This window comes from Arachis stenosperma, chromosome 6 (assembly GCF_014773155.1).
Source record: "Arachis stenosperma cultivar V10309 chromosome 6, arast.V10309.gnm1.PFL2, whole genome shotgun sequence".
In the NCBI taxonomy this organism is placed as follows: domain Eukaryota; kingdom Viridiplantae; phylum Streptophyta; class Magnoliopsida; order Fabales; family Fabaceae; genus Arachis; species Arachis stenosperma.
Genome location: NC_080382.1, coordinates 134570865 through 134642432, shown reverse-complemented (window position 1 = coordinate 134642432; position 71568 = coordinate 134570865). Strand labels below are relative to the sequence as shown.

The 71568-nt window shown below is 36.5% G+C and overlaps 6 protein-coding genes and 1 long non-coding RNA gene across 10 annotated transcripts in view; 5 read left to right on the top strand and 2 right to left on the bottom strand.

Annotated features, from left to right (window-relative positions):
• LOC130936291 (uncharacterized) overlaps positions 1-1232 on the top strand; it is a 12501-nt gene extending 11269 nt beyond the window's left edge. For both annotated transcript variants that reach the window (XM_057866336.1, XM_057866337.1), the window contains one exon: positions 391-1232. In XM_057866336.1, the coding sequence (XP_057722319.1) occupies positions 391-561 (171 nt within the window). In that variant the 3' untranslated portion in view covers positions 562-1232. The remainder of the gene's footprint in view (positions 1-390) is intronic.
• A 2493-nt stretch (positions 1233-3725) lies between these two features.
• Positions 3726-5429, top strand: LOC130933006 (peroxidase 31-like). The gene has a single exon (XM_057862491.1). It carries the CDS (start codon positions 3919-3921, stop codon positions 4894-4896), a length of 978 nt encoding a protein of 325 aa, XP_057718474.1. The 5' UTR covers positions 3726-3918; the 3' UTR covers positions 4897-5429.
• A 1968-nt stretch (positions 5430-7397) lies between these two features.
• On the bottom strand, positions 7398-9751 carry LOC130932816 (uncharacterized). Its single transcript, XR_009067534.1, has 4 exons — positions 9665-9751; positions 9525-9580; positions 9382-9439; positions 7398-7659 (listed from the first exon to the last, which is right to left on the bottom strand). It is a non-coding gene; the product is annotated as an uncharacterized LOC130932816 (long non-coding RNA).
• Positions 9752-21826: 12075 nt separating this feature from the next.
• On the top strand, positions 21827-24798 carry LOC130935103 (UPF0051 protein ABCI8, chloroplastic). Its single transcript, XM_057864676.1, has 2 exons — positions 21827-23404; positions 24292-24798. The coding sequence occupies exons 1-2, from the start codon at positions 21971-21973 to the stop codon at positions 24508-24510; spliced, it is 1653 nt and encodes a 550-aa protein (XP_057720659.1). The 5' UTR covers positions 21827-21970; the 3' UTR covers positions 24511-24798.
• Positions 24799-29281: 4483 nt separating this feature from the next.
• LOC130933148 (uncharacterized) lies at positions 29282-35330 on the top strand. Its single transcript, XM_057862683.1, has 7 exons — positions 29282-29584; positions 32193-32301; positions 32392-32736; positions 32968-33014; positions 33388-33450; positions 33580-33712; positions 34866-35330. Exons 2-7 carry the CDS (start codon positions 32223-32225, stop codon positions 34880-34882), a joined length of 684 nt encoding a protein of 227 aa, XP_057718666.1. The 5' UTR covers positions 29282-29584; positions 32193-32222; the 3' UTR covers positions 34883-35330.
• Positions 35331-37156: 1826 nt separating this feature from the next.
• Positions 37157-40829, bottom strand: LOC130933149 (uncharacterized). 2 transcript variants are annotated; one of them, XM_057862684.1, is made up of 6 exons: positions 40555-40829; positions 39278-39313; positions 38701-38902; positions 37972-38047; positions 37693-37810; positions 37157-37527 (listed from the first exon to the last, which is right to left on the bottom strand). In XM_057862684.1, exons 1-6 carry the CDS (start codon positions 40728-40730, stop codon positions 37503-37505), a joined length of 633 nt encoding a protein of 210 aa, XP_057718667.1. In that variant the 5' UTR covers positions 40731-40829; the 3' UTR covers positions 37157-37502. The 2 variants fall into 2 exon arrangements, with proteins under 2 accessions (XP_057718667.1, XP_057718668.1); XM_057862685.1 differs by having other exon boundaries at positions 37689-37810; positions 40555-40828.
• Positions 40830-41158: 329 nt separating this feature from the next.
• Positions 41159-45953, top strand: LOC130933150 (dolichol-phosphate mannose synthase subunit 3). 2 transcript variants are annotated; one of them, XM_057862687.1, is made up of 4 exons: positions 41159-41459; positions 43524-43633; positions 44912-45019; positions 45673-45953. In XM_057862687.1, the coding sequence occupies exons 2-4, from the start codon at positions 43532-43534 to the stop codon at positions 45730-45732; spliced, it is 270 nt and encodes an 89-aa protein (XP_057718670.1). In that variant the 5' UTR covers positions 41159-41459; positions 43524-43531; the 3' UTR covers positions 45733-45953. The 2 variants fall into 2 exon arrangements, with proteins under 2 accessions (XP_057718670.1, XP_057718671.1); XM_057862688.1 differs by lacking the exons at positions 41159-41459; positions 43524-43633 and adding an exon at positions 43642-43944.
• The last annotated feature ends 25615 nt before the right edge of the window (positions 45954-71568 follow it).

The window sequence follows — 71568 nt, the reverse complement described above, 5'->3', positions numbered from 1 at the left end:
GTTAGTGAAGAACATATAACTCACTATTTATGGTCATTTTTTAATATATTTTGTCACATCTTAGGAAACTGCAAGAGTAATAATTTTGGACTCCACTATTAAAGCAATAAATATAAATATTTGACAATGAATCAGATTGCAATATATAATGCTAAATGAGTCATATATAATCTGGGTATCTAATATTTATTTATCCATCAAAGGTATATCTGTCCGAGTTCTACTATGCTTGTTTAATCCAAGTGCTGTTTACTATTAGCGTGAAATGATCGTGGATGTTATTGACTCTGTTCTTTGATCAATAGAAGTACTGTTTATGGATTAAAGTGAAATTTGTCACATATATATTATATATATTTGAGGTCATATACTGAGTGTGTTTGCTGACAGGTTCGGAATACGGGAAGTTGGATGGAGATTGGTAATAGCATCAGTCATTTTGGTATCATGAGTGCCCAAGTTGTTTTTGTTCTTTTACTATTTGCTCTCACAAATACCTTCACCAAGGACATCCAATGTAACACAGCTGCAAAATCCGCGCGTGCACGGAAGGCAAATTAGTTTGCATCTCAGAGACATATTTGGCCCTAAAAATGAGCTCTACCATAACATCATGGCAATCAGACTATGCATTTTTGTTGGTGGCTTTAACGGAATTTATGACCACCCTGGTTTTGTGCCGATCTCTGGTAGCTTCTGTTTTCCATGTGAGGTCCGGAGTTGTAGGGGGTGATCCCGGTGCTTACTGTCCTTAATGCAACTGGGGCTGAAATTTGGTGTGTTAACTGATCTGTCTCAATTTTTTTTGGTTCAATATTTGAGTCCCTCCTAACTATATGGTTCAAAGTTGAGATTGAGGGACAATTTTGGGAAACTCAGGCAAAAGTTATCAAAAGAATTTTGCTTTGCGGTGAAATGGAATCAAGAACTCGTCGATTGTTTTTATTATTTGGATTCTGATTTACATCCTGCACCTTGGTATTTGAGTTCATAGAGCTGAGCGTAATTCGGGTCTGGATTGTTAATTACAACTGAAAGGGGAAGGATATTATTCGTTTGGCCTGTGAACAATTTATTTTGTAAGAGTGTAGCAATGTGAAATATTCAATCGTTTTTGTTCTACTCTACTTTTTGGGACCTCAATCCCAGTTTAAGTAATATTCATACACACCGATATCTAGTGATGATTTCGTAATAATGTATGACTAGATTTACACCGCGCAAAAATGTGAGAAACTGAGAATGAAAATGAGAATATTCTTTTTTTTTTAAATTAAAGTAAAATTGTTTCGTCTAATTTTAAAAATATATTAATAAAGATTATGTGTATGATTCTTTTCAAATATTGATCTAAAAATAATTTTCTATAGGGTTAACTACCAAAAACGCCCCCGAATTATTCAAACGCTGACAAAAATACACCCGGATTTTACTATCGCCAAAAATACCTTTAAATAATTTAAAAACACAACAAAAATACCCAACAGTAAATATATATTTTCAAAAAATGCCTTAGAGATTGAATTTTGATGCAATTTTTTGCAAGAATAATTATAAAATTGAGATATTATTATTCTTAAAATTTGGTGATTTTTCATTAAGTATATTTTTTTTATAATTTTTTTGTTAACAACTAATAATACGTTTAAAAAATCACAAAAAAATATATACTTAACAAAAAATCACCAAATTTTAAGAATAATAATATCTCATTTTTCTAATCATACTTGCAAAAAATAGCATCAAAATTCAATTTCTAATGTATTTTTTGAGAAATACATATTTAATGTTAGTTTTTTTGCAAGATTATCTAACATTAAATATGTATTTCTCAAAAAATACATTAGAGATTAATTTTGATGCGATTTTTTGGAAGCATGATTAGAAAAATAAGATATTATTATCTTTAAAATTTGGTGATTTTTTGTTAAGTATATAATTTTTTTGTAATTTTTTTGTTAATAACCAATAATACTTTTAAAAACTCACAAAAAAATATATATTCAGCAAAAAATTACCAAATTTTAAGAATAATAATATCTCATTTTTCTAATCATGCTTGCAAAAAATTGAGTCAAAATTCAATCTCTAAGGTATTTTTTAAAAATATATATTTACTGTTGGGTATTTTTGTTGTATTTTTAAATTATTTAAAGGTATTTTTGTCGATAGTAAAATTTGGGTGCATTTTTGTCAGCGTTTGAATAATTCGGGACATTTTTGGTAGTTAACCCTTTTCTATATAATTAAGACTATTTTGTGAACACAAATTCATCTATACTAGTTAATTACATGTAAATGTGACTCCATGGAAAGTATTTTCATCTATTTTAGTATTTGGATATACAAATATATATACGAATTGTTTAGCCATTTTTACACGGTAAATTATGAATAACCTTCCCTTTATAGGAGTGTGGCATTAACAATTCGCATGAAACACTTGCGTTATAGCACTACCTATCATTTCTTACTAAGAACGTGTCAAATGCATGCTTTTATCGTGAACAAATTTTCATTCCTTTCTTAATAGTGACTTGTGAAGTGCTTTTTTAAGTTGTGAATTATGGACATGCGAAATGCATAGATTTGTCGTGCAAATTTAATTTCTAGGTCTTATTTCACATGGATGTGTTGTGAAATGATTCTAAAATCCATCCCCCGTCACCTTATTGCCAAAATCTATCTGTTGTGTATTTTTGCAACTATTTTCGAATTTGCACGTTGTTGAAAATAATTAATTTTATTTTTCATTTAAATAAGAAAACCATCATTTGCTTATTTGAGCTATTTTTCACATAAAATTTCAATGACTGAACTTACAGGCGTGGAAAGTGGTAACAAGAAAATTAGGAACGATGAGGATGACATTTTGAAAAGAAATATGTAAGTGAAAAATAAAGGATATTAGATTTTTGATGAAAATTAAAGAATTTTTTCTTCAAACTTTTATTTAAGAAAAAAAAGATACAAATCATAAAAATATAGATATTTAATTAGTTATACAATATTAGTTTTTATGAAAAATAAAGAATATTTTTGTCAAATACAAGTAAAATACGTGTATTTAACTTGGAACTTTATCTTTACAAGGAAATTTCTTTTTTTTTTTAATTTAAAATATTTTTTATTATCAATGTATCAAAATTAAATTTATAAAATAATAGTATAATAATTTAATTATAAAAATAATATATTAAATGTAATTATGTAATGAAAATGACTTGTATAATGTGTTAGTTACTTGTTGTATTTAGTTTACTAATATATATATATATATATATATATAATTCTCTAGTTAGTCACCAAAAAAAAAATTCTCTAGTTGAATCTTCTAATAAATTCAATTCATAGAAAATTTTAAAAATTATATTTTGTTATAATAATTAACAAGACGCTTTCTTTGATTGGAAGAAGCTTATGAAAATAAATAATGCGGCATACATACTGTTAACGAGAAGATCTAACAAATTCCAGCTTGGTTCCACAAAAGAGAGCCCCAATTTAGTCATTTTGGTTATTTATTCCATTTCTAGTGTCTAATACACTGTACGCGTCACAATGCCAGTTACTCACCAGCACTTCCATTGCACTTGCAAGAACATGACTTTCCCGAAAACACCCTGGCATGGCACACAAATGGGTCCCCACTCCCGCCTCCGGTGCACCCATACATGCCTTAAAGCACGCATCCCGTGATTAGTGCTTCACAATGGTGGCGCGTGTACTCTCCTCAAAAACCCTCACTTCATTTATCCCCTTTTAACTCTCACTTAAGTCTTTACTCGACTGTTGGCTGCTCACACATTTTACTAACAGACACTCTATCTATCTCATCCTCTTCTCTCTATTTAGATCTTCATACATTCCTTATTTTCTCTAACACAACCAAACTTGAAGTTTTCTATAATCAACTCAATGTTGCTTCTAAATCCAGCTTTTTTCTTCATTGTAGTGTCCCTCTTTTTGGGCACATTAGAGTCCAGACTAACTCTGGACTACTACGCCAAGACATGTCCTAAGTTCAGTCAGATCATCCAGGATACCATCACCAACAAGCAGATCGCCAGTCCCACCACCGCCGGCGCCACCATCCGCCTTTTCCTCCACGACTGCCTCCCCAACGGCTGCGACGCCTCGGTCCTCGTTTCATCCACCTCCTTCAACAAAGCGGAACGCGACAACGAAATCAACCTCTCCCTGCCCGGCGACGGCTTCGACGCCATCGTCCGGGCCAAAACCGCTCTTGAGCTCGCCTGTCCAAACACCGTCTCCTGCGCTGACATCCTCGCCGTCGCCACCCGCGACCTCGTCACCATGGCCGGCGGCCCTTACTACCCGGTCTACCTCGGCCGCCGCGACGGCCGCGTGTCCAGATCCTCGGACGTAGACGGCAACCTCCCTAAGCCAACAATGCCGATGTCTCAAATCATCGAGATCTTCGAGAAGAGAGGATTCTCCGTTGAAGAAATGGTGGCGCTCAGCGGAGCTCACACCATCGGATTCTCTCACTGTAACCAAATCAGCAACGATCTCTATAATTACAGCAAGTCATCGAACTATGACCCTCAGTACAACCCTCGCTTCGCGCAAGGGTTGCAGAAGGCGTGCACCGATTACGAGAAGAACCCGACGCTGTCGGTGTTCAATGACATAATGACACCCAATAAGTTCGATAACGTTTACTTCCAGAACCTTCCGAAGGGCTTAGGGGTTCTGAAATCGGACCGTGGCCTCTTCGGGGACCCAAGAACGAAGCCTTTTGTTGAGACGTTCGCTGCTGATGAGACCAAGTTTTTCAAAGCTTTTGCCAGTGCCATGCAGAAGCTCAGCCTTGTTGGGATCAAAACGGGCAGGAAGGGTGAGATCAGGCGCAGGTGTGACCAGATTAATTAGTTCATTTTTATTTTATTCTTTTTCAATATTCATAGACCGGTCAATTAGTGGGGGAAATAGTTGCTTTCATTTTGGATCATAAGAAGGTTAATTTTCTCTTTTGGGTTTTTGTGACAACATAAGATAGTAATGTTTATAAAGTTCATGATAATTTATTATACTACTTCCCCCAGCACCCCATTTCTCTACCTCTTTGAATTTGTAAGCTAAAGTATGTGCAGAGTTAGTTTGGGGGTTTGTGTGGCCTATTCGCAAAATTTCTCTGTTATTGCCATGATAGACGGAGTCTGATTTAAGTGTTATAAAAAAAAGTATAATGATAATAAAAGCTCTTATTTTTTCTCTAGCATGTTGATTTCGGTGCAAGAGTTTACTAGTTTATTGATTTATTGGGGGTTATTGATAGCTCTGAGCTGTCATTCATGCATGGAAGTGCTGAAGTTTTGGGGAACACCAAGGATTGTTAGGTTTTAAAAATTGGATTTGAATTAAGGATTGTAATAACACAATGGAAAGACAATATTAAAATGCAGAAGATGCCTCTGATTTGAATTACGTGCCTTTCATGGTGCTGATTAGATTGCCTTTGTCGATAGTAGTTGTCTTGAAAAGAGCTGATTTGGAAGCCCATGCACATGGATGCACATTTCTTTTATCATTTACTTTTTATAATCATTAAGACGAACGATCATCTTGTTTATGTAAATATAGAAAGATGCTTTGATTTGAAGTTCGGCGCATCTTCATTCCAGCACGAAGACAAGCTAGCACAGAGACAGGGTTTTGATTTTCGAATTCTGATTAATGGATCAAAACTGATGAGTGTTTTCCAGCTGGACTAACACATTATTTTGTGATCGTGGGACAGGGGGCAGAGTCATGAATCAATATTAAGGCTTTTTAACAACACTTCATTGCCAGCATCTTTTTAGCTTTTAGATTGAACTGAGTCTGGTAGTTTAAATTTGCAATGTAATGCAATTCATTGTTTTATCTAGGATTCTTTTCAACTGTGACCTGGTTAAGTGACTTAACAGAAAAGTAAGAAAAATGGATTACAGAGTCTACTAGGAGATGTAACTCCAAAATTCCAATTACATAGACATTTGTCGGCGATTATCTTCTCCATAGTGTAAATAATTTAAAAGCTAATGGCCACAACAAAATAAAGCTATGGGTTGTCTAGATCTGGTAGTTTTTGCGGAGTTAATACCCCAACACTATGTTTGGATGTTGTACCTAAAACAAAAATACAGAGATAAAGATACAAAGACAGAGAGATAGAAATAGTCTCTAATATTTGTATACTTTTGTATTATATTTAGAAATAGTAGACAAAACCTTGTCAAATGTCTTTATTTTGTATTTGAAAAGATAGATAAAATTAACTAAATACATAATAAAAGATATTATATACTTTTTTATTTTTTTTTAAATTGAAATATTTTTTTATCAAATTCCATCTTCTAATAAAAGAAAATCCTTTCCTGTATCCTTTTGATCTTTTTCCATCAAATTCTAGCTAGTTCAAGTGGAGGAAGAGGAAGAAAAAGAAGAATAAGAAAAAATGGTACCAGACTGAACGAATTTCTCTTGTTCTTAGTTGCACAGTTGTAGAATGAAGGAGAAGATAAAATTAGGGTTTTGATAAAAGAAAGACAAATTCTTGTATTTTGTAAAATATATTATGGGTAAAAAAAGAAAAAAATCATTAAAATAGTTTTTAAATTCTGTCTCCATATGTCTCAAGTGGAGACTGATACATAAATTTAATTAAGAGACATATATAAAAGATGTGTATTTATGTGCATTGTTAGAAATTTGACTAGGATGAAGGATCCCTCCCCCACCTCATAATACATGGTTAACAAAGGGTAAAGTATATTTTTTATTTTTTATTTGTGAAGTTTGGTAAAAATTTTAAAAATACTCCAAAGTTTTATTTTGTTTTAATTTTGTCTCGAAAATTTTTTATTTGTATCAAATATATTTTTGAAGGCTAAATTTTTAAAAAATTTAAGATTAATCTAACAATAATGCATAAACAGTATGCTTGATTTGCTTGTATTGATGGTTGTTCTTATAAAATTGTTGTTGAATTGGTCTTAAATTTTTTTAAAAGTTAGCTGTTAAAAGTATATTTGATGCAAATAAAAAACTTTTGAAACAAAATTGAAACAAAATAAAACTTAAAGATTTTTTAAAATTTTTGTCTAATTTTAAAGACTTTATCTATAACGACCCAATTTTCAGTATGTCTAGATCATACCGGAAACTGAACGCTACCAAATTATCTTCTTAATTATTATCTACTATTTATTATATGAGTCTGATTCGTTGTTAAAACGTTAATTTGCGGGGTAATTTTTTTCCAAAACATTTAAGTTGTCAAATATGAACATACATAGATGATATCATAAATAACAACAAGATAAGCAGTTAAAAGTAAACACACATTTATATAAATACATACATTTCAAGCAACTGACATCATTCAGTCATCCAGCCTTTATTAGATCATAGATCTTAGTTAGAACACCCGTACAAGTAGCTAGGTAATAAATATATACATATATATACATACAACATCCCAGGCCTGATCTATTCAAGTAGTCCCTAAACTGGCACCCAAGCTAGCCTAGACTCTATACTCACCTAGTCCCTCTAATATACTAAAGCGAGGGAAAGAATGTTCTAGGTCTTCAAAACTCAAGTCAAGTGAAACGTCATCAGCGAACTACGGAAGGGTACTTATGCTTCCATCTGAAGGGAGAAGAAAGAGAGAGAAAAGGGTAAGAACTGGGGAGTTCTTAGTAAGGTCGGGGTTATTAGTTAAGTTCATTAATTCTGTGTTGCTTAGCAGACAAATAGCAGAATACAGAGAAGTAGTAAATAGAAGATACAAATAAATAAAGAAATTAAGAAATTAGAAAGCAGAACACAACAAAGAATACAAGAAAATAAAACACAAACACAAAGAATATAATACAAACAAAGAAATCACACATTCATATAACAATCATAACAGAGGAAATGCACAACCAAGTATGATGCATGTCTGTCCTATGCAGACCATGAGCTCACGTGTCGGTTTACACCCTGCAGCCCAACATTACCTAGAAACTAGTCCTAGATATGACTTTATCTTTGTAGGTGAACTTCGGCCTACAGAAATAGCACTCCTGTAAATGAACTTCGGCTTACACGAATAGTTCAATCACAACACAACAACTTTCTATAGATGAACTTCGGCCTATAGAAATGGCACCTCAGTAAGTGAACTTCGGCTTACAGAAATGGCGCCTCTGTAAGTGAACTTCGGCTTACAGGTATCACAACTCTCTGTAGGTGAACTTCGGTCTACAGGAGCAACACTTTGAGATACACAATTGATATTCACTGTAGGTGAACTTCGGCCTACAGGAATAACAATGCTCTGTAGGTGAACTTCGGCCTACAGGACCTCTAGGGCCAAAGAAAAAGCAGCAAATGAACATACAATAGAATATCATACCATAAGATTTAACTCTTTATCTTTATCCTCTTTTTCTCTCTTCTCTTTGACTTTTGATTCTGCACTTGTTATCTTCTTTATCATCTTTCCACAATCATAAATTAAGCATCACAACATCTCAGTGATTTCATTTCATAATTCTCTGTATACATCACAACATTACAACAGTACACTACTATTCAGCTTTTAACACCCTCTCTTTCTAACATGATTACAAGCTTCTAAATCTTGTTTCATTACTTTACATACTTCTATACCCTTTCTTATACCTTTCCTTAGGTATTTAATAAAGAGAATTAGGAAATTCTAGACTTAAAACTGCTTTCCTAAAACTTTTAGAGAAAATTGTCTTTTTGTCAATATTTTATTATTATTAATAAAATAATATTATTAATAAAATAATAATTTTAATATTTTAATATTAAAATAATAATATTTTATTCAACTTTTAAAAATTACATTTTGACCCTTGAACTTTTTGGAAATTGTATTTTGACCCCTTAACTTTTAATATTTGCACTTTGGTCCCTTAACCTTTTTTAATTAACTTTCTACCCCAAACTTTTTAATAATTATAATTTGACCCCAAAATCATCAAAACCAACGTTTTTCTTGTCCTTCAAAGACCAAATATATTTTTTCAAAAGTTCATCAGATTTCAGCTTGATTTTCAACTAGTTTTTCAATCTTTTCGGTAACTGATTTTTATCTGATTTTGACCAAACTAAAGAGCAACATTTCAGCCATCAAATACACATCAAATATCATGAATTTCATGGCTGGAAAGCCACGTTTTCCAGCAGTAACAACAACAATGTCAGAACCATCAAAAATTTGATTTTTAAGCATTAAACAACAAGATTTCATGATCAAACCATCACACAAACACCCAAAATCAAGCCTCAAACAACAAGATCTGATTTAACACTTCAAGAACACAGCCAATCATTGATTAATCTATCAAACTTTACCTCCTTTACAGCTGCCAAGAATTGAACCAAGAACAAGCTTCCAAAAGCACTTTTACACCTATTTTAACATCAAAAACAACTTTAGAACCATATGAACCATGAAGGCTGAAGCTTCATGATGATGAAAAGAAGGTTATTCTCACCTTAAAGCAGTTAGAAATCACGTTTACTTAGAGCCTATGGTGATTGAACAAGAGATCTGAAGAAAAAACGTGAAGAAAACACCATCAGCATTAGTTTCCACCATGGCTAAAACTTCAAGGAGGAAGAACAGCCATCATACCTTGATTTAATCCTTGAAAAATGACATAGAAATGAAGAGGAGAAAGAGGTGAACACTTTGGTTGGATTAGATTTTTTATAGGGGTTTTAGTTTGAGAAAGAACGGAGAAAGAAGCTTAGGTGTTTATGGAAGTTTTTATGAAAGTTCTTCCATTTCTCTCTCAAGAATTTCGAATTCTAACTTGTTTAGAAAGTAAAGATGATACTAATGATGATACATGGGAGGCCGTGTGGTTAGGATAAGCATTATCCTAAAGTTTGGTGTAAAAATATCTCAAGAAAAGATAATTACTGAAGCTAGATGTATTATTAGAATATAAGTGTTTCTTACTTTTCTCTTAAGAAACCTTTGCTTGGAAAGCAAGAAAGAAAACATGTGGTGGATAACTCTGGGAGAGCCACGTGTCACAGGATGCTGACTCATCAGAGTTTAATAATAAAATATCATTCAAAAGATAATTACTAAAACTAGATAAATCAAATTACATTACTAAAGGATAAGCCTGAGCTTTACTAGTATAAATGAGACTAGTAACAAGATAATCATGAGAATAAAAGATATATGATGAAACATTAGCATTGCTAAGTTCATCTAAGAATGCCGGTATTATCCATTACCGGTAGATTTCTAGCTCAGTTATTATATTACTAAACATAGATCAACATTAACCACAGCAGAAGAAATAATAATATAATATTCTAAATAAAATAATAATATATGAATATTATATTAATATAATTTTCTCTCGAAATTCGAGACCGGTTCGTCACATAGAGACTAACCACAGAAATCAAAATTTTAAAATTCGAATTCGAAGTGGCTCAAAAACGCAACTTTTCACGACGTGCTTATTTAGATCAGGAGAGGTGTTGGTGCAGTCAAACTGCTGACTCAGCATTTTGATGACATAGCACCTGTGCAGCAGAGATGCTTATATGCACTAAAATTCCTAAAAATTTCATAAAAATTCTGTTTAATCCTGAAAAAGCACCGTTTTTTTTAGGCTAGGCCGTTACATTATCCCAAAAAAAAAAAGTTAGACTATACCAAATAATCATAAATATACCTTTGTTATGGTTTCAGAAACATTTCATTATTTTGTATTGGTATTTGAATTTATTTTACTTTTTTAGTTAAAATTAAATCAACTTAATATTTGATGTTCAACAAAAAAAAAAAAAAGAACATAAGATAATACAATAAAAAAGAAGATAGGATAGAAATAATACTTCATCACATAAGTAATTCTTACAAATAATTTACACGCTACAGTACAAATTCATCTCTATTCATAGTCATCTACTTTAACACACGACTAAGAGTAAATCTAATAAAAATTTAGATCGAGTGTTTAGAGTCTTTATTATAAATATCTAATCTGTTATATTTTTTAAATACTTTTAAATTATTCTACATCACTCTTTATACTTATATATATATATATATATATATGTCTTTGCAGGTGGCACCCCCCTCTTTTCCTTCACAACGGGAGCTCGGCTACATGGCAAATCCGGGCTTAGCACAACCGCGAGTGAAGCGTCCTCACCCTATCCCATAACCACCCGACCTGTCCGGCAACCGACTACCGAACATTGGCGCCGTCTGTGGGGAACGCCTTAATGGATGTTGTGCCGGGTCCCGGAGACCAAGGCCGAGGAGCCGGAGCGGAAGGGGCGGCCTCTGTCGCCTCACTAAGAGGACGACGAAGGTCCCCCCGACAACACACTGAACAACACACGAGGACGCAACCCTTCGGAGGAACGGGCGGCAACAGCGCCATAATAATGCAAGAGCTACGTCACAGGGTCCAGAACTTGGAGCGGCAATTGGCCGACCAGGAACGTGACGGACGAACTACCGATCCCAGCTACACCCCATCCTCCGAAAGCCAAGAAAGAGACTCCTACCGAAGCCGTCTGCGACGCACCTCCGCACCCCGAACGGAAGCGGAGAGCACCCGAAAAGAATCCCCGATTCCGAGGAGACGGAATGACACGTTAATCTACTTTCGAGGCAGGGAAACGCGCCGCACAACACGAGATCGCGAAGACGGGAGGTCCAACAGGACACGACAACCTGTGATAATGGGCACCACCCCATTCCACCATTCCATCCTCGAAGTCCGGTTGCCGAAGCACTTCGACAAACCAACGGACATGAGGTACGATAGAACTCAAGACCCCCTAGAACACCTCACGGCCTTTGAAGCAAGGATGAATCTAGAGGGAGTAGGGGACGAGGTGAGGTGCCGAGCTTTCCCGGTAACCCTCGCGGGACCCGCGATCAGATGGTTCAACGGCTTACCGCAGGGATCCATCCACGGGTTCTCGGACATCAGTCGTGCATTCCTCGCCCAATTTACAACACGAATAGCAAAGGCAAAGCACCCGATCAACCTTCTGGGGGTAACCCAGAGACAGGGAGAGTCGACCAGAAAATACCTGGATCGGTTCAACGACGAGTGCTTGGAAATCGACGGCCTAACCGGTTCGGTGGCCAGCCTTTGTCTGACGAACGGCCTCCTCAACGAAAACTTTCGAAAACACCTCACCACGAAACCAGTTTGGACGATGCACGAGATCCAGACGGTAGCTAAAGAATATATAAACGATGAGGAAGTCAGCCGAGTCGTGGCTGCCAATAAACGGCAGTCCGGCTACAGCCAATCTCGGCAACCCGGTAACGGAGAAAGACTGAAGGAGCAAACCAGGGAGGAGGCGCCAAGCAAGGCTCCCAGGTCGTTCTCCCGGGTCGGGAAATTCGCCAACTACACACCACTCACTCTTCCCATCATGGAAGTTTATCAACAAATAGCCGAGAAGGGGATCCTGCCGAAGCCCCGACCACTCAAGGACCGCACGGGAGGAAACAAGAACCTCTATTGCGACTACCACAAGGGTTACGGTCACCAAACGCAGGACTGCTTTGACCTGAAAGATGCATTAGAACAAGCGATAAGGGAAGGCAAGCTAGCAGCATTCTCCCATCTTATCAGAGAGCCGAGGAGACGCTATCGCGAACATGACGAAGAAGCCAAAACCCGTTCGGCAAAGCGGCGACAAGAGCCAGGAGATGGAGACCACGACCTCACTGTGATAAACGTGGTAACAGCCAAAAACACCGCGCCAAAATCCCAATCGGCGCACAAGAAAGATGCTAAGGTCTTGGCGGTCTCCTCCTCGTTGGTGCGAAACTCTAAGAAGCCTCCGTCCATTTCTTTCGGCCCGGAAGACAAATGGTTCGACGACGCCCCGGAAAACCCTCCCATGGTCATTACGGCCAGAGTGGGAACCGGCCTCGTCAAACGCATCCTTGTCGACACAGGGGCTGATTCAAACATCATGTTCCGCAACGTATTTGACGCACTAGGGCTAAGGGACGCCGATCTGACGACCCACCAACACGGGGTCATCGGATTGGGTGACCACTTCATTAAACCTGACGGAGTAATATCCCTACCGATCTCGGTAGGACAAGCCCAAGGTCGAAGGTCGACGATGGCCGAGTTCGTGATCCTCCGAGATTCCACCGCCTATAACATCATCTTGGGAAGGAAGACGATAAACGATGTGGAAGCGATAATCAACACGAAGCTGCTAGTCATGAAGTTCGTTACTGATGATGGATCTATAGGGTCCATAAGAGGGGATCTCGAGACGGCGGTCGCCTGCGACAACGCCAGCCTCTCCCTAAGAAAGAAATCAAAAGAGGCGTCCGGTGTGTTCCTAGCTGACCTGGACGCCAGAGTGGACGACAAACCCAGACCGGAACCGGAAGGAGACCTGGAAAAATTCATGATCGGCGACACGGAGGAGAAATTCACGTTCATCAACAAGAACCTCCCACATGAGTTAAAGGAGCCCTTGATCGGAATGATAAGGGCCAATAGGGATTTGTTTGCCTGGACACCTGCCGACATGCCGGGCATAGACCCAAAAATCATGTCACACCATCTGGCCGTCAGGTCGGAAGCACGCCCGATAACACAACGCAGAAGAAAGATGTCGACAGAAAGGGCGGAGGAAGTGGCCAGGCAGACGGCCAGCCTCCTAGAAGCAGGTTTCATACGAGAAGTTGACTACTCGACGTGGCTCTCGAATGTTGTTCTAGTAAAAAAACACAACGGCAAGTGGAGAATGTGTGTGGACTACTCTGACCTTAACAAGGCATGCCCAAAGGATTGTTTCCCCCTCCCTAACATAGACGCGCTCGTCGACGCTGCGGCGGGCTACCGTTACCTGAGCTTCATGGACGCCTACTCCGGTTATAACCAGATACCGATGCACCGTCCGGATGAAGACAAGACGGTGTTCATAACGCCAGGGGGAACCTTCTGCTACAAGGTGATGCCGTTCGGCCTGAAATACGCAGGAGCAACATACCAAAGGCTGATGAACAAGATATTCCATGATCTTATAGGCAAAACAGTGGAAGTCTACGTCGACGACGTCCTCGCGAAAACAACGCGACCTAACGACCTCCTAAAGGATCTGGAAAACGTATTCGCATCTCTCCGGCAACACGGCATGAGGCTGAACCCCCTCAAATGTGCCTTCGCCATGGAAGATGGCAAGTTCCTAGGATTTATGATAACTCAAAGAGGGGTAGAAGCCAACCCGGAGAAGTGCCGGGCGATACTCCAGATGAAGAGCCCAGGATGTGTCAAGGACGTCCAAAGGTTGGCGGGGCGGCTGACCTCGTTATCCCGGTTTCACGGAGCATCGGCAACAAAGGCCCTGCCATTCTTTAACCTCATGAAGAAAGGGATGGCGTTCGAATGGACACCCGCATGTGAGGAAGCCTTTCAGCACTTCAAGGAAATCCTGGCGGCACCACCTGTGCTCGGGAAGCCGAAGGACGGGGAGCCGCTATACCTGTACCTCGCCATAACGGGTGAAGCCCTGGCCGCAGTTCTGGTGCGGGAAGAAGGGAGGGCTCAACAGCCGGTCTATTTCATAAGCAGAGCCCTGCAAGGGACAGAATTAAGGTACAGCAAACTGGAAAATCTAGCTCTAGCACTCTTGACCTCCTCACGAAGGTTAAAGCAATACTTCCAAAGTCACCAGGTTGTCGTAAGAACGGACCAAGGGATCCGGCAAGTACTTCAAAAACCCGACTTGGCGGGGAGAATGATGACTTGGTCCATCGAACTCTCCCAAAACGACATACGATACGAACCCCGGCAAGCCATCAAGGCGCAGGCGATGGCAGATTTTCTGGTAGAAGTACCTGGGGACCCAACCGAAGAAACGAGCACACGGTGGAAGCTCCACGTGGATGGAGCTTCCAACCAGACATTTGGAGGTGCCGGGATCATCCTGGAAAGCCCGGTTGGAGTCGTATACGAGTAGTCGATCAGGTTCGAATTTCCCATTTCAAACAACCAGGCAGAATACGAAGCCCTTATAGGGGGCTTGACCCTAGCAGCGGAAGTCGGAGCAACAAGGCTGGAAGTATGCAGTGATTCTCAGGTCGTCACCTCCCAGGTAAACGGGAGCTACCAAGCCAAAGACTCGTTATTACAAAAGTACTTGGAAAGGGTTAAAAACTTAAGCAAAAAATTTGAGGAGGTCACGATCCATCACGTGCCTAGAGAAAGGAACACACGGGCAGACCTCCTATCAAAGTTGGCCAGCACTAAGCCGGGAGAAGGGAACCGGTCTCTCATCCAAGGAATGACGAGAGAGCCAGCGGTCACCTTGCACGTGACAAGGCTGGGCTCTTCATGGCTAGACCCCATCACTAGCTTCCTAGAAAATGGCAAACTCCCTGACGACGAAAAGGACGCGGCGAAACTGAGAAGGGAAGCAGCCAAATACGCCGTAATCCAGGGACAGCTATTCAAGAAAGGGCTCAACCAGCCCCTGTTGAAGTGCTTACACCCCGACCAAACGGACTACGTCCTCAGGGAAGTCCATGAAGGCTGCTGCGGACACCACATAGGAGGCAAGGCCTTAGCAAGAAAATTAATTCGAGCCGGATATTATTGGCCGTCAATGATGGCAGACTCCAAAGAGTTCGTCAAAAAATGCGTGAAGTGCCAAGAGAACGCCAATTTTCACAGGGCACCGGCCTCCGAGTTAAGCCTGTTAACGTCCTCCCGGCCATTCTCTCAATGGGGAGTCGACCTCCTGGGACCCTTCCCTGTCGGTCCTGGGCAGGTCAAGTACCTCATAGTCGCCATTGATTACTACACCAAATGGATAGAAGCTGAACCACTAGCTAGCATATCCTCATCCAATTGCAGGAAATTCATGTGGAGGCAGGTGATAACGCGATTCGGGATCCCAGAAGTCGTCATCTCGGACAACGGCACGCAGTTTACCGACAAGAGGTTCACGGAATTCCTCACCGGCCTAGGTATAAGACAGAGATTATTCTCGGTAGAACACCCCCAGACAAACGGACAGGTGGAGTCCGCGAACAAGATTATCCTCTTAGGGCTGAAGAAGCGATTGGATAATAAAAAGGGTGCTTGGGCCGACGAACTAGCCTCGGTACTCTGGTCTTACCGAACAACCGAACAATCCTCCACTAAGGAGACTCCTTTCCGACTAACGTATGGGTTAGACGCGGTAATACCCGTAGAGATCGGGAAACCGAGCCCCCGGCTACTTTTGAAAGGAGTGGAGGAAGCCGTGGAAAAGGACCTGATAGACGAAGCCAGAAAAATGGCCCATTTGACAGAGACGGCGCTAAAGCAAAGAATGGCCATACGCTACAACACCAAAGTGCTCAAAAGGAAATTCGAGCCACATGATCTCGTCCTAAGGCGAAACGATATCGGCCCACCGACCCCTGGAGCAGGCAAGCTGACGGCAAACTGGGAAGGCCCCTATAGAATCAAAGAAGCAACGGGTAAAGGCGCTTTCAAGTTAGAGCGGCTAAATGGTAAGGAAGTCCCGAGAACATGGAACGCAAACAATTTGAGAAGGTTCTACTCCTGAAACGCGGGGCGACACGCCGACTAATCGAGCTAAGTGGTTAAGATGCGAATTTAAACTTTCCATTATGACCTATGGGTCCCTTATGCAATTGCCGAATAAGATATACTTGCGCAAATTTTCTCTTTTGTAATTTCTCTTTTCCAGACAACACGCTCTATCACAACCCGACAACGATGCGCGGCCCCGGGACTGATCACCCCGGGAGCCCGTCAAATACCGCGATAACAAACGACTACGCAAAAAGGCCACGACTCGTTAATATAAACGGCAACTATAAACCAGTAACGGTTAATAGAAACGATAGCACGGCCAGACGAATAAGAAAAAGTTAACTACGTTAAAACGGGCAAACGACTAAATAGTCAAATTGTTCACAAAAGCCAAAATAAAACGGCTAAACTACAAAAGTTTTAGACAGAGGGTTCATTTCTTGGGGACGTCAACAATCTTGCCGTCTTTAATGACCTTGAAAACACCGATCACCGACGTGTCAAACTCGGGGGCAACAATTTTAACCTGAGCTTTGAGGGCCTCCTCGATCGCCAAAATCGCACCCTTCCCTTGCTTGACGACGTCTTTATACTTTGCTTTCCATGTTGCCAGTTCGGCCTCCGCGATTTGCTTCTCTTTCTCGATTTCGGCCACCCGTTTCTGCGTCGCGCCGACCTGACTCTCCAAAGCCATTTCGCGCTCGACAAGACGTGAAACCGTGGCGTCCGACTCTTCCAATTTCTTCTCAGCGGTAGTGGCCTTCTGTTCGGCAGCAGTAGCTTTCTTCTCAGCGGTGTCAAGCTTCTCTTCAGATTGGGCCAACTGCTCCCGGAGAGTCTCAACTTCACTTTTGAGCCCGTTATTAGCCTTCCCAGCAGACTCCAGCCTCCTGCGGAGAAACTCCATCCCAGACAGTTCGAACTCGGCTTTCCGAGCTATCACTGCGCCGCGTAAGAGGGTACGGTACATCCACCTCGCCTGCCCGGCAAGTGATGACTCATGAAAATACTCTTCAGTACCGGGAATCAGCTGGGAATCTATAAAGTTCCCGGCATCAAAATTCCTCTCCATGACAGTAAGGACCCCCTCAGGACTGGACGACGCCTTCCTCTTTCTCTTGAAGCTAGGGACCTCTTCCACCTCGTCATCGGCATCAGGGTTAGGCGTCGAAGCCCCAGTGCCGATCACCTCACGGAAAGGGGAAGCATGAACCGCCTGGTCGCCTTCGATCGCGGCACCTTGAGCCGAGGTGCCGGTCTCGTCGGCCGCAGCCCCTTGCTCGGAAGCAGCCTGGTCCTCCGGAGGAGCAGCAGGCTCCCCAGCAGCAGATTTCTCATTACCTTCCTCATCATCACTTCCACACAGGAAGGTTTGGAACAAGTCAGGGAGACCCGTTACCTCGGCAGACATTCCCACTGTAAAAAAGAGAGAGAGAGAGGAGGTGAAGTCGGTTAGTCACAACGAATTATTAACAAAAGCAAGAAGATAAGAGGCGAAACAAGCAGAGACTTCTCACAAATATAATTACGACCGGCCTCCCGATCACCCATAAGGAGGTGAGGATTCACATGATTCCTCCCAAAGACTGCCATCAACACGTCGGCAATCTTCCTATCCACCGCCGACATGCCCTTATAGGTTACCTTGACGAAGGCATTGGACCCTGCCCCGAAACTCCAATAGGTCGGGATAAGCCGTACCCCCTCCAACGACAACCAAAAGGGATGGCGACCTTTGACAGGACGGACCTTGAAATATTTGTCCTTAAACCCGTGGTAGAAGTCCTTGAACAAACCAAAAATCCTCCGACCTTGGGCAGACCGGAAAGACATGAACCCCTTTTTATGTTTCCCCTCCTTCGAAGGGTTTGTAAGATTGAAGAAGAAAAGAAAAACATCTACGGACACCGGCAGCTCAAGATATTCACAAACCATCTCGAAACAGCGGATTGAGGCCCAACTGTTCGGATGCAACTGCGACGGTGCCACGGAAATCCGACCTAAGAGCGCCATTTGGAAGGCTGAAAACGGAATACGAACCCCAACTTGGGTAAACATGGATTTGTAGAACCAAATCCAGTCGGCAACTCGGGGATGATTGAAGTTGATCTCATACAATCGCTCGTGAGGAGCCGGGACAAAAACGTCATAATTGGCTTCCTCATCGGTTCCTCCGCACAAGTACTCGGCTTGTCGGAACTCGGTGAGCTCCTCCTCGCCCATTTGGTTAGGCGAGTCCTTCACATCGGAAACGACCCAAGCATAGGGATCGTATGCCGCGGGAAAAGGAGAAGCCCGGGAGATCGTGCGAGCCATACCTACATGGGGGGACCACCCAGTCAGTCTAGGAGATCGGTTGCTCGGGCCGAATGCAGACACTACCCCCACTACTCCCCAACTAAGGCCAAACACAATTAAAACGCGAAAGGACCAAGGAAAAACCTACCTTGGAATGGTACCTCCCCCCCTAACACGTCTAACCACAATTGAAAGGCTACGCAGCAACAACAAAAACCAGGCAACAAGCATGCAAGAACAAAGCATAAAAGGAAAAGAGTTCAAGAATTACCTGAATTAGTGGAAGGAGGATGAAGCAGCAGATAAGAAAAGATGCAAGGGGAGAGATGTGCGAGGGCACCACAATGAGATGTTCTGAGATTTGGGAGCAAGAAGAAGGCAGAAAAAGGAGATATGAAGAAAAGCAGGAGTATAAAACTGGCTGTTTAAAAACTGCCTCCCAGGAAGCGCGAAAAATCTGGGGGCAGAATAGTCTTTGCAAACAGGGTTTTCCACCCCATTATGAGCATTCAATGCTCGGCGCCAGGAACGATGCGATGAAACGGTTGCTTATGCAACCAAAGGACACGCGCGTTGGGGGCATATTCTTCCCATGAGCGGCCGACCTGACGAGAACAAGTGAGATGCGAGACGACACGCCATTGATAGCTCCCACGACTACCACTGGCGCGTGGGGGCACTGTTACGGCCTGGCCCAGGATTCCCGCGGGTCAACCCGGCCCGAGCTCCACCCGGCCCGGTTACGCGCCCTTTAACCGACCCGGACACGCGTCCTGTACAGCTCACACGCAGCTATAGGACAATGTCCTTGAGAATATGGGCCTGTCCCCATGAGGGGCCCACTACTGACATGTATATAAAGGGAAGATTGGCTCTTCCCCCAAGGTACGTCACCTTTTCTCCTATCATTTTCCCCTGCTTGCACACTAGCTGACTAGAGCGTCGGAGTGTCTTTGCAGGTGGCACCCCCCTCTTTTCCTTCACAACGGGAGCTCGGCTACGTGGCAAATCCGGACTTAGCACAACCGCGAGTGAAGCGTTCCTCACCCTATCCCATAACCACCCGACCTGTCCGGCAACCGACTACCGAACAATATATATATATATATATATATATATATATATATATATATATATATATATTGTTCTATAACTTTTCAAAATCTTTTAGAACCTTTTGGGATATACCAAAACTGTAAAACCCTGAAAATTAATGAATAATTAATAAATTAATTAATTATGAACCAAAAAAATTATAAAATTAAATTTTATAATAGGAAGAGAGAAAAATATTTAAAATACGAATTTTAATAATAATTTTAAAGGATTTAGCTTAAAATTAATTTGTACCCATGAAAGTTGAAAACGCTGACATATCTACCCATAAAAAAAAGAAATTACCATTTGTATCCATAAAAAATAATTTTTACAAGCAAAATTATCAAAATTCTAAAAAATTATCTAAAATCCCTAAATTACCCTTATCTTCACCACCACACCACCTCCTTCACTCAATCACCTTTCTAACCCTAACCCTCTTCACCCAGCCGCTAGCAACCCTAGAGTCACAGTGCCCCCTTCTCCTTTTTTCACCGCCGACCACCCTCACCTACCGGGGCTACCTTCTCCTCATCACCGAACCAGTGCCCTTGACGGGCCACTGCACCAGCCGCCACCACCGCGGTCCCTTTGCGAACCAAAATCGTGATGAGCTTTCTGTCTCTCTTTCTGTCTCTTTCACCATTTTTCTTTTCTCCCAAAAAAAGTGAATCCAAATACACGAGACTTCTGTGTTTGATTGTTCAGATTTGATCTTCTCTCCGCACTTTCTTCACACCTTGGATCTATGTTCTTTTTTGTCATATTTCTATTAGCTTTCTCCATGATACCATTTTCAATATTTTGTTCCCTCGAACAGCTTTAGATTTAGCTGAAATCAAGATCCAATTTTGACTCTCATCCATCGTCATCCATTTCAAATTCCTCTTTGGGTTGATTTTGATTCCTCCAAAGGTGAAGGTTATGGTGATGAAGGAGTGGCAATGAGGTGGTTTGTGGCAGAGAAATGGAGGTTTTACCGGAGAGGAGTCGGGCTATGGTGGCCCACCCACTTGTTGCCGAACCGAACTTGACGATCCACCTGTGGTTGAAGGCGTGATACTCCACCTGTGGGGAGAGCTGGTTGCACCATCGGAGCCTGCAAAAATGGGTTGGTTCATGAACCTGTAATGAAGAACAAAGCAAAGAGGTAGATATAACAATGGCAGGGATCAGGCAGTGATGGTGGTGGTTCTACGACGCAGAAAGAGGTGAAGAGGGTTGGCTATGGCGGAGATAAGGTAGCGTGAAGAGGAGGGTCTCTAACACAGTAGACTTTGGTTCGAAGTCAATGGTGATGGTGGCGAGGAGAAGCTGGCGCTCTGGTTCGAGGTCAATGGTGATGGTGGCGAGGAGAATGGTGATGGTGGCGAGGAGAAGCTGGCGACGAGCTCAGAAAATGGAAAGAGAGAGAGAAGATGGGTTAGTGGTTTAGAGATTTTAATTAATTTTTTAGAGTTTAGATAATTTTGTTTGTAAAAACCATTTTTTATGGGTACAAATAGTAATTTTCTTTTTTTATGGATAAATATCAGCGTTTTCAATTTTCGTGGATACAAATGGTAGTTTACTCTCAAAATTAAGACAACAAACTAAATCGGTTGAATCAGACCATTTTAGACCCAAGACCCAATATATAAATAAAGCACTCAATTAATTATAATAGTATAATATTTTTTAAAATATCAAATACATATTTAATATTTTATGTACAATAACAACAATAATTATACTTTTCAACATCAATTAATTACTTGGGGAATTTCCCATTTTCTATACTCCCACACCGCCACACCCACCCCAACACAGTGTCTAAAGGCCAAGACAGGGTTCGTGTTACCCACAAGACACAAAAAGGTGTGGCCACAAAAATTCGCAAATTTGGAAAATCAAATTCAACACCATAACCACACCAAACCGAAATCCACCAACCCCAAGCTGCAGAAAATTCTCAAACTCAAACATCATCCATGGCGTCGCTTCTGGCCAACGGCGTCTCCACCTTATCCCCTCAACCCACCTGCGATTCTAAGCTCTCAAAATCCCTTCTTCCTCACCCAACAACAAAGCTCGAGTTCCCAAAGCCCCGACCCCACAACAAACCCTCGCGGCTCTTCAAGGTTCGCGCCGATGTCAGTTACGACAACATCAACCCTTCCACCACTCTCCCAACAACCTCCGACGAGAAAATCCGTGAAATTCTCCGAAACCGCGACTACGATAAGAAGTTCGGTTTCACCGTTGACATCGACTCTTTCTCCATCCCTAAAGGCCTCAACAAGGACACGATCCGATTAATCTCCACCTTAAAGGAGGAACCAGATTGGATGCTCGAGTTCCGCCTCAACGCGTATGAAAATTTCCTGAAAATGAAAGAGCCTAATTGGTCCGACAACGTTTACCCTCCAATCAACTTCCAAGAAATTTGTTACTATTCCGCACCAAAGAAGAAACCAACTCTCGGCAGCCTCGACGAGGCGGACCCCGAGCTTCTCCGATACTTCGACAAGCTCGGGGTTCCGCTCAACGAGCAGAACCGCCTTGCCAACGTGGCGGTCGATGCAGTTCTTGACAGCGTGTCGATCGCCACGACTCACAGGAAGACTCTGGAGAAGGCTGGAGTCATATTCTGTTCCATTTCGGAGGCTATTAGGGAGTACCCTGATTTAGTTAGGAAATATTTAGGGAGGGTAGTGCCAAACGAGGATAACTATTATGCTGCTTTGAATTCTGCTGTTTTTAGTGATGGATCTTTTTGTTATATTCCGAAAGATACTAAGTGTCCTATGCAGATTTCGACTTATTTTCGGATCAACGCGATGGAGACAGGGCAGTTTGAGAGGACTCTGATTGTTGCTGATGATAGAAGCTTTGTGGAGTATTTGGAGGGGTGTACTGCGCCTTCTTATGATACTAACCAGCTTCATGCTGCTGTGGTGGAGTTGTATTGCTGCGAAGGCGCCGAGATTAAGTACTCCACGGTGCAGAATTGGTATGCAGGGGATGAGGAAGGGAGAGGTGGGATATACAATTTCGTGACGAAGAGAGGGCTGTGTGCCGGCGCAAGGTCGAAGATATCGTGGACGCAGGTTGAGACGGGGTCTGCCATTACTTGGAAGTATCCAAGTGTTGTTTTGGAAGGGGATGATAGTGTTGGAGAGTTTTATTCTGTTGCTTTGACCAATAATCACCAGCAGGCGGATACCGGGACAAAGATGATACACAAGGGGAAGAATACGAGGAGCAGGATTATTTCTAAGGGGATTTCTGTTGGACATTCAAGGAACTGTTACAGAGGGCTTGTTCAGGTTCAGTCTAAGGCGGAGAATGCTCGAAACTCGTCGCAGTGTGACTCAATGCTTATTGGCGATACTGCAGCAGCCAATACTTATCCTTACATCCAGGTACCATTTTGGTTCGGTTTTTGGTTTCAGATTGGCATTGCTAATACTTGTTTAGCTGGAATTTGTGTTTTTAATGGCATTTAATAAGTTTGGAACTTTATTTGTTATTTTCTTTTTGTTTAGATAACTTATACAAGGATAGATTGTATTGAATTCCTATTAAGCCATTCACAAATGACAGAACTCAAACTTAAGATGTTGCTTAGAAGGATGAGTCATGCTATTTTGAATTAACCAAACCAAACTAAATTGGAAAAACTATACTTTTCATATCATATAGTAGAAAGTAGTGTTAGAGAGATGAAAGTATGATTATTTAAACTCTACTTTTAGTGCAATCATCTGTTTATTTGATCCAATATGGTTGGATTATTTATATATTAGCCTTGTCAATATGGACTACTTTTCATATATATTAGCCTTCGCTTTTCATAATATTTTTTCTCTTTAGCTTTACCCGCCCTATTTAAAGATGAGTGCATTAAACTGAAATCCAGATGAATAATGCATAATTGGTTATTGTAGGGATAGGAATTAATGCTGAATAAATGATTAAATTGCAAAGAGTAATTAATTGATATTAGACATTCTTCTTCTATAGCTAAAATAGGGTTCTTGTCTAGTACCTTTTTCCTTAAGAGTAAGGGGTGTGTATGTAATTTTCTTTATTTCAGGGAGGCTGGAAGTTTAGATTGGATTTTATACTTTAATTATTAGATTTAGCTTTAATGCATACCTGACCAAACAACCGTTAATTCCCTTTGTTTCACTCTTTTTTTTTTAATCAATTCTCCCACTTCCGTACAACTGTGCGTATTCCTGTCTTGAACATCAGACCATCACCATGATAATTCTGTTTTGTTTATCAATTAACAATTATTTTGCAGGTTAAAAACCCTACTGCAAGAATTGAACATGAGGCTAGCACGTCCAAAATTGGAGAAGATCAATTATTTTACTTTCAGCAAAGGGGGATAGACTACGAAAAGGCCATGGCTGCTATGATCTCTGGATTTTGCCGTGATGTCTTCAATGAGCTTCCAGATGAATTCGGTTCTGAGGTGAACCAACTCATGAGCTTGAAGCTTGAGGGTTCAGTAGGTTAATACAGCTTTTTCATGCATTCTACAGATTGTGGAACTCCTCAGAATATAGTTTTGTAGAAATGATGTATATAGATTTAGTGTATGCCAAAAAAGAGTTTCAAAATGTTGTCATCTTATCACCTTCAATAAAACTGTTACCCTTTTACTCTTTTTTTGTGTTTCTTACAATATTTCCCATCCTAGTAGGACAAGGACTAATTCGTCGTGAATTAGATTCATTAGTGATTAGCCTTCTCTTGTCAATATTACCCTTTTACTCTATTTAATTATTTATCTCTATTGTTGATCTTTTGTATTTCTTCTTATTCCCCCTTCTACTTGCTTTTTCCTTCATCTAATTTCCCTTCTACTTGCTTTTTCCTTCATCTAGTTTTGACACGATCTTCGTGAAAGAAAAAAAAAAGCTCTAAAGTGGAAAATAATAAAATGATAATTGACTAGTTAATTACTTTCCGATGACACCAAGTTTATAACCACTTTTATTAATATTAGAAATTAGAATTTAAAATTTAGTACTTAAAGTTTAAAGTGTTAGTAAAAGAATAATAAATTTTATAGCTCAAATGACAATCTCTTTATTTTCATCTAAAGATATTGAGTTCGAGTCACTTAGGCTTTGTTTGGATAGAAGAAAGAAAATGGAAGGAAAGAAAATGAGAGGAAAGAAAATGAGTGGAAAGAAAATAGAAAGAAAAGTAGAGTTATTTGTATGTTGTTTGGTTTAAGAGAAAATAGATGGAAAGAAAATAGAGAAAAAATTTTCTTTTGTTTGAATGGAAAGAAAAGTGAGAAGAAAGAAAATCATAAAGTATAAAATTACATTAATACCCTTATATATATTATATGTAAATTATAATATACTAATATATTTAAATTATTTTTTTAATAAAAAAAGTGTTTCTAATTATTTTTTAGAATTTTAATGTATTATTATTATAAACAATAATATTTTTTAAATTTATTTTTTATTTTTATTAAATATTATAAATTTTGTTTTTAATTTTAATAATGGGCATGTTAGTAATTTTACTTTTACTTTAAAACTCTCAGCAGTTTTCTTCGCAAGTTGGGAAAGAAAATTTGGATGTGGGCCCTACGTTACTATTTTCCTTTTCCATCCAATTTCTGTGCTGATCCAATCAAGGGAAAATTCCATTTTCCTTCGATTTTCCTTCCTTCAGTTTTCTTTCCTTCTAATTTCCATTGATCCAAACATAGTGTTAATTCTCCAAAAAGAAAAATCAATAGTTTATGCACACCGTAAGTGGAATATTTAGTAAATTTCCCATAGAAGAGGAAACGAATTACATAGATACTTCAACTTTATCAAATCCAACCACCAAGAATGTAACTGTCTGTTTGCCAATTCCCTAAGATCATACATTCATATCAAATAACTGACAAATCCATGTAAAACATTGATCCAAAAGAAGCATATAGTTCCGTATACATAAAGAAAGGGAGCTTTGATACAGTCAGTCGCAGAGAATTCTGGTGCGATGATAATACACAACTATTGATTTGTGTTTATAGGACAAAATATTGATCTTGGAGATCGAGATCTTACTTATGATAAAGTTCCAATTATTGAGTGCTAATGAATCTGTATCAGTGACTGCCAAAGTTTGCTTGGAATGTGACAATGAGTTGTTCAATGGTTCCTTAAACAACAGTCCCTGTGTTTTTTGTAACATAATAGTACAATTGTGAATTGTGATATGTGTAGAGTTGCTACTTACCATCAAACCTGCCTTGAATTAGTTGCAACTTATTAAGGGCAACTTTATGGCAAGTTTGTTTTTCTCTATCCACCCCCTGTAGCACTGTAGCAGCAAGCAAGAAAATCAAGAATAATTTTGTAAAATGATATGCTAATTTGATCAATTATTTTACTTTCAGCAAAAGGGAATAGACTATAAAAAAAAAGTCATGGCTGCCACCATGATCTCTGGATTTTGCCCTGAGGTCTTCAACGAACTTTTTGATGAATTTGATTCTAACGTGAACTAACTCATGAGCTTGAAGTTTGAGGGTTCAGTATTAATACAGATTTTTCAAGCATTCTCCAAATTGTGAAACTCCCAAGAGATATAGTTTTTAGTGCATGCCAAAAAAAGAGTAAAAATGTTGGCATCTTATCACCTGTGATTCTGTGAATAAAATTGTTACCCTTTCACTCTATATTTCTGTAGTTGAACTTCATTTTTCTTCTTATCACCCTTCTACTTGCTTTTTTCCTTATTTAATTTTGACACAATTTTTGTGAAAATGTTATTCTAAAATGCGAAAACTAACAAAATAATACAGTGAAGAGTTAATATTCGTTGAGTCCTCTTAGTCTTAGTTAGCATCTTTTGCCTCGTGAATGGAGAAGGTTGTGTATCAGGAGGAGAAACTGAAGATTCTGACGGCTGCCAAATCTAGTAAAGATGTGAAGATCACGTTGATGAAGTGTCAAAACTTCGAATTTGCAGAATCAATTTCTGTGCAAGGAAGGAAAGATCTTTTAGGCTTTTATTTGGACATCATGTGTTTACTTCTTAAAATTATTAACCTCTTTTAACATTCATGAAAGTTTGAAACGGTACAAATAGAGGTTCTTTAGATATTGTTTTAATAAAAATACATGATACATGCATAATGCATTGTCATAAATTTATACCATTAAATTAGTTTTAATTCTTGAGTTTTTATAAGTGATTTTGATAATAATTCTAGAAATAACTTTGAAATTATCCATGGCGCTTATTTTGAAATAATATACTCTTGACAAGAGAGATTTAATATTCTTAACCTTCACATATTACTTTGTAAAATAGAGTTGTGTAATTTTTTTTAAAAAAATTGAGATTGCTTTAAAAAATTTTTAGAGCTTGGTCTATAAAATTTGAGGCTTGCATACAAAGTGCTATATCAAAAGAGTGTAACGAAGTATTTTTTATTGTAACGATTTATTAAACATCCCAAAAATCTTTTTAGTATAATAAATTATATATTTTAATAATTGTAAAAAATTAATTTTTTTACTCATACTTTAAGTTTATAAACAGTAAATACTAATGTATATAGTATTAGTAAAAAAATTACAAATATTAATTATAATATGAAAATTGGATTTGATTACTTAGTTAAATTTTGAAAAAATAACTATTAGTACTCATAAACTTTCCATCAAACAAGAAAATTAACGTTGTACTCATGAAAAAATAGGTTTTTATGATAAAAGTACTCAAATTCTAATTTTTTATTGACTTTTTAACAAAATTTTTAAATTAACCCTATTCTTTTTTCTTTCCCAAACTTCAACAACCGCGGTTCTTCAAAAATTCCATCCATCAATAGCTACAGTTTCAGCACTTTAATTTTTTTTCTCCCAAATATTCTTCTTCTTCTTCTTTAAGATCTAAAAGAACCATAATCAAAATCAGAAGCTTAACATGGCTGAATAAACAATAATCATTTTCACTGTTGGTCACCGCTCTCTTGCTGTGGTCACCTTCTGCTTCACACTTGTCTTGCATAGCGCTTGTTCAACAACATCGTCACCTTTTGCTTCACACTTGTTCGTCATCGTCGCGCCTCCTAATCGATTTTTCTCGTCATTGCCACCTCCAACAAAACCGTCATAGCAGCATCGTTGTCGCCTCCAGCAGCCTCTTCGTCGCTCATCGTTGCCGCCTCTCGCAGCCTCGTCGTCATCCTCGCATCAATCTTTCTTTCTGTCGTGACCACCTCCCATTTGTTGCCACCTTTCTGTACTAAGCCTGTTTTTCTGATTAACATTTTGAGATTTAGGGTTTGTTCAATTTTTTTGGCAATTTAAATTTTGGGTATGACTTAATTTTGTAAATTGATTGGCAATTTAATCTTGTTTGTTGTTGTTGTTGGTAGTGGTGGTATAGGTGGTGAGAATGACCTTTTAGATTCTAAGTACTTTGGATACTTTTGCATTAAAATTTTTCATTTCTAAAAGAATAGGCGTTGGTGCTGAAGTTTGGGAAAGAAGAGAGGTTCGTGAAATTGAGGATGAAGATAAAGATGAAGGATGGGTTAATTTTTAGAATTTTGTTAAAAAGTCATCAAAAAATTAGAATTTGAGAATTTTGTCATATGGAACCTATTTTTTTATGAGTATAACTTTAATTTTCTTGTTTGATGAATAATTTTGTCAACATTCGCAAAGTTCGTAAGCACTAATAAAACTATCGTTAGAGTTTCGTGCTGATAACGTGTTATGAAATAACTAAATAAATAAACAAGGAAGAGGTATTAAATAAAATAATGAAATATAATTAGAGAAAGAGAGAGAAAGGTGTCTTATTGCATTTGTGTATATTTTTATTTTACCTCAATACATGTATTTATAGACACACAAGAAGTAACATTTTCAACTCTCATTAAACTCATCTCTCTTAAAAATGTGAGTAATCCATATTAAATGATGATCATCCACCTCATTTGATCTTATCACAACAAAAGTAACCTCGATTACCTTTTTTTTAAGCGGGCATTAAAGTGAAATTCCCTAAATGCCGCTCGTATAAGATATGAAAGATCCCTAATTTCCATGGTTTTGTAAACCGAACCGAACCTTCCGGTCCAACAATAAAAACCGCTATTTTAAAATTCGCTTTAAAACCATTGAACCGGACGAAAACCAGACGGTCGGACCGAATCGGAACCCAGCCGATTTTTATGAAACAGCGTCGTGTTGCGTTTTGTTTTAAAATTCGTCACCTGAAGCCCTTGCCCCTCCCCCCCCCCCCCCTTTTCTCGAGCCCATTTCTGCTTCCTGAGTCTCATACATACTCATTATTTCTCCCAAAAACACAACCCTAGCCTCCATCGCGCCGCCGTTGGTCTCACTGTCGCCGCCTGGTTCGTCGTAGTCGTTCGCCAATCCTCCTGTTTTGTCGTGCTCCAAGGCCCTTTCATTCCCCCGACGCCAGCGTCTCCAGGTCCTGCTCCGCCGTCGTCCCTCTGTCGTGTTCGTCGCCAGCTCGCCAGTGTTCGTCGCCAGCTTCTCGTCATCTGTGGCTCTCCCTCAAATCTCTGGTCACTGCCCTCGCGGAAGGTAATGCCTCGGATACTCCGTCAGTGCTCGGTGCTTTTTCTTGTTTGATTGGCTTTGCTCACTGCTTGATAATAAATTTTAACTCTGTTACTGCTTGTTCTTGTTTGTTCTGTGTTGATTAACTGTTACTGGCTTGTTCTTGTTTATTCTGGATTGATTTACTGGCTTGTTCGTGTTTGTTCTGGGTTGATTAACTGTTACTGGTTTACTGATTGATGATAAATTTATACCGATAAATTATTACTGGTCTGTTTGTGCTTTTATTTTTTTTCTGTTGTTAAATTTTGTTAAAGTTTCTTGATGATAAATTTTATGATCATTGCCTAAAGGAATACTTGTAATTTAAGTTGGTGCTTACTACCCTTATTGTATCACATAGCTCACTACTAGTGCCTGCTGTTCGTGTTTGTTTTTTAGTTCAGAAATTATCAAATTATATTGATTATTGAATGTCTCTGCTCACTACTGCTATGCTGTGTTGTACACTGGTTTGTGTCTTCTTCGCTGCGGTGCTGTGTTTTTTTGGCTCACTGCTGTTCACTGCTGAGCTTTTTTGTATTTAATTAAGTCAATTAAAACTATGCTTTGGGCTTAATTGTGCTTAGATTGTTAAGTCAGTTAATTCAGCATATGTTCTGCTGTGCTGTTGTTGTGCTGATGTTTTGTGTTTTGTGATTTCTTTGCGTAGTGATGTACTGCTGGAAACTGAATTGCTGCTGTTTTGTGTGTGTTTGTGTTTATTTTACTGTTTTGTGATTTAATTATGCTTAGATGGTGACTGTCATGATTATTTATTTCAGTTATGTAGGATTCTGTGATTTCTTTGCATAGTAATGTGCTGCTGGAGATTGAATTGCTGCTGTTTTGTGTTTGTGTTTTACTGTTTTGTGACTTAATTACACCTAGATGGTGACTGTCTTCATGATATACTGATTTTATTTATGTAGGATTGTGTTTTTTTGCATAGTGATGTGCTGCTAGAGACGGGATTGCTGCTGTTTTGTGTTTGTGTTTGTGTTTTATTTGTGACTTAGTTATGCTTACATGGTGACTGTCTTCATGATTTATTGATTTTAGTTATATAGTGTTTTGTGATTTCTTTGCGTAGTTATGTGCTGCTGGAGACTGAATTGCTACTGTTTTGTTTTTTTGTTTCAATTTTGAGTTTGTACTTAAATAAGTTCATAAGACTTTGATTGATGACATTTGTGTAGTGTTTTAAATTTAGAAGACGTCTTTAGATTTATATTAGACTAAAATTATGTTTTAGGATATTTATTATTTTGTTATAACGGTTTTTTTTGTTAGACCACGAGTGAATCAGTGAACCAGTGATTAAAGCGGTTCAATGACCGATTCGGTTTTTAGAACCTTGCTAATTTTGAACCTCTCTCTCAAACGGCTGTGCAACACTCTCTCTTAAACTTCCAAGTGATGCTGGGAAAATTGCGCATGGGCTTTGAGTCATTGTAAACAATGAAATGAACGTCATGGAGATCCCGTCTGATGGAAGTGGAAAAATAATTAATATTGATCAAGTAGTACAAGAGGATCTTTTTCTCTTACTGATTCTAGTTACTATTGATTCTTGTTTTACCTTAGCTGGTGATAGTAAATTGTTCTGCACTATTATGTGCCTATTTGTTAATTGTAATTGCAATTGCAATTGCATGCACAGATTAGGCTATATATCCATTTTAGCAGTTGAATACATTTGATAAGCGATAGGTGCAGATTAACTTTCATTTGTTTTCAACTTGACAACGCCTTTTCCAAGCTCTATCTGGTTAGATTGTTCTCTTCCATTATTTTTCTATCTGTTGTCTTAATTTATCCTTTTGCCACTTGCCACCACCGTTAACGGGATTCATGATACTGGAGGGGATGTTCTTTGATTCTTTTGTTTTGTTTTATTTTTCTCAATTTATCTTTTATTCACGTGACCAGACTTCTGTATGGCTATGCAATTGATGACTGCTTGCTAGACCAACCATATTCCTGTCTTTTATTATTGTGTGTGTTAATTTGTTAATTGAAATATATCAGATCACACAGAATATTGTTATTCATTGAAAAAGTTGAGAAGTTGAAGAAACACAATCTTTGGGACCACTTTGGTCCCATTATGGATTAAAAAAAATTAATAGTTTACAGTCAAAAGATGTCAAGGAAGAAAATGAGTTAAGCAAAAAAAAAAAAAAAAGAAATAAAAAGAGAAAGAAAGAAGGAAGAAAGAAAAGTTGAGATATGCATTGATATAAAGGGCATCTAAAAACGTATTGTGATGACTAAAAGATATCTCTATATATGTATCATGTTGCTAAATGCTACAAAGGGAATGGACATATCACATAAGATGGAGGGAAAATAATGAAGGATGTTGTGAGGAAAGATTGAGTGATTGCTTTAGGAGATGAGAAAAAGCTATCCACCTGCTGTAATTTTTGGTCTATTAAGTAATAATGTAGATTAAAATGATGATAGGTGAAAATTTTTAATGAATGTTGGAGACTTGTACATGGATGTTGTAAATTATATCATGTAGGATATTTGTGTCTTTATTTGTGGTCTATTGTAGATTTGTAGCCCTTTTTTCTTACTATTAAAGGCAAAATTTCCAAGGCGCAGAGCCAAGAAAATGGTTAAACAATCAACTCAATTGAAGGAACTTAAAACCCGAACGCAGCAACCTCAATTCAAGGAGCTTGAAATCGAAGGTACAGCAAAATCAAATAACAAATTTCTTGATCAGCATAAAGTTTTCACTATTTATTTTCATTAAAACTCTACCTGTGTGTTTGTGACAGTGGAGCGTCAAATCAGTGCAATTAGGGTGGTTCGTGATGTTGAGATCGAGCGACTGTTGATGGAACTTCGTTTGGTTCGGTCGTGTTTCAGTGAGGAACAGCTCCGGAAGCCAATGCTGCAGGTCTTCGAAGAAACCTTACCGAATCTCTCAATTGTGAAAGATGAAGAGAATGGGAAATTCGATGTGAAGTGGAAAGAGAGAGGGAGCAGAATGTCCACGACCTGTGGTGGTGTAGGAAGAGATTTGCACGCTTCTCTGTTCCAGAGGCTTTCAATTGCTTTTCCTTCGGAATGTCCTGCTTCGGTTCCTCAGTTTGGTGGTTTTGAATACTCTAGCAATACTGGTAGTGATTAGTTTTCTCTTTTGATTTAACTCATTTCATATCTGAATTAAAGTTTCTTAAATTGAATAAAAAAAAATGGAAATGTGTGTTACGAAACATACTATTGTTCTATGCCCCTTAAATTGTTTGAGTTCCTTCAATTTTGAACGATTTTACTATAGATATTATAGTTCTTATACATTTTGGCATACATTGTAGTTGATACCTGTTAGTTTACTTCTTTGTTGGCAGGGAGAACAGGATATCTTGGTGATGAAAATCTTCATTTTAAGGACTTTGTATGTTCTCTATCTTCTCTGTGCACTTTGATTAATTGTATTTGTTAACATCCTTAGCTGGCTTATTTGGGTCACTTACGCAAGACTTGATGCAACATAAAATTGGGGTAGCTGTGTAGGAGCAGCATTGATATAGCACTTCCATTCTCATTTCCATCATGTGCTCCATCCATGAATTAATTTGAATGAGAAACGTTGCTATTCATTTAGGATCGTTTCATGTACAGATGGAAGAGAACTTACCTCTGTTACTAGTTTCTTTGCATACGCTGCTAAATCTATTATGACTAACTTAAACAGCTTGCAAATAACAACTAATTAGTGATTGCAATGTATTGTGATAATATGAATTGATTGAATGTCTGTTACATAGGTTTTTGAGGAGCCATGTGAAGCTCAGACTCTCACAAGTCAAGAAGGTCTTCAGACTCCCAATGTCCGTATTTTTTTCTCCCTTTATTTTTTACCTTCTGTTTTTTATGGATGACTTTATGAACTCTAGTATTCGTTGCTGAGGCTATTTTTTAAACAGCTGTGATTGATTTGGCTTTGTTGCCTTTTGCAGGTAGGTAGTCAGCGCTTGTCTGTTGGGATGACGCCCAAAACCCTTAGGCTGCCAAAACCTGGCGAGATGCTTCTCTCTGTTCATGGATCACCTCTTGGTGTTTACAAGGAAAATAACATGGAAGCTATATATGGTATGAAGCAAATGTTCTATTTGAAACTATTGCTATATCTTGTTCATTTAGTTTCCTTGTTGCATGAAGAGAAGGCGACAACTCCTTTTTTTTAACATCTGCATACTTTATCAAAAATAAACTACCAAGATGGTACCCAAAAGTTTATGCCGCTAACAAAAATAACTTGGAAAGATAACAAATAAGCTCCAAAAGATTTAAAAAGTGAGAAAATTAACCGGATATTAGTTATATTTTTTCATAAAATACTTTAGATATTAGATTTCGATGCGACTTTTTGTAAGTATTATTAGAAAAATGAGACTTTGACATAGTTAAAATTTGGTGATGTGTCAAGGAATTTTTTCAATGTTTTTTTGTGAATGATTGAATTTAAAATAAAATGCACAAGTTGTTTGCTAAATACAAAATTCGTTTATCATTTATGTAAAAAAAATATGATATTTTTGTTAATGGTGTCACGTTTTTAAATCTTCTGAGATTTATTTGTCATTCGTATCTTATTTGGATATTTTTATAGCGTTATGAATTTTTTTGGTGCAATTTCGGTCATTTACCTTGTTCCTAATAGCATGTGAGCTATTTTTAGCTCAATTTGTTAGTTACTTTATAAGCTAAGCTCTTGAGCCCGTGAGCTACTGAGCTTGAGCTAAAAGTTTGAGCTCATTTATAAAATGAGTCAAACTTAACTTTGCTATGTTCCATGAGCAGGGTTGTATATTCATTTATCGGTTCACATAGATATGTAGATGCCTTGAGACCTTGGTATAATATCACCTATATCATTATATATTATCAATAATAATATATAATATCTCAATTATTTGCATAATGTGTCTTGTAGATTAAATATGTTGAAAATAAGTATGTACTTGTAGCCAAAAAGCTTAATTAATATCTAAGGGTTAATGTTCAAACTGGTCTTTGAAATTTTACTCGTGCATGAAGATTCCATAATAAGATTAAGCTCAATAACAAATGAATCAAACCATGAGTTGAGCTAAATATTATCAAGCTGAGTTTGAGCATTGTCAATTTTGGGGTCGACTTTGCATATTTTCAACCCTTGATTTTGTTTTTGTTCTTTCACACTGAATGAAAATCCTGAAATCTTCCAGAATACTCTAGTTATGATATCTATTATTATCTGCAGAGTCAGAAGAAGGTTAAATGCCTGCTAAAGCTATTATGCGCACTGACAGTACCATCCTCTTCATCTCCTTAGAGGATGGCCATGTAAATTTGGTGGCCCCTAGTTCATCATTTTTCATTTAATGTTCTACAGTTTTAGATGAATGCCATTGACTAATTAGATCGAAGAAACGCAAGTATTGGTTTTCAGTTGCTAGACCATTCTACAAAGTTGCTTATACCATATAGTTTCAAATTCAGTGTTGGTTTATACTTGGGGAAGCATAATTGTTAGATTATTACATATTTACATTGTGGTTCAGTTATTTAGTCAGTAATGAGAATTATTCTCCTAAATATGTATGTTAGGATTGGTTCCATTCTGTTAAGAGTAGTACAGACTACTTAAAATGAGTATGTAAGTGATAGCTATGATTGATTGTATTGGTCAATCTCATTTTAAATTTATGCTTAGATTTTTCTCCCAGGCTACTCAATTTAACCCTTCGTTTTACGAGTTTTAATAATTTGAATTGTGTAATCTTTTCGCTAATAGATGTTTTATATTGTTATGAAAACCATCATGTAGTATTTAATCTGAAAGTAATAGCAGAAGCAATAGAATAATGGCAAGCGGCATACAATCCCATAAAAAAGAAAACAAAAAGGTAGACCTAAGTTGATTGTGCATTAAATCTTTCTCCTTTTTCACCCTATCGACGTTTGCAATGTAGCATTTGGATTAAGTCCAAAGTAGTTTCTCAGATTGGTCGTTTGTACTGAAAAAGCTTTTGAGATTTCAATTACATTATAAATATCATCGAGATTAAAAAAGTTGTATTATGTTAAATAACATCGTGTCAACAAATATTTATCGTCAAAACTAAGGTAATGTTGTTTTGTCTAATCCAACGTGTAAGGATATGTGTCAAGTTATTCATGGCATGACGAGTAACTCGACGGAGAGGGGATAGGAATCACGTGGTGCAATTTTTTTAATTTTGGAGATTTTTATGGTGCAATTAAAATCTCGGTGATTTTTTTTTTTGTGCAAACGGTCAATTTTAATGATCACTTTAGAGTTTAACAAAGTTTAGGTCGTAGTATTTTCTCTTATGTCGCAAATAGTTGGTGTTTAATCCATGGTCTGACTATTGGCACACTCTTCACTTAAAGATAGAGTCTCTGTATTATATTTAGTGTGAAGTATATAAGAGTAAGTTATATCTGAATATTTTATTTAGTGCTAAAATCTTTTGGATATTGATTTATTATTTACCTCAATAATAATACATAAATAAGATAAAAATGTATAACAAATTGAATATATTATAAGTAAAATTTTAAATATAATAATAAAAAATTATATTATATCACATTGTGTGGTTTGGATTGGATTAAATCAGTTTTGAGAAGTAGATCCAAAATCTGATTCAATATGTGCAGTTTGTCAAAAATAGAATCCAATCAAACACAAGTTAATGTCGTTTTAATCGGTTTCGATTTGAATTTGATAAGCGGTTTAATTTAAATCGGTCACACCTGTTCGATCGGAGTCACTATTACTACCGCCATCGTTGGAAGAAGACAAAGGAGAAGGGGAGAGGATTCGAGTAGAATCGAAGAAGAGAGATAGAAAGAGAGAGAGAAATTTAACTGTTTTGAGTGAGGCCATTTTTCAGAATTAAATATTAGCAAAATTTAAATCTCTGTTCTTAGAAATTTCAGTCATCGAGTCATCAAATACAATACTAAATACTAATTGCCTAGTCTCATTCCTCGTCTCTCGAAACAAACACAGCCTTAGGGCCTAATTGAAAAAAAAATAAAAATTTAATTACAAATTTAATAAATATGAACCAATTAAACTTAAAATAATATATTTATGTGTAAAATATATAATTTAAAAATAATAATTTTATTATTTTAAATCAGTTAACCATTAAAAAACCAGACTAATTTAACCGATTAACCAATTGTTTGATTGGTTTTTTGAATTTTTGATCGGTTGATTGGTACAGGATTTTTATCCTGAATCAGACCGATTCCTAGTCAACCGAACCAATGATTTGGTGATCGATTCCTAGTCAACCGAACCAATTTTCAATTCGGTTCTCAGAACACTAGCTTAAACGGATTAGTTTATTTATTTTTTATTTTCTATCTACAATTCGACATAGGCAATTTTTAATCAAAAAACAAAAATAATGATTAAAAATTAGAAAGAAGTTGTGCGTATGAGCGTATCAGATTCTCCCAAGATAACTGATACATAAAATTCACCTATGACAACTAATACATAGATGATACTGGTAACAGAAAAGAGGTCGAATAAAATAGGGCACACTGAACCGTTGCAACATATGTTCATATTTAATAGCCACACTGGTCAAGTATACACAATTTGTTTGTCTATAAAAAACTTAAAGTAGAGGGTTAACAGCAGTAGCTTACGCTGTTTCCTCTTCAACATTACGATGCTTCGAGAAGCATCTCAAATGGCGAAGGGATACATAACGATGGTACAAGAATACAAGAGTATATGGGAAGGAATGCAAAGATTTGAAACAACATATACAACTTATCTTATATTTACAATAGCTCCAATGAATATGTGCATTTGCAGATAGCCCAAAATAGAAATGACTTAGAAGAGCATTCACACAATGAAGCCAAGACTGCTCCTGTGGATGACATAGCCATAATTGGATAAAAATTAATTAGGAAATCATAGATGAGAATTTCATAAATGGCATAAAACTTTTATTCATTTGTTCCTGTTTAGGGTGGGGGGTTATCATGTTATATCATTGCCATTCAAAGGAAATTATTTCTGCTGCAGTACCTACGTTTTGGGATGCAGGTACTCGTCCACACTGAGAGGTTTCGGACCGCCATACCAATCTATTAGAAATATGTCTTCTATTTCTAATTTGAAGACTTGAAAGTTGTGACCCTCAGGCCAACCTGTTAAAGAATACCAAAATTAAAATAGCGGAAATCAGTTTTTTTTAGCAAGAAAAATATATAATGAGGAGAAAGCTGGTCATTGAAAATTTGCAACTAGTCAAATATCCGACATAAAACACATAGGATTCTAATCTAATTTAATGATTTTCAGGTATTACCCTTCATCTCTGAGTGCTTGGAAAACAAGGAAATTCTTGCAAATTCGGCTTCCTTGGAATCATCAACCAATTTAAGCTGAAACACAAGAGACAGCTATCAAAATCCAAGTTACTTATCATCAAAGGAAGCACAAAATTTCTTTATGATTTTCCCTTTCCTCAAATAAAGTTGTTTAAAACTTTAAGGACATAACGTACTATACAGGAGCACAAGAAAACAAGTTGGCATTTACAAATCAATGAACTAGACTTTTAAATATGACCACAAATGTTCTTCAGAAACCAGACCTTGCACCTATATGGAGGATATTTTTGTAAAAATCTGCATCAATTTATATAGTGTGGTTCACATTATCTCGTATAATTGACAGGAAAGAAGTATATGAGTAAAAAGGGTAGCATTGTCCACGATAATGTCATTCTTTTGCTTCTCCTTTTGAAGAAATAATCCACAAGCTGGAGATTCAATGAAAAATTTATAAAGTAGGACAAAGATCCATAGATATTGCTACATCATTAGTTGGCCACTAGACGTAATGTTAATTTTATTTTTCGCCCAAAACATCATGTTCAACTAGTCTGGAGGTGGAAAACAACCAAAGAGAAAAAACTAGCATGAAGAAAGACTGAAAATTTGAAGAACAGAAGGACCAAGATCAGCTAATGGGAAACCATGGCGGCAACACCTACATGAATATATTCAACTGAATTTCATTTTTTTTCACACACCTTTCCAGTTAGAGTAATTTTTGAACACGCAGGGTTCTCTGGGTCAAGGTTACCGCAGGTCCCGAGAGGGTATTCACTAACTGTGAACGAGGCTCTTTCATCTTTTAATGCATTTCTTGCTGTTGGATCAAGAGTTGTCAAGTAAAAGTATGGGATGCCACTGCCTTCATTTGGAGGTCCATCGCTAAATGATACCACATTCCTTCATATAGATAATAAGATTTAATTACTTTGAATACTGGAAATTATTAAATTACACAATGCAAATCCAATGATCAAATAATGTTGGATGTAATAAAAATTATTCCTTTACAGAAATATACGTTTTGAAGGAATAGATAATTTAGAAGGTTGGTCAAATTGAAGGCAGAAGAAATATAGCAAATAGCAATTGAGATTAGCATTTATTTTGCCATTTCGTTTTCATTGGCCTCATACAACGAATAGTATGCAGTTGTGCATAGATGAAATAACAACTATTCTTTTCCAAGAAATCGACAATCTCAGCCTTTTCAAAATCACTTGGTAAAAAGCAATTTTCCTGAATTCAGCCTGATAAAAAGTAGGAAATGCTTACCCAAAGGGCGCTCCATCCAGATCAGTTGAGATAGTACTGCAAAGAATCAAAGAAATGCGCTTGAGAAACATAATTTGAACTTTAGACTTCGAAACCAAACAGTTAAATGATAAAGAACTGACAAGACATAACACATCGAACACGGTTAAGCAACTGCCCAATACTCATAGGGCAATTCCCTTGATCTCAGTGTGAAAATGGTTAAGTATTTTAAGGTATCATCATAAATTTTATCCTGATTCATTTCTGCATCAATATAAAGGACAATGACATATGAGAAACCTGAAACCAAAACGTCATCGATTTTCAATTTAAGGTGGTCAATGCACATCATCTATGGTTTATGTTTGTCATTACTCATAAGTCACTGCACACCCTTCCACTTTATCCTCCTACAGTAAATCATCTCGTAACACAAAGCCATTGTAAATTAAGGCGACAATTACATAAAGGTATGTGCATCATGGATGGTAGAAGTGAAAAATCTAAGGAAGAAGGCAAAATGTAAAAATTGTCACTCTATAGTATCAGAATTCCCCCTAGTGGGGTGAATTCAAACATGATAATACACAATGGAATCATTTGATCCATATAACTGATCCTTTTCCACCTTTACAGATAGGAAAATACTTAATAAGTTCAATTTCATCACAAAGCAATGATGTACTCATTAGAACGATAACAGATAATCAACATTATAAGAACCAACGTTCTAACATAAATAATTAACACAAACCAACAGCGAAGATCAAACTACCACAATATCATTAACCATCAAGTACTCCCTCCATTTCAAATTAATCATCGCTGTCACTCTTTTGGCAAATTAGAAAACCAACGTATCCATAAACAGAGTTGAAGTCAACAATTAATTTGAGATTGAGGGAGTAAAATTGCAATTAAACAGGGAAAACCAAGTATGGAGTTATGAGCTACAGTCACACTACGTGAGAGTAAAACACAAATTAACCATCCCATAACTTATCAAGTGAAATAAAATATAATAATTCTATGCGAACAAGTTACTTTTGTAATCAAGTATAACCGAATTTTTTCCTTCTTACGTGTCTATTTTGGACCAACTTGGGTAAACTTAGTTAAATAAGTTCATAATGTAGCATCACCGCATGCAAAAACCCATAGAATATGAAAAAATTAGTATGTTGGTACCGATTCCAAAGAGTTATTTGCCTCTAAAAGTTCTGAAATAGAAATTCATGGAGCAGTAAGTAGTGTACTTATATCAAAATTAAAGGATGGAGGAAAAGAGTGTATACTTCAAGACACCCCAGGAATTGAGAGAAAGTAACCAGCGAGCGGAGGCAGCAGAATCGTCCGGGTCAGGTTTCGTTTGGATGGAGAGGAATTGGCCTTGTGCAATGGAATTAGAATCCTGAGAACCGACCAAGAAAAGCAGATATGAAACCCAGATGACCTTGATCACCGTCAACATGGTGGCTTTATCTCTTCTATTATTGTTTTACGGCACAGGGCAACTGGGCAAGTTCATTACAAGCCAGCCCACAAGGAGTAAGAATTTATTGCGTAGGTAGAAGTAAAAGTAACCTCGATTACCTTTTTTTTAAGCGGGCATTAAAGTGAAATTCCCTAAATGCCGCTCGTATAAGATATGAAAGATCCCTAATTTTCATGGTTTTGTAAACCGAACCGAACCTTCCGGTCCAACAATAAAAACCGCTATTTTAAAATTCGCTTTAAAACCGTTGAACCGGACGAAAACCAGACGGTCGGACTGAATCGGAACCCAGCCGATTTTTATGAAACAGCGTCGTGTTGCGTTTTGTTTTAAAAAGAAGAGCCAGGTTCTTGTCCTCAGTCACCTGAAGCCCTTGCCCCTCCCCCCCCCCCCCCCCCCTTTCTCGAGCCCCATTTCTGATTCCTGACTCTCATACATACTCATTATTTCTCCCAAAAACACAACCCTAGCCTCCATCGCGCCGCCGTTGGTCTCACTGTCGCCGCCTGGTTCGTCGTAGTCGTTCGCCAATCCTCCTGTTTTGTCGTGCTCCAAGGCCCTTCCATTCCCCCGACGCCAGCGTCTCCAGGTCCTGCTCCGCCGTCGTCCCTCTGTCGTGTTCGTCGCCAGCTCGCCAGTGTTCGTCGCCAGCTTCTCGTCGTCTGTGGCTCTCCCTCAAATCTCTGGTCACTGCCCTCGCGGAAGGTAATGCCTCGGATACTCCGTCAGTGCTCGGTGCTTTTTCTTGTTTGATTGGCTTTGCTCACTGCTTGATAATAAATTTTAACTCTGTTACTGCTTGTTCTTGTTTGTTCTGTGTTGATTAACTGTTACTGGCTTGTTCTTGTTTATTCTGGATTGATTTACTGGCTTGTTCGTGTTTGTTCTGGGTTGATTAACTGTTACTGGTTTACTGATTGATGATAAATTTATACCGATAAATTATTACTGGTTTGTTTGTGCTTTTATTTTTTTCTGTTGTTAAACTTTGTTAAAAGTTTCTTGATGATAAATTTTATGATCATTGCCTAAAGGAATACTTGTAATTTAAGTTGGTGCTTACTACCCTTATTGTATCACATAGCTCACTACTAGTGCCTGCTGTTCGTGTTTGTTTTTTAGTTCAGAAATTATCAAATTATATTGATTATTGAATGTCTCTGCTCACTACTGCTATGCTGTGTTGTACACTGGTTTGTGTCTTCTTCGCTGCGGTGCTGTGTTTTTTGGCTCACTGCTGTTCACTGCTGAGCTTTTTTGTATTTAATTAAGTCAATTAAAACTATGCTTTGGGCTTAATTGTGCTTAGATTGTTAAGTCAGTTAATTCAGCTTATGTTCTGCTGTGCTGTTGTTGTGCTGATGTTTTGTGTTTTGTGATTTCTTTGCGTAGTGATGTACTGCTGGAAACTGAATTGCTGCTGTTTTGTGTGTGTTTGTGTTTATTTTACTGTTTTGTGATTTAATTATGCTTAGATGGTGACTGTCATGATTATTTATTTCAGTTATGTAGGATTCTGTGATTTCTTTGCATAGTAATGTGCTGCTGGAGATTGAATTGCTGCTGTTTTGTGTTTGTGTTTTACTGTTTTGTGACTTAATTATGCCTAGATGGTGACTGTCTTCATGATATACTGATTTTATTTATGTAGGATTGTGTTTTTTTGCATAGTGATGTGCTGCTAGAGACGGGATTGCTGCTGTTTTGTGTTTGTGTTTGTGTTTTATTTGTGACTTAGTTATGCTTACATGGTGACTGTCTTCATGATTTATTGATTTTAGTTATATAGTGTTTTGTGATTTCTTTGCGTAGTTATGTGCTGCTGGAGACTGAATTGCTACTGTTTTGTTTTTTTGTTTCAATTTTGAGTTTGTACTTAAATAAGTTCATAAGACTTTGATTGATGACATTTGTGTAGTGTTTTAAATTTAGAAGACGTCTTTAGATTTATATTAGACTAAAATTATGTTTTCGGATATTTATTATTTTGTTATAACGGTTTTTTTTGTTAGACCACGAGTGCATCAGTGAACCAGTGATTAAAGCGGTTCAATGACCGATTCGGTTTTTAGAACCTTGCTAATTTTGAACCTCTCTCTCAAACGGCTGTGCAACACTCTCTCTTAAACTTCCAAGTGATGCTGGGAAAATTGCGCATGGGCTTTGAGTCATTGTAAACAATGAAATGAACGTCATGGAGATCCCATCTGATGGAAGTGGAAAAATAATTAATATTGATCAAGTAGTACAAGAGGATCTTTTTCTCTTACTGATTCTAGTTACTATTGATTCTTGTTTTACCTTAGCTGGTGATAGTAAATTGTTCTGCACTATTATGTGCCTATTTGTTAATTGTAATTGCAATTGCAATTGCATGCACAGATTAGGCTATATATCCATTTTACCAGTTGAATACATTTGATAAGCGATAGGTGCAGATTAACTTTCATTTGTTTTCAACTTGACAATGCCTTTTCCAAGCTCTATCTGGTTAGATTGTTCTCTTCCATTATTTTTCTATCTGTTGTCTTAATTTATCCTTTTGCCACTTGCCACCACCGTTAACGGGATTCATGATACTGGAGGGGATGTTCTTTGATTCTTTTGTTTTGTTTTATTTTTTATTTTTATCTTTATATTTGTTGCAATGGAGCTCCCAAAGAAATTTTGTGTTTTTATCTTTAGCCACCTAAGAGAGCATCCAAACATCCTCATAATATCCTATGTAATAAGCAGTTGATAATATTTATAGACTTTATCAAATTTCAGATTGATAAATGAAGCACATTGTGAAGATTTTCTCGTTGGTGGTGGCCATCACTGCATTATGGATTGGCCTCTTACAATCATCTGTAATTCCACGTAGTCATACTTGGCTGGTAAGTACTTATGTTATCATATGCTTGATTCTTTGTTTATCTTTTTAGTTTTCTTTTTTGGGTTTCCGAAAATTTTGGGCAAGGGTCACATGCAAGCTGTGTTGCAACCGGTATGGCAAAATTGCCAAAGTATCCGTATCTGGTAGTCTGGTACGTATACGCTTCTGGTCCGCGCGAACACTTCTAGGTACCATGATCTCACTTACCCACCACGATTCTTGTCCTCCAATCATCGATGGCAACAAAACAGCAGCTGCCCGACGGTGATGTGAGCAAGCTTGATCAGCAGTTTCAGAAGTGGTGGATCCATGGTGAGTTGCCACTTGTCATCTCTGCTGTGTCTTGCGGACAGCCTTGAGCTGATCATTCCTAGTCACACACTGCTGAACGCCATAAAACCCTCTTCCTTTTCCTTTTAAAGTATTTTAATTTGTTTATTTCTCTTTTTTTCCCTCCATTTTCTGCAATATGGTTTGGGATTTCCTATATTTAGCAAATATGTGGTTAGTCGAGATTGAGTGGGTAAATATATACAAGAGAGTGCAGACCTTGGAAAGAAAAAATTATTAGGATAACTCTTTTATAAATCATATGAATTTTAGTTTAGTGCATTTTAAGTAGTTTAGCTTTCTGCCAACGAGTTATAGCTCAAATGGCATAGTCTCTCCATACTCACCTAAGAGGTTGTAGGTTCAAGTCTCACTATCTTCAGTATTAAAAAAAAAAGTTGTTTAGCTTTCAAATTATAGATGAAAGTTTGAGCAACACTATACACTATATTATTTTTAGGTTAAAATTGGTATGTGTTTCATTTATCATATAAAGTTTTCGTATAATATATACATGGTGGCTATGAAACTTTGGCAACACCTTAAAAGTGTAGCTAAAATTAAGGTCACACTTCTTACTATTTGGAAACACTTTTCAATTTGAAAAATCTAAGACATTAGTGTGATCAAGTTAAAAAGTTTTGCCAAATAATAAAAATATGACCTAAATTTTAGCTACACCTTTTAAGTGCTACACCTTTTTCACGCATAAATATTCCACCCTTTTGTAAAAAAAATGTTTTTTGTATGTACTCGAATCCGCACCATTCCCTTACCAATGCAACATAGCATGCAACAGACCTTGTTAATTTGTTTGCCCACAAGCAAAAAGCTTAAATCTTTTCCCACTGAACCAATACCATTGGCAATTTACTTTCTTCATTATTGTTATTATTATTTTAGAATGATAATTTGCATGACTGACTATACCTTATTTCTGTCCGCACAGCTACCAGTCTATTTTGTTGTGTCTTTAGGATGTTATGGTCTGTTAATGGTTGGAGTTGGTCTGATGAATTTCCCAACCTGTCCTCAAGAAGCTCTACTGTTGCAAGAGGTATCATTCTATCCTTCTGTTGGTATTGATGTCTTCTATTATTAGTCATGGCATGTGCATTTCATAGTGCCTGTCATATATATAGATATGCTTGGATTTGAGTATGAATTGAAATAATTTCAGGATAGAAAAATGTTTTCATTTCATGGATACTTTTCTTGTTTGTTTTTAGAATGTAAAACTGGATATTGTTGAGATTAAAAAGGTTGTTGGAGGAGAAGAGATCCTTCCAAAAATGAAGTTAAAACAAATGTAAAGGAAAATATAAAAATAAATAAAAGGAAGTAATAATAACAGATTTGCTAAACTACCCTATCCAAGAAGTTCACTTGAAAATAGAACCACAAAAAATGTCAAATATTCCTTCCTCAGCTATCGCAGGTTGTTCTGTATCTTGGGCTCCAATGTAATTCACTTCAATTCTTTACTGGTTTTGGTATTAACCATGTAATTTTGATGGTCCTAATGTTTTTGGTGTTTTGTTGTCGTTTCATCTACGTATTGATCCTTTTACTTATGGGAATGTTAAGCATGGGGCAGAAGGATTAGAATATAATTCTGTTCTCCAAATAGAGCTGATTTTTTAAGTAGTCCTACAATTGTTAATGTTATTATGAATGCGCTTGTTGATTAAGAATGTTGCTTCTATCTAGGACATTGTGGAGGCCAAGGAATATCTGAAGCAAAGAGGAGTTGATGTTAGCTCTAGCTGATAATAATTTGTTCATTCAGAATTAGCTGCTAACAATTACTTCATGGGAGTAGCAAAGAATTTTGTCAAACAATGTACGCAAATACTAAAACGGGAAATGTTTGGATAGCACTACTGTACATGGAATTCTTTTTACTTCGATAAACTTTTCTTTTCCTTTTATCTTTTTTGTAATTAAATTTTGAATCCTGACCATGTTTATGAAAATGTTTCTTGACAGTATTCACATGATCTTTTGAAAACTTTAGTGTTAGAGAATTTAATCATTGTTGCTGGGTGGATATTTTGGACAACCCTAAACCCAAAACGAACTATATTATTTTATTTTTCGGGTAAAATTGTATTATTTATTTTTTGTCAAATCAAAATTGTATTCTTATGAAGGTATTAAATCAGTATAAATTTGAAGTGTGTTTTGAGCTTCTTCCAAGGCCTTTCAAAGTGAAATATGGAAGCGGACTATTGGGAAGAGAAGCTTTTTGTCGACATTCCTCGTGAATATAGAGGCCCTTATGGCTAGGGGTGTTCGTGATGCGGGTTTTGAGTTAAAAATTCATCTGATTCGAACACTATGTTTACTTGCGGTGCGGTTTGGATTAGATGATTTTATTTTAAAAATCCGATCCGATCCGATCCAATTTCGAGCGGTTTGGATTTACGATTTTGTAAATTAAAAAAATTAAATATATATCAAGTCTTAACATCAAATTTTAAATAATCAACAATGACATAACAAATTTTAACAATATTAATATCTTAAAAAATCAATGATAACATAACAATAGAAATAAAGTTAATAGGTTAGTTAAAATAAACAAATAAATCACATTTTGAACATAAAACATTTATTAAATAATAATGATACTTAAAAAATATAAAAATGTATAACAAATTGTATATGTTATAAGTATAATTGTAAATATAATAATAAAATAATATTATTATAACACATTGTGCAGTTTGGATTGGATTGGATCGGTTGTGAAAAATAGATCCGAAATCCGATTCAGCGGTTTGCAAAAAATAAAATCCAATTAAATCCGAATTAGTACAGTTTTAATCGATTTTCGGTTTAAATTGAATTAGATAAACGGTTTAATTTATATCGGTTTAGATTTGAGTACCCCTAGTTATGGCTACATTGTTATGTTGCTGTTCAAAAGTAACAAAAGAAAGCTTGTTCAACAAGTTGTGTGATGTGCACGATGGTTCCATATCAGAACCCTAGCTCACATGATTTTTTCAACTTATAGATCTTTTCCTCTAAGAAGGCTTTCCTCCCAACCAATTTGATTGCTCCGACTTCGAAGGTCGGCCTCTAATTTTGACAATTTTTTCTTTAGTTCTCTTCGTTGTCGTACCTCTTCATAATTCTCGTTGTGGTTCAGCTTCCTGCTCAAGTTGTTCTAATCGACTGCGATACCCATGTACGAGTCTCAATATCTCCGCGGGATGAGGTTCTTCATCTTTAGGTGGATGGATTTCTGAATGGATTCGTTGTGGAGGAGGGTTTCCTAATGTTCCCTTTCCATGGGGACTACTCGTTCTTTCTTGTTGGAGAGGTATCACGATTGCTCTATCGTCATTGTGAGGATCTGGTTCAGATTCAGAAGCCGTATGTCAGCCTTCAAAATGGTTGTTCGCCATAACTGGGTATAGATTTTCAGGTCTCCGACAACGGTGCCAATATTCCGACGGTTACTTAAAATTGGATTATTTTTAGCCAAGACGTGAGGTTCAATCTCCTTCTGTGATAGTGTCTGACTTGTATCGAGGTCGAGGTGCCGTCGTCCGAGTTCCTTGTGAGGAGGTGGACTTGTATCGAGGTCGAGGTGCCGTCGTTCGAGTTCCTTGTGAGGAGGTGGGGGGTAGTACCTGCAAGAGATTCTGATACTTAAGTTACTGAGTGTGTCCGTGTATTTATAGTAGAGTAGATAATCACCTTTTTAGAATAGTTCCACCTTTAATGGTAGATAACTGTTCCCTTTTTATAGAGAAGTTGTTGAAATCTCATCTCTAGATAAATGAAAAATATCTTAAAAGTTAGTTACTTATTTGGATAAGTAGAGTTGAACTGCAGTTGTCCCACCCAATTTCTATGAGGTTGGGTAGATATAGTAATTGAATCTCTTGAATAGATTTCTATTTTTTTTTTTTGGGTCTGAACTATTATCTATTGAACCAGAATATAATCAGATAGTATAAAGCACGATAGTAGTAATTGTAACTACTCACGCATGCTTAGTAAGACCATACTCGAATGTCCTTCAAGAACATTGTGTCTACACCGATGCACCATATTATTTTAGAAATAGTATGAAAAAGAAAAGAAATGAGATAAGAACACAAATTCTCAGTAGACATGCTCCTATATAACACCTCCGTACTTCAAGCCTATTTTTTGAGATTTAAAAAAAAGCATGACATGTTATATAATTTTTTTGGACGGATATAAGAAAGAAGAATTTTGGAAAAAATAACCTTGACATAATCAATTATGCAAAAGGAAAAATTTGAATGAAAATAATAAAAAAAATAGATATATACTTTTTTACGTTAAAAATGGCCTTTTTTTTCGTAATTTTTATAAAAGATATTGAATTCAAATTGTATATAAATTTAATGGGAGTTTTTTTTTAGCGAAACTTTTTATCCCAAATAATTGTCAATTACCTTCTTTTATTGAAAGACCATCTCAATTATCTTATCTTATTGTTTAATGATGTAAAACACTTAAAACCCAACAATAATAATAATAATATAAAACATGTCATGCACATATTAAAAAACACATATACGATTTTTACATAGACGTGGTATCTTCTAAAACTCTTTAATTCACCTGGAAGGCTCGAACAATATAATGTTGATTCTTTTTTGTATTTATGTACAAAATTTGTTTGACAAAAAAAATTGAAAGGATGAGTTATCACTCCTATTAGTATGTGTGTTAGGTGGTATTTAAATTTTAAAAATAAATATTTTTTTGGTTCCTAAGATTTAGAATCAAAATCAAATTCGTTTTCAATGTTATTTTTAATTTAAAATTGTTTCAAACATTTTATTTAATATTAAAATCGTCATTTTTAATAAAATTTTTAATTTTATTACTAAATTACACTCATCCTAAAAAAATTATAAAAAAAAGGACGCCGGGGGAAGGAGATAAAGGAAAAGGGAAAAGGACGCAAGGGGGAAGAAAAGGGAAAAGGAAGAGGGGAAAGAGAAGAAAGGAAGGAAAGGGGTGAGGGAAAAGAAGAAGAGGGGGAATAGGGACGGTGCTGGCGAAGTTTGGAGAAAGGAAGGGAAGGGAGGAGGGAAAAGAAGAAAAGGGGGAACAGGGAACGGCGCTGGCAAAGTTTGGAGCAGCCGTCGCCATCGGGAATCAGATGGAGAGAGAGCTCGCGAGGAAGAGAGGAGACACAAGCTAGGGAGTCGCATTCCGCCACTGCTACCGGCCTCGCCGCCACTTGGTGTCCTCGCTGCTGCACCTCGCCGATTCGGCTTTTGCTTCCGATTCTGCATCAACATCTGCATTTGCTTCTTCTTCCGCTTCTGCGTCTGTGTCTGCTTTTGCTTATGTTTTATTTCTGCTTCTGATTCTGATTTTGATTTGTTATTTTCTGATTTAATTATTGTTGTGTGTTGATTTTGTTATTGAATTTGATGATATTAGTTTTTTAATTTGAACAATGTCAAAAGAAAAAACGGACGAGGGAAATAGAAGCCAAAACGAAACGGTTTCAAAAAGACGAAAGGACACAACTGACCCTGGACATAATGAAAATAATAGGGGCAAAAAGGAGAAAACACCTCCTCAATAAATGCCCCCCTCGGAAAAGCAAACTAATCAATTACGCCTCAAAAAACGCAACAGGCGCAGCAGGCACGGAAAGGTCACGTCAAAGACCAAAATGCGGTCAGGACAGATCCTTTACCAAACGAAATCGAGAAACCGACCTCGTCACCAAACGAACACTCGAAGACACGATGAGAGAACATCTCAAACTCTCAGCGAGAAACCGACCTCACTCGCTCTCCCCACAGACGGCGCCAATGTACAGAATGTTTCTGATACGGGTTGAGAGGAGGATTGTGTTATTGTTGGTATTCTTTAATATGATTATTGATATTTGGTAGGAGTAAGAGAGGTGGTAGTGGTGGTAAAAATGGTGTAGTGAAGGGTATTTTTGTCCGTAAAAAGTCAAAAAAACGATTTTGATACCAAATAAAAAGTTGGAGACGATTTTAAATTCAAAATAATATTGGAGATATTTTGACCTTAAACTTTAGTAACCAAAACAATATTTATCCCTAAATTTAAAAAAAAAATTGGAAATGGTTACACTTTCATTCAAATTTAAAATTTGAAATTTTTACTCTCTTATTAACTGCATATTCTTTATGAAGTTGGAATTTCAAATGAAAATAAAAAAAGAGAGTTGTTGTTACAAAAAAGGCACTAGATGTATATTCAAATGATATAAATCTTTGAAATGGTTACATATACACAGTTATGAATAAAATTGACAGAATATTTTGTAGAATTTATATTTTAACAAGAGTTGGTCATCCAATGAAAATTTTCGAATAATTAAAAAGAATTTTTAAATTTTTGCGATGCTTTAAGAGAATTTACAAATTTATGTGATAAAAAAAAAGCTGAGTTTAAAGAAGAAAGTTATAATAATTTTAATAATTGTGTGTCACAATTTACATAATAGAATCGTTGTAAAATGCTCTCGTTAATCTTGTCATACTGTAAATACATAGTTTAAAAAAAGTTAAGCAATATACAAATTAGATACATTTGATTTCAAAATTTAAGAACCACTTAGCCAGATATTTTGCATAACTATAAGTACTTTTCTTATCTTAAATTAATTATTTTTATATCCTCATATTTATTTAATGCTTATTTTATTATTAAGTTATTCATAATATTGGCACATTTTTTTATGGAGAACTATATTTATATTATTGTCAATGAATAATAGCTCAAATAGCATAGTCTTTTCATATTCAATTAAGAGGTTGTGAGTTCGAGTCTCCTATTTTTAATAAAAAAAAAACTATATTTGTGTTATTTAAGACACATATATTATAGCTATTTTACTTGGTCTTCTGCTTCAAAACAAATTAATTTTCGTAAAAGAAACGTTTTACACAAAATGTATTAACAGTATATAATTTTAACATGCAATTTGTTTTTGTTTATTTTGAATGAAAACGAACGATATATTATTCTAAATTATTTTTAGATAAATTAAATTCCAAAAATAATTTTCAAAGCCTCCTGGAGGTATATGCTCTTTTTTTTTTAATGTGGTTCCTTTCTTGTCTTTAACTAATAATTATATATTATTTAACAAGTATTTTAGTTTTGATATAGATGTGTTCTATCTTATTGATTCTAAATTTTATTTCAACATGTCTTAGTTTCTTGCTCTTTTATTTCATAAATAAAGATATTATTTATCTTACTTTTATGAAAAAGGATTGGTATATAGATTATTTTTTTTATTAGTTTAATGTCGATAATAATTAATTATAGTTGGAGTATATAAGGAAAAACATAAGGTTAATCACAAAATATTTTTTTAATTTTTATTATTTAAAATTTTTAAAATAAGAAGAACCAATTTTTTTCTCTCTCTTAACTTTCAATCTTCCTTTCGTCAAACCATTAACATCATCGTTTGAATAACTTAGGACATGAGATGTTAAAATTGTGAATGGCCAATAGTTATCATTGACGCGATTTTCTTTCTTTCCCTTCATTTTTCTTTTTTCTCTTTTTTACCTCTTCTTTCAAACTAATCTAATAGAATTTGATGAGAGTCTATTTCGCAAGATTCTTTCTTGGTAAACATAACTGTTTCGATTAACGAGTTAGAAGGAAGAAGATCTGAATCCTTATTACACTGTGATTCATTGATTTCTCAAAATGGCAGACATGATAAGCAGATCTTCGAGTGGTGGTTTTGATAACCAGAGCAATGCAAATCTCCTCCATCAACTCACGATTCTTCAATCTCGAAGAGCAACACAAGTTCGATTCAAAATCAATTAAACTCTTATTTTTTCCACCCTAAAGAAAATTTAAGTAGTAGAAGTCATGGAGCTACAATGGCATACTCTCATTGTAACAAGTAAGGCCACACAAGCAACAACATAACACCACAATCAATCACGTGATCACTGAGGAGCATGATGATATACTCAGTGACAAACAATCTCAGCTCAATTGTCTCTAAGAGAACACTGGAATATCAATATCTGAGTTCACTCCAGAACAAAGATTTGCCTTGTTAGAGTTTATCAAAGATAAAAGTGTGCAGTAACAACCTCATAATGCAAACCAGATGTTGACTAATTCCATTCAGACCTCCACTCCAGGTAAAACCATTGCATTATATTTTAATACAAGAATTATGAACATTATCACTCTAAAATCTACACTATGGGTCATTAACTTCGATGCAATAGATCATGTGATTTTCGACTTAAAAGATTTTGAAAACTTTTAAAATATTGCTCCAATCAATGATGTTGTCAAATGGGACCAAAACTATCAGCACCATCATTGACATAATCACATTCTCTAAAAAAAAATTTTTGAAAAATGTTTTGTACATTCCTTCTTTTGATTTTAATCTGATCTCTATGTCAAAATTAATATTGAACTTATATTGTCAACTGTTAATGATAAGTATTGTGAGATATAAGATTGATCCACATCAAAGATGATTGGCATTGCTAAGTGTAGAGAATGGTTATATTCAATGAGTAGAGAATCAGAATTCTCTCACTTTTTCCCTCCTCCAACCAAGCAAGTTTCATTGGCGGCAACTACGACTACTACTCATCCCATAACACCTTCACACACTGAGCACAACAACATTTGGCATCTTAGATTAGGACACATACTCATGCATAAACTAATTTTACTGAAAAAATATTATCCTTTTATAGATTTACTGCTACAAAATTTTCTTGTGACTCATATCATTTTACAAAACAAAAGAAATTATCTTTTGATCTTCGTATAACTGAAATAAAAGATTGTTTCGATTTAGTTCATATAGATATTTGGGGTTCTATTTTTGTCCCTTCCAATAAAGGACATAGATATTTTTTTACTGTAGTATATGACAAGAGTAGATTCACTCGAATCTTTTTTATGAAAACCAAATTTGAGACATTACAATTGGTTATTAATTTTTTTAATTTTATCATAGTATAATTTGAAAAACAAGTTAAGTGTATAAAGACTGACAATGGATCAGAATTCACTCTAAAATTCTTTTTTTTTTTGCATCAACGGGCATTTTACACCAAATTTCTTGTGTAGAAATATTAGAGCAAAACGGAATTGTAGAACAAAAACACCAACATATTTTAGGTGTTGCTAGAGCACCTGTTGTTTCAATCAAGAATTTCACATTGTTTTTGACAATACGTAGTTGCTCACGTTAATCACCTAATTAATAGGCTGCCCAGTACTAAATTGGATAATGCTATTCCTTTTAAGCTTTTGTATGATAATTTACCTACCTTTTATATTTAAGAGTATTTGGTTCTCTTGTATATGCCTCTACATTAACAAATTCAAGAACAAAATTAGACCCAAGAGTCAGAAAAACAACTTTTCTCGATTTTAAACTAGGAACAAGGGATTTTCGACTTGTTGATTTAAAATAAAAGAAAATTTTTATATCTAGAAATGTAACTTTTTATGAAACTCATTTTTTATTTTCACATTTCACTAGCACTGACATTCCTGTGGTACCCATTCGTACTCTACAATACATTGATCTTTTTCAATATGATACACTATCCACACATTAGTTGCAATCACCCACATATACCACGCTCATAGATTCAAATGAACATTTCTCAAACTCAGTGTACTCACCAATTTCTTCACACACCATTACACCCATTATCACACCACACACTAACAATGCACCTGTATCACAAAACTACGACATCACACATGATTGCATCACTAGAAAATATGAAAGAGTAAAAAAACTGCTTGTTTATTTGAAGGACTACCACTGTATGATAACCCACGCAGCTCACTCTAGCAAATTTGCTAACTCTAACTCTTTATATCCTATCTCACAACACTTGTCATATGATAAACTAACCCCAAAATATAAATCCCTTTCTCTAGCCATCACCTCAAATCCGAAACCTAGCACTTATGAGAAAGAGGCTGCACATGAATGTTGGAGAAAGACAATACAAGCTGAATTGACAGCTCTAAATCAGAATAGAACTTGGCGTCTCACTGAACTCCCATGAGATAAGAAGGTTGTGGGTTGCAAATGGATTTTTCGGGTAAAATTTAATCCCAATGGCACCATAGAAAGGCACAAAACGAGGCTAGTTGCAAAAGAATTCACTCAAATGCAAGGAGTGAATTATGGTGATACTTTTAGTTCAGTTGTCAAAATGACTACTCTACGAGTAATGTTAGCAATAGCAGCAGCAAAAAATGACATTTGAAATAGCTGGACGTCAATACTGCCTTCCTTCATGGAGATTTGGACAAGAAGTTTTATATGAAGATATCATCCGGTTTGGTTGTGTCACAACTAGGTTTGGTTTATAAATTACAAAAGTCTCTATATGGGTTTAAGCAAGCAAGCAGACAATGGAACATTAAACTCACTCATACTCTTGTTGATGCTGGTTATAAGTAGTGATCATTCCCTCTTCATCAAGAAATAATCCGAAAGCTTCACTGTCATTCTAATATATGTTGATGACTTGGTTTTAACCAGGGATAACATTGGCAAAATCAATTCCATCAAGCAAGTTTTGAATGACAAATTCAAAATAAAGAATCTTGGTAATCTCAAGTACTTCTTGGGAGTGGAAGTAGCACACTCCAACTGTGGAGTTCACATTTATCAGCGGAAGTATGTCATGGACCTTCTCAAAGATTTTGGTTATCTAGATTGCAAGCCTCGTTCCACTCTATTTAATTATAGTAAAAAATTCTCAAAGGAGTCAGGTACTATTTTAACGGACAATACTTACAGACAACTCATCGGCCGACTCATTTACCTCACAAATACTATACCCGATATCTTTTATGTTGTAAAATATTTGAGCCCATTTTTAGACTATACAATCACTTCTAACCTAGTATTAACCGCTGAAACTGCGGGTATTTAGAAGAAACAACTTGAGATATTGTTTCAACAATAACCAAAGATGATGAACAATTATACCTCCCTTTTGGATTAGCATGTTCAAGTAAAAATATATGGGCTTTAGCCACGTCATCCACATGCACCATAGGTGTCTGAAGGAGCGAACCAAATGGACTTCTGTCACCTGCACAATAATTAAATTTATCGAAACAGAATCATCAATTTTTTTTATATATAATCAAATTTTATTAGAATATTAAATATATATGTATTTTTATTACAACCACTTTTTATTTATAGGTTATTTTTTACGTATTCCGACATTTAAAAGGTATATTACTGGTCTATTCTTCTTCTCTACTTCTAATCTGCATCTCATTAGATTTACCGATGCTAATTAGGCTAACTGTGTCCATAGTCGTCTGTTTTTGGTTATTACTTCATGCTTGTGAACTCTTTCGTTAGTAGGAGAAGCAAACCACCATTGTCAAGTCCTCTGCAAAAACTGAATATACGTCTCTGTTGCCACGTGTGAAGCTAGTTGGTTATATTTCTGAATAGATTTCGTTGTTTTACCGCTTCAAAAGTCTATCACTATATTATGTGATAACCAGCCAATAATTTCATCTTTCATGAAAAAACCAAACACATTAAAGTGAACTGTCACATTATTCGTGAAAAATATTTGTTTGGTCTCGTTCATCTTATGCCAGTTCGTTTTAAATACCAAGTTGCTAAATTTTCTTACCAAAACTATGCCACCAAGTCTTTTTCTTTACTAATGTTTCCAAGTTAGAATTGTTAGATATATACAATTCTAACTTGTGGGAGGGTGTTATACCTAGATTTTTTTTATTAGTTTAATGTTGATGATAATTATTTATAGTAAGAGTACATAAGATTAACCACAAAATATTTTTTTTTTATTTTCTGTTTTTCATTCATTTGAAAAGAACTAATTTTTCTCCCTCTCAATTTTCGCTCTTCCTCCCTCTTCTAATTCGTCAAACTATTAACATCACAATTTGAATAACTTATAACATAAAATTAAATTATTTTAATTATCAACACTCTTTGTAAAAAAATATTATTAAAAAATGTTTGGTGTTTTAAAGGTAAGCTTTCTAATTTTGAAACAAATGTCAAATTATCCTATGAGGGGATAAAAGTAAATTTTTATGGCCTGTTATGTTATGCATAATTTTACTAAAATACAATCATGATTTTTAGAACCGAACTAAATCAAATCGATCGCTTCCATCCAGTTAATCAAGAATCAATCACCAAATTAATTCAGTTTAAGATATAAACTACTTTATGTTATATCGAAAATAATATTTTTGATAAACATGTTATTGAATTATTTGACAAGCCAATGTTCGACAAGTTAGACTTCGATCATTGTCAAGTACCAAAATATTAGAATCGATGAACCTCTAAATATATGTTAGAATTAACTTTGGATTGGAACCAATGAGGTACTCTGTTAGGTACTCTTTGTTAATCGATTGACACAAATGTGAAAATCGAAGAGACAGACTCGACGGAGGTCAGCTGATCGAAGAAGAGATTAGTGGTGTCGAAGATGGTAGACAGAAAGCCGAATCGAAGGCAAAAGTTTCAATCTTTAAAGTAATTTGTTAGTCAAAAAAGATAAACAAGTTGTGAACTTTGCGGTGGAGAATAACTGTATTGGATTCCTTGAGGATGGTCAATCGATAAAGAAGAGGATTCTGCTCGATTAGGACTCATCAAGAGAGAGTGAAGCAATCGAAGGGAGTTACTAAGTGAAGATAGTTGGCGGAAGTTACAGACTCAAAGAGCGGGAACGGTTATTCAAAGATTGACGCACATGGAAGTTACATCTGAATTTGATTGGTCGAAGACTTCCATAAATACGTGAAAGATTGAAGGAATAAAAGTTGGAATATTTTTGGAGAAAATACTCACACTTACTCACATCCCCAGCGACTTTCTGAGTCAGTCAAGAGTCTTTTTTCTTCGAAGAGTTCCTTCCATGTCTTTACTTTTCATTTAAATTCCCTGCAATGTCATTTTAATTCCTTTAAATTCAACAACTTTTACCCTTTCCAGTCTTTACCTTTTATTTTGCTCTTTATTTTTTCAAACACTTTTCCTTTCTGTAATTTCATTTCCATTTTATTCAAGTCATTTAAATTTTATTGTTTATTTCGAATTTCTTCAAAGCTTGGTTCTTTCTTCTTCGTCATTGTCAAAGGCATAAATTTTGATGCAAATAAAATTGGTGTCCGCAAAAGAGGAGTAGGTTTCGCTTCCAAACCATTAGAATCGAACCACCATCGATTTGCTAAAAATCGACAAAATACTTTATTATGATCGAATAAAAATCAACAAAAAAAAGATTAATTAGTTTAGTTAGTATAATTTTTTAGTAATTAACTAATTTAAAATAATAAATCACAAAAATATAATGTATTTTAAATTATATATTTTATACATAAATATTTTATTTTATTATATCCGATTTAATTTTAATTGAGTCTCGATTAAGCTTTTGAATTTATAATTCCATCAATTGGATGATTGGTCATTGGTTTGTTTTTCAAAACTTGAATACAACATAGAAATATAAATTCTTTGGTGAATATTCGAAGGAATGTTTGATTGGAGATCAGCAACACTTATATAAAAATGATAACAATGCTACGAAAATGACTGAAATAGTTTAAATAAGAACGATTATTGCAAATTAAAGGTGAAAAATTATCGTAGAATCGTAGATGATAGTTATCAAATATTTAAAATGTGAATAGTAAAAGCTTTTTTTTTGTTTTAATTCATTAATAGTAACTTTTACTAGGTTAATATATTGAAAAATAATAAGTAATAAAAGCTTTACTTATTATTGTTTATTTGGTTAAATATCTATTTTTATTATGAATTAAGTTCATTACTTTATGATAGTAATTTATTTTATTTTTGATATTTTATAAAAATTAATTGTTAACTTTAGAAAAAATAAATAAAATTATAAATTCAATAAAAGTATAATTTTATATTCTAAAATCAATATTAAAAATATACTTTATAAATAAACTAATCCAACATGTTTTTATTATTTTCACAAACAAATTATGTTTTCAAAATATAAAAAGTTAAAAATAAAAATTATTTTTAGAAATAAAAATACAAAAAAAAATAGAAATTATTTTAACTAATCATGCTTTGTGTATTTAAAAATTAACTATTCATATAAAATATATATAAAAATATAATAATATATTAAAAATAAATTAAATACTATATATATCTATATACAAATATATAATATAAATACATAATAATTAATTTAATATCTGATTTTTTTATATATAATATTTTGTATTTTTATAAGAACATTTGCCTAATTTTTTAAAAAAGTACACAAATATGTAATTATTAAATTTATTTTATTGAGTATATATTTAAATAGGTTCTCAAGAAATTTTGTATTAAACGCTTTGGTCTCCAAAATTTTTTTATTATAATCAAAGTTCCCGAATTTTATATAAGTGAGACATTTAGATTTTCTGTTAATCAAAGTTGTTGATCGCTAACGACAAAAGTCTAAGTAGCCATTAAATTGTTGACGTGACCGTAATGTTGTCACATGTCGTCAATCGGACTAATAAGTCCTCCAAATTGAAGCACAAAAGCGATGTCATTTTTTCCTGGATAAAATGTTACCTTTCTACTTAAATTCTGATATGAATGACAAAGCACAAGAGCTTTTATGTGAATGCTAATGCTGTTGGTATTGCAATAAATTCTGATATAAATATGAATGCTATTAATGTAATAGAAAAATAAGATCTGAATATGAATGTTGTTTTAATTTAAGTAGCAAGATAGTATTTTGTCTAGGAAATTTAATTTAGAGGACCTATTAGTCCGATTGATAACACATGACAACATTATGGTAATGTCAATAATTTAACGGCCACACGTAAATTTCTGTCATTAGTGGTCAACGATTTTCACTAATAGAAAGATCCGAATATTTTACTTATGTAAAATTTGAAGATTTTAATCGGAGTTAAGTCTCAATGTAATTTTTGAAGTTGCACTCGAATCTCATAGTAGTCCTTGAATTTAAAAATTTCTCAAAATCATCTCTAAATTTGCACTCCAGGACTCAAACTTGTCCTTCCAGAAATTTCTGGCCACCTGGCGCAACCGCAAAGCAGAGCTGGCAGCCTTCGTGACACGTGGGCGTTACAGAAACGACGCCGTTTTGGCTGTGGCGCCAAAATGATATGAAACGACGTCGTTTCATGCTGAAAGCCTCCCTCCCTCAACGTTACACTAACGTATGATCTCCCTCCTCCTCTCAAAACACAACACAAAGTGAGGTTTCTTCTTCTCCAATATGGTCACCAATGGCGCATGTGCGATTGCATTAACTGCACTGATTTCAATCAAAAACTCAGGCTCTAGAGCATCGCTGTTGTCATCTCCTTCATACACAAAGTTGGGAAGGCTGGTTTCTCTGACACAGGTAAGCCAAAAATGAAAAAAAAAATATGTGCTTTCTCTATTTTTTATATTGTTGTTAATTTAACATTCACCAAAGTTCAGGATTTTTTTCGATTGTAATCTGTGGGTATGATCGCCTCTGTTTTGTGCTCTGTGCTAGGGTTTGATCATGACTAGGTTTGTTAGTGGTTTGGCCAACAAAATCCTAGATTGAGAGTGTTTCTTGTGTTTTGATGATATGAAAACTTGTTCTTTATGTGTTAGGGTTTACTACAGTTAGTTGTGGAGTTTTCAAATTGTTAATGTGTTTCAGGGCAATGGCTTTGATCAATGAACCTGTTTTTTTTAAATTGCAGATGGGTGATCCGTTGATTACCATCATGTTTCACCATGGAGGGTCGTTTATCGCAGAGGCTGATAGTAGTATGTCTTACAACGGTGGAGAGATTTGTGAGTAGCCGGACATTGATACAGACACATTGGATGTATTTTTTGTCCGAGACTATCGCAAGAAAATTGGGTATGACAAGGTTTGCCAAACTTGGTGGCTGGTGCCTAATAGGCCTTTGCAAACTGGTTTAAGAGCAATAATAGATGATAAGGGGCTCATAGAGATGTGTTACCTGGCTTAGCAGAACAAGGGAGTTATTCATGTGTACTACGAACATGGGGTATCTGAACCTGTGTATATTGATGAAGCAGAACCAATGGCATCTAAAGGCAAGGAGCTGATGCTGATACCAACCATTTTTTCCACCCCAAAACCCACCACCAATGCCACAACTGAACCAATTCCCACCACAACACCATACACTCTAACTTCTGAACCAAAAAATGCTACTGATACAACAAAACCAAAGGAGCCACCTTCTTCAGTTTCTGCTGGTAACCAAAACATACCAGAAAAAAGTTTTCCCCAACCCACTGCAAGTCTTGGACCTAAGCCCAATCCACCACAAAAAATAATGGCCCAACCCAGTAAAACCAAGGCCAAAATCCCACAAAAAAAAGGCCCAACCCACTGCAATTCCGAAACCTTGGTCCAAAGGGAAAGAAAGCAAGAAGGCTAAACCAAAGAGAGGCTATAAGAATGTAAAAATAGCAGCAGCATGTGAAAGAAGGCCACTGACAAGAGCTGCTGCTACTGGAAATATTCAAGAACAATTCGTAAGGAAAAATAGCCCAAGACAGCCTATGTTGCTTTGTCTAGTTCAGAGGAATCCTCAGACAGCCATGATAATGATGATAGTGCACAGGATGAGCCATATAGGCCTGGTGGTGATGAGGTGTCCAGTGAAGAAGACTTACTTCTGGATAGATCAACAGCAAAGACTAATGTGAAACTCAGAAGTAGGACATACAAGAAACTTACAAAAGGAAAGAAGGCTGTTATGGTTGAAGATGATGGTCCTGTTTGTGCAGACTCAGATTCTGAGGATGATGAAATCATTTTTAGACTGATTTCTAAGTTTGGATCATCAGTTGCTCCTTATCATGATGTGCATGATGATGCTTATAATGATTCTGATGGTGGAAACTTATGGCACTCGGAAGAAATGAAGACTCCTCCGAACTCTGAGGATGAGTTAGAAGAAGTTGATTCAGATGACGTCTTCCCTGCGTTTAGAGAATGAGGGAAGTTTGGAGAGCTTAGGGTTGAGGTTGGAATGACATTCACTACGAAGATGGAGTTCAAAGAGGCTGTGCGTGAATATTGTATACAATATGGTAGAAGGATTTGGTTTAAGAAGAACGATAACGTGAGGATGAAAGCTATGTGTAAGGATGAGAGCTGTGGCTGGCTTGTGTATGCTTCTAATAATACTGAGAACAATTGCTAGAAGATCAAGATGTTCATGGATGACCACACCTGTGCAAGAGAGACCAAAAATAGACTAGCTAATAGGATGTGGCTAGCCTGCAAATTGGTGAAGAAGCTAAAAAAATATTCGAATCTCAGACACTCCGAGGCTGCACAATATTTTAAGACTAAATGTGATTTGGATCTAAACAAGTCTTCACTGACCAGGGCCTTAGAAGATGCTAGATCTGTTGTGCACGGTGATACAGCTGCCCAATATGGCATGGTGAGGGATTATGGGCTGACATTGCTGAAGAGCAATCCAAGCTCCACTGTCACAGTTGGTGTTATACCTCAGCCCAAACTTGATGATGATCCAATATTTGAGAAGATGTATGTTTGTTTGGACGGATGTAAAAAAGGATTTTTGGCTGGTTGCATACCCCTCATAGGATTGGATGGAGCTTTTCTAAAGACTCGACATGGTGGTCAGATCCTGTCTGCTATTGGCCAAGATGCAAACAACCATATGTATATGATTGCCTATGCAATTGTCCCTGTTGAGAACATTGAAAATTGGAGATAGTTCTTGAAATTACTTCATCAAGACTTGGGGGATTATAAGAAGAACAAGCTGTGTTTTATCTCAGATATGCAGAAGGTATGCAATATTTGTTGTTGCTATTGGTTGTTACTTATTAGTTCTTAATTATTTAGTGTCAATCTATTGTTACTTATTAGTTGTTACCTATTGGGTGTGCTTCAACATGTTGTTTATAAACTGGGCTGCTGTCTATACATGCTGAATTATTCCTGGCCTGATTACATGCTGCATAATGTCCTGTTTGTATGTAACAGTGCTATTTAGGGACTAGTCTGATGTCACTTACATAATTGTAGGGACTACTTTGATGTCACTTACATAAATCTAGAGACTACTTTGATGTCACTTATACAAGTGTAGGGACTATTTTGATGCCCGAAAACAAGTATCTGACCCCTTTTTTGGCTTATGAAACAGGGCCTTATAAATGCAGTTAAGGAGGTTTTTTCAGATGTCCATCACAGATTCTGTGTTTAGCATTTGTGGAAGAACTTCAATAAGCAATGGAAAGATCTCCAACTTATAGGGCTACTATGGGATTGTGCAAGGTGTACTAGCCAAGATGGCTTCCTTGAGATCATCAAAAAGATTGAAAGGGTTAATAAGGAAGCCTGTGAGTATTTGAACAAGTGGCCTAGAGACTCTTGGAGCCGGGCATTCTTCAGTAATGCACCTAAAATAGATAACATCTGCAACAATACCTGTGAAGTCTTCAACTCCAGGATCAAAGATGCTAGAGCTAAGTCTATTATCACACTCTTGGAAGAAGTGAGAATGTATACAATGAGGTCAATAGCGAGGAACAAGGTGAAGTTGAATTCGAACACTGGAGTTCTACCTCCTACACAGCGCAGTAGGTTAGAAAAGATACGGAAGGAATAAAAAAGTCGGGTCCTGATGTGATCTGGTGACGCAGATTATGAGAAGTTCGAAGTTCATGGCTGGTCGACCAACATGGTTGTGGACTTGGGAAAGAGGCTCTGCACATGTGGTTTCTGGCAATTGAGTGGTAATATTTTTTAAATTCATTGTTTTAGTCTTATTATTATTATCAGCCTTTGTTGTAGGCTTACTGTTGTTGTCTTCGTTGTTGTGTGACTGCTGTTTAGGGATGCCACGTGTGCATGCGTGTGCTGCACTGGCAAGGGTTGGTAAGAGGCCAGAGGAGTTTTGTCATCAGTGGTTGACTATAGAAGCATATTGATGACTTTGGAAAACTCTAATTTAAATTTGATGATGAACAAACATTATTGAAATAATTGATTGCAAAATTATTAATTCTGATTTTCATGAAACATATGTTAATTAATAATTTGTGATGCAGGTTTACTATTGGGCCGAAAAAATAAAAGAAATGTTGCAAGCCCAAATCAAAATTTACATTCAGCCTTGATTGAATGTTTCCTATATTATATGGCTGAATTGATTATTATGTTACTTGGGCTAAATTGAACTATTATTGCTACAAGCCCAAAATAAATATTGTTGATACATAATCCAAGACTTGGTCCGAAACCAAGTTTGAAAGAAAGCAAGTGTATTGCTTCTAGCTTCCAACGGAATCCACTTCTAGTGGAATTCAAATTTCATTAAAGTGAAGTTAATACATGCATTGGTAAAATGAGAGAGGTTTGGTCTTTGATTTGATGGACATCATTAAGCTACACATTGCTCAGCAAAGGGAGTGGATAATCAATTCACCTTTATTCTCTTTCATTACTTCATTAATAATTGTTCACAACTTCTCTCTCTATCATTTCTTTTTTCCTTTCGGTCATATCACAGGAAACTATGGAAGCTAAGTTGAGCTACCAAAAGAAAGAAGGAGCTACATGCATCAAGACCTTCGAGCTGATGGCAAGAAAACATAAAAAAAATGTAGTGGCTAAGATCTGCAACCATGAAAGGAAAGATATGGTGATGAGATCTCAGCTTCTCCATACCAAAAATGGATGAGGAAGATTTCGGCCAGCAAGGAGAAGATCTTTGGAATGGCTTGTCTCTGCTTTTGGGTTCACTCATCACAGAAGGTAGCTAAGGTGGCTACGTGAGGGAGGAAGCAAAAGTGGAGTAGATGAAGCTATCATTATCATGAAGCATCAAGGGCCAGAAATTCATTTTGGAGAGCAAGCCAAGGATGGAGCGCTCGGATTGATGAAGATTGATGACCAAGGAAGGACTAGAGGTAATTGCATGTTGGGTTTTGTATGGGTTATCTCTTCTCTCTCTCTGGCCGAACCGGTTTGCATGGAGAAGAAGAAGTTGGCTTGGTTTTTGGTTTCAACTGTGGAGGCTTTCCCCTTCTATAAAAAGGGAGAATAGCCATGGCTTGAAGCAAGGAGAAAGGAGTGAGAGTGTAAGGCACAGAGTTCTCAGAGCTACCTAAGCTAACAGATTTTCTTCTCCTTCAATGTATTCTTCATTTTGTAATTTTCTGTTTAATTCTGTCATGTCTTGAGTCTCATGAAAAAAGGCAAACAGTGAGATTTGTATGAAAAAAGCCATAGAGCGAAAAAAAGCAGAGAGTGCAAAATTAAAAGAAAAAGCCATAGATGTCCTTAGAGTTTTTTTGTACATCTGTGTTGTGTATCATGATTCTGTGGGAATCCCCTTGTAAGTTGGGTTAGCACTTTATAGTCTGTAATCAAGAAGATTATAGTGAAATTCCATCATTGTTGTGATGGAGACTGGATGTAGGCTGCACTGCACTTAGCAGCTGAATCAGGATATATCTGAGTGTAATTTTCTCTCTCTTCTACTCCATTTCTGTTTTCTACTGAACAGGAGCTAAAACTGAAAAATATCTCATGCCAAGTGACGAGACAAAAATAAAACTCTCGTGGCTAGAAACGAGACAAAAATAAAAAAGTCTCCAGAAGTTGCTTCAAAGACCAGCAAGTGTTACTAAGCAAAAAGGGGCTAAGATTCAACCTCCCTTCTCTTAGCCACTGAAGACCATCATTTTAAACATCCATTTGAAATATTTTAAAGCCCTTATGGGCATCATAGGCAAGAAGTAACCTAATTGCTTCTATTCTAGCTACTGGAGCAAAAGACTCATTAAAGAAGTGTATGTGCAGCAGGGTTTTGTGCAGCAGGGTTTTGTGATGCAGATTATGCGGGAGATAGGGTGGATAGAAGGAGCACATCCGGCACTTCCTTGGGAGCTCACTAAACATATGGTCAAGTAAGAAACAAGCCACCGTAGCTCTATCCACAGCCGAAGCTGAATACATCACTGCATCTTCTTGTTGTTCGCAATTAATATGGTTGAAAACACAATTGGAGGATTACAAATTAAAAATCAATAGTATACCCTTATTTTGAGATAATATGAGTGCTATAAATATTTTAAAAAATCCAGTTTTGCACTCAAGAACAAAACACATTGAAATAAAATATCATTTTATTAGAGAACATGTGCAAAAGGGTACTATTGATATTCAATTTGTAAAATCTGAAGACCAACTTACTGACATTTTTACAAAACCCCTCTGTGAAGACAGATTCTGTTCATTAAGAAAAAGCTTGGGAATAATTGATTTTGGTTCTGTTGATAATTTGTGAAATTTTGATTCTGCTCAGTTTTATCTCGTAGGAATGGAGGAGATAAAAATCTGAGTGTGTTGAATGGGCTATGAACAAGGAGGAGGCTGCGCAGAATTTAATTTTCATGGGCCCTACCAAATCTCTTTGACCTCACCCTGACCGTTTTGTTAGTTCCTCATTTTTTTGAAAATCACAATCCCTTTGTTGTCTCATCAAATCTCATTGGAAGAGGATGGTGTCAAATCAAATCTTTACCTCCACCTAACCCCTTGATTTTAGGAAACCACCTTTTTCAGTTTATTTCAAATAAATAGAAACCACCTTGGTTAATAACTGCGCCCTTTGATGGTCATTAACTCGCTCCACAATCTTTTTCCAATCAGCATTTAATGCCCCTCTAACCTCCCTCCACTCACCTCACCCTTCGGCCTTCTCTTCAACTTCCATCTTCATTCATCTTCTTCACATCATGAAAAAGAAAACGGCTCTAAGAAGAAGTAGCCGACCCACTCTCCTAAAAAGTCCACCATTTTCGTCACCCCAAACTCACACCCATATACTCCTCCACTCCATGTCTTCTTCTACTCATACACCTCCCTCCAAACAAACCAATACAATGCACTGGAAAGTAATCGCCCATAAAACTTCAGGGAGAAGAAAAACTGGAAAGAACAAGCAACCAAGCGTTGAAGAAGAGGAAGAGGAATCTCACACATCACCCCCTTCATCGCCACCAAAGAAGTCCACTCTACATGCATCTGGAAAAAGCTCTCAGAAGACGAAAAGTTTCATGTTACACGACACCAGAGAACCTGCAAACTTGGAATCACTGGATTTCAAGAACAAATTTCACAAACCACACTCTCACTATGATCCTTCAAGGTTCTCTACATGTGCATTCTATGAATTCCACCAGGAGGTGTTGGAAAAGCGGCATCTGTGTCCCTCATACTTGGTGAATCTTGACTCTTTGGCTGCTAAAAGGATCAATTTACACTCTCTGTTTGACTATCTCAAATGGTCTCCACTGCTACACATTTAGAAAATGGTATACCCAGGGTTGGTGAGACAATTTTATACTAATTTGAGATTGATTGATGGTAGTCTTCACTCCTATGTGAAGCATATGCATATCACTCTGAACGCTGAGACCATCAGCTCTGTCCTTGGATACACGGATGAAGGACCGAGGGTATACATGACTAAGAAATGAGATTTACAGGTTGGGATCACTTACTAGATGGCTTTACATCAAACCTGCGAAAGTCTCTCTAGAATGGATGGCACGACTCCATCTCTCAAGGAACTTGGTCCAGATAAGGCAATCCTTCTTTACAAAATCATATCTCATGTTCTCATGCCACAAAGTGGTTCACGCCACCGGGTAACAGTTTCTGACTTTCTTGTCCTTTTTGCCCTTGTTGCTTCCTCTCAAATTTCATTTGCATACCTTATGATAAGGCATATGTGGGAAACTGTAAAGAGTACTAAAAGGGCTAATCTTTCATATGGCATGTTTCTCACCAGCATTTTTGAGTATTTTAAAGTTGATTTAACAAATGAAGCTGTTGAGAATAAAGTTTCAGTCATTAAGGGAGGATGAGCTACAGGCAAGAGCATAAAAGGCAAGCGTTATACGCAGCGACCTAGAAAGTAAGCCAGTCGTAACTTCTAAGGTGGTTGATGCTGGAAAACCTTGAGGAGGAGTTGGGAGTTGCTAGTGAAGAAGCCATTGAGGAATCTGATTTTAATCTCTCTGATAATTAATTACTGTTTTCTTTATGTTTATTGATATTTGGCATGTTTATGCTCAATCTAATACTGTGGTAGTTTATTTTGGCACTATAGACACATGACAATGTGAAATACTCTTGACATTTTGGATATATTTTGCATATTCTGTTCTATATGTCATCTTTTGCAGGTGCCCCTTGATGCCAAAAAGGGGAGAAAGTGCTGAAAATTGAAATTAAACAGGGATGAAATCCTTGTCTGGATTCATGACCTCCCTCGTTTTAAGTTTCAATATTTTGTTATGATTATGTGTTTGATGTTAATAATGCATCTGATTGATGCTTGCTATTTTGATGCTTGTAAGTTTATTTTGGTAAAATGTTTACTGTGTTGAATTTGATTTACATTGATAAAATTGCTGTTTTGAACCTTTTTTGGCAGTTCCTTTAAGCATTGGTTATAAAAATAAATGTTGAAAATTGCTGTGATCATGCCGTGATTAAAAATATTTTCTTACCATAAGTATGTTGCTCTGATTTGATTGGAAAACATTTTTAAAACAGCAATTTATTTTCAAAGATATTTTTTTGATTATGTTGTGGGTTTGAGCAGAAAATCAATTTATGATAACAAATGAGTTTTGATTATCAATCCAACTCTACTCATAAATCAAGCATTCAACATTTCAAAATTAATATGTTGAATAACATTGTTACTTTAAGGTTGATAAAAATTTGTTACAGGAAAGAGCTTCTCTTGGTAAAAATAGCATGTATTAAGGGGGAGCCATGTAAGAATTTGAAAGGGGGAGAAATTCAAATCTTTAAAGGGATTATTCTCTACACTCTAATCCTTAAATTTTTTTTTCATTTCAATTTTAATAATGTTTGTCATCAAGGGGGAAATTGATGAGTTTGGAAAATTCTAATTTAAATTTGATGATGAACAAACATTATTGAAATAATTGTTTGCAAAATTATTAATTCTGATTTTCATGAAACATATGTTAATTAATAATTTTGTGATGCATGTTTACTATTGGGCCGAAAAAATAAAAGAAATGTTGCAAGCCCAAATCAAAATTTACATTCAGCCTTGATTAAATGTTTCCTATATGGCTGAATTGATTATTATGTTACTTGGGCCAAATTGAACTATTATTGCTACAAGCCCAAAATAAATATTGTTGATACATAATCCAAGACTTGGTCCGAAACCAAGTTTGAAAGAAAGCAAATGTATTGCTTCTAGCTTCCAACGGAATCCACTTCTAGTGGAATTCAAATTTCATTAAAGTGAAGTTAATACATGCATTGGTAATATGAGAGAGGTTTGGTCTTTGATTTGATGGACATCATTAAGCTACACATTACTCAGCAAAAGGAGTGGAAAATCAATCCACCTTTATTCTCTTTCATTACTTCATTAATAATTGTTCACAACTTTTCTCTCTATCATTTCTTTCTTCCTTTCGGTCATATCACATGAAACTATGGAAGCTAAGTTGAGCTACCAAAAGAAAGAAGGAGCTACATGCATCAAGACAGTCGAACTAATGGCAAGAAAACATAAAAAAATATAGTGGCTAAGATCTGCAACCATAAAGAAAAGATATGGTGATGAGATCTCAGCTTCTCCATACCAAAAATGGATGAAGAAGATTTCGGCCAGCAAGGAGAAGATCTTTGGAATGGCTTGTCTCTGCTTTTGGGTTCACTCATCACAGAAGGTAGCTAGGGTGGCTACGTGAGGGAGAAAGCAAAAGTGGAGCAGATGAAGCTATCATCATCATGAAGTATCAAGGGCTAGAAATTCATCTTAGAGAGCAAGCCAAGGATGGAACGCTCGAATTGATGAAGATTGATGACCAAGGAAGGACTAGAGGTAATTGCATGTTGGGTTTTGCATGGGTTATCTCTTCTCTCTCTCTGGCCGAACCAGTTTGCATGGAGAAGAAGAAGTTGGCTTGGTTTTTGGTTTCAACTGTGGAGGCTTCCCCCTTCTATAAAAAGGGAGAACAGCCACGGCTTGAAGCAAGGAGAAAGGAGTGAGAGTGCAAGGCACATAGTTCTCAGAGCTACCTAAGCTAACAGATTTTCTTCTCCTTCAATGTATTCTTCATTTTGTAATTTTCTGTTTAATTTTGTTATGTCTTGAGTCTCATGGAAAAAGGCAAACAGTGAGGTTTGTATGAAAAAAGCTATAGAGCGGAAAAAGGCAGATAGTGCAAAATTAAAAAAAAAAGCCATAGATGTCCTTAGAGTTCCTTTGTACATCTGTGTTATGTATCATGATTCTGTGGGAATTCTCTTGTAAGTTAGGTTAGCACTTTATAGTCTGTAATCAAGAAGATTATAGTGAAATTCCATCATTATTGTGATAGAGACTGGATGTAGGCTGCACTGTACTTAGCAGCTGAACCAGGATATATCTGGGTGTAATTTTTTCTCTCTTCTACTCCATTTCTATTTTCTACTGAACAGGAGCTAAAACTAAAAAAATATCTCGTGCCAAGTGACGAGACAAAAATAAAAGTCTCGTGGCTAGGAACGAGACAAAAATAAAAAAGTCTCTAGAAGTTTCTTCAAAGACCAGCAAGTGTTACTAAGCAAAAAGGGGCTAAGATTCAACCCCCCTTCTCTTAGCCACTGAAGACCATCAGATATAATAACACATATGCCTTCATATCAATCCAATTCCAGGTCAAGCACTATGAGAAAAATCACCATATAACAGACCACAAGCACCAAATTTAGAAACAAGCCAGGACCACTTAAGAAAAAAAAAAAGAAGAAAAGATGTAGATGAAGAGCCAAGTGGGAGTAAGAAGTTGAAGACCAAGATGAAAAGAATTTATAAAAAAGGTCGATGTCGTTGTTGTGGTGAAGCAGGACACACCAAAAGGAATTGTCCAAAGAGAGCTGCTACTGAAGAGGCCGCTGTAGCTGCACAACCTACTGCTGCTAATGGTGGTGAAAGGTCAGGCCAACTCTGCTGCCCTTGTCCCACAAGTCCCAACTGAAATCAATCTTGACCAAAGTGAACCACCCTTGGAAGCAACTGATGACTCTCAACAGGTTCACAAACTTATATGACTTTTAATTTATTATATTCACATCCTTACCTAGTTTACTAACTATCTTACATGTTTTCACTAATAGGTTTTACCCTCACCGGTTAGGCCGCCAAAGCTCCCTCTAAAAAGAAAGTTCGCCAAGCATCATGACAAAACAGCTTCAGAGAGTAGCAATCCACCAGCAACCACCCCACCTGCTGCTACCCCACCAGGAAGCAGTCATATAGCAAGAAATCCTCCACCTAATCCTATGCAAGGTGCAACACATCGGACTGCTACAAGGCTTGCAAACTTCATGAAGTTTGTGCCCAACCCTGGATTCAAGGCACCCAGACACAAAAAATGAAAATTAGGATGATTATGTTTACGGACACATGCTGTTTTTGTGTATCTATTTTGCTGAAGTTGTTTACTATGTATGCTTTCTTAAACGTTGTCCTAGTGTTGGGGATTTTAGTATTTGAATTTTATCAGGTCAATATGTTAACAACTTTGATATACTTGATGTTTTGGCTCTATAATGCCTTTTTTGAATGAAACATTACCAATATGAATTATAACTTTATTGAATTGAGTTTTGTCAGCCTTTTGGTTATGTTTTATCCTCTGTTACAGACTTAAGAGTAATTCAAATCATGTCCATTTCCATTTCATTGAACAGAAGTGCAGCAACATAAGTATGCATATAATCAAACACTTTAATTTACATTTCTTTCAAATAAAAGGACAGGAACAAGTACATGAACAACATATTCATATAACATGCATGTCATTTATTTTTTGCTAGATATAGTTGACCCTGTTGTCTATCCAACTTTAATACAAGAACACCAACTACAATCAGCAGCATGAACACAAAGATCAAAATCCCCCCCCCCCCAATTTTTAGAACCCTAATTTCAGCCTTTAATTTACCAAATTTTCAGGCAATCTTCATCTTTCATTCTTCATCATCAACTGAATATCTTGTTCTATCATCACATGCTATGACATCTTCTTCCAAAACTTTATCAACCCACAAAAACAATCCACACCATTTCTTACCCACAATCTGCACAGCCAAAAAAATTGAATCAGCAAAATTTACATCCATAAATACAGCAATCAACAACAATAGTACTTACATTGTAGTTTGGGTAACTCAGGAACGGTCTCTCTGGATTTGAATCCATCCCTGACCACCGCAGCACTGGTCTCGACCCGCGGGCACACCATTCTGGCAAACGAGCCTCTCTGTTTCTGTTCATCCTCCTCATGATACTTCCAAATGATCGTGGGTTATTCGAGCTCCCAGCTGCATTGCTCACGCTTACCATAACCGTCGGGCTTCAAAGATGGAGAAGACAAGAACACAGAACCGAAGAGAAGAGAACAGAGTGAGCACTGTGGCCTTCAAATTTGGGGAT

Coding starts and splice junctions, on each gene's coding strand:
- LOC130933006 (XM_057862491.1), top strand. CDS start 3,919: ATGTTGCTTCTAAATCCAGCTTTTTTCTTCATTGTAGTGTCCCTCTTT.
- LOC130935103 (XM_057864676.1), top strand. CDS start 21,971: ATGGCGTCGCTTCTGGCCAACGGCGTCTCCACCTTATCCCCTCAACCC. Junction 23,405..24,291: donor ATACTTATCCTTACATCCAG/GTACCATTTTGG, acceptor ATTATTTTGCAG/GTTAAAAACCCTACTGCAAG.
- LOC130933148 (XM_057862683.1), top strand. CDS start 32,223: ATGGTTAAACAATCAACTCAATTGAAGGAACTTAAAACCCGAACGCAG. Junction 32,737..32,967: donor TGAATACTCTAGCAATACTG/GTAGTGATTAGT, acceptor CTTTGTTGGCAG/GGAGAACAGGATATCTTGGT. Junction 33,451..33,579: donor AAGGTCTTCAGACTCCCAAT/GTCCGTATTTTT, acceptor TGCCTTTTGCAG/GTAGGTAGTCAGCGCTTGTC.
- LOC130933149 (XM_057862684.1), bottom strand. CDS start 40,730: ATGTTGACGGTGATCAAGGTCATCTGGGTTTCATATCTGCTTTTCTTG. Junction 39,314..40,554: donor AATTCCTGGGGTGTCTTGAA/GTATACACTCTT, acceptor GATTCTTTGCAG/TACTATCTCAACTGATCTGG. Junction 38,048..38,700: donor AAATTACTCTAACTGGAAAG/GTGTGTGAAAAA, acceptor CTTGTGTTTCAG/CTTAAATTGGTTGATGATTC.
- LOC130933150 (XM_057862687.1), top strand. CDS start 43,532: ATGAAGCACATTGTGAAGATTTTCTCGTTGGTGGTGGCCATCACTGCA. Junction 43,634..44,911: donor CACGTAGTCATACTTGGCTG/GTAAGTACTTAT, acceptor CTGTCCGCACAG/CTACCAGTCTATTTTGTTGT. Junction 45,020..45,672: donor AAGCTCTACTGTTGCAAGAG/GTATCATTCTAT, acceptor GCTTCTATCTAG/GACATTGTGGAGGCCAAGGA.